Source organism: Pongo abelii, chromosome 18 (genome assembly GCF_028885655.2).
Source record: "Pongo abelii isolate AG06213 chromosome 18, NHGRI_mPonAbe1-v2.0_pri, whole genome shotgun sequence".
NCBI lineage: Eukaryota > Metazoa > Chordata > Mammalia > Primates > Hominidae > Pongo > Pongo abelii.
Window position 1 is genome coordinate 80,651,205 of NC_072003.2, and position 55,953 is coordinate 80,707,157.

General features: G+C 47.3%; 1 protein-coding gene across 1 annotated transcript; it reads left to right on the top strand.

Moving 5' to 3' along the window:
* Nucleotides 1-2,124: 2,124 nt before the first annotated feature.
* On the top strand, nucleotides 2,125-54,759 carry BCO1 (beta-carotene oxygenase 1). Its single transcript, XM_003780569.4, has 11 exons — nucleotides 2,125-2,378; nucleotides 9,326-9,454; nucleotides 23,601-23,730; nucleotides 26,053-26,200; nucleotides 28,543-28,690; nucleotides 31,646-31,869; nucleotides 33,902-34,159; nucleotides 44,578-44,683; nucleotides 49,231-49,325; nucleotides 50,991-51,102; nucleotides 54,077-54,759. The coding sequence occupies exons 1-11, from the start codon at nucleotides 2,315-2,317 to the stop codon at nucleotides 54,304-54,306; spliced, it is 1,644 nt and encodes a 547-aa protein (XP_003780617.3). The 5' UTR covers nucleotides 2,125-2,314; the 3' UTR covers nucleotides 54,307-54,759.
* The last annotated feature ends 1,194 nt before the right edge of the window (nucleotides 54,760-55,953 follow it).

The window sequence follows — 55,953 nt, forward strand, 5'->3', positions numbered from 1 at the left end:
ACCTCAGGTGATCTGCCTGCCTTGGCCTCCCAAAGTGATGGGGTTACAGGCATGAGCCACCATGCCCAGCCAATAAGCTATAATTTGAATTTAGTTTCAACTCAGGCATGTAGCATCTTTCCTCTGGGTCAGGTCTTCTCAACTCCTGCTGCACACATATAGGTACTTTTTATTATTATTTTTTATTATTATTATTATTTTGAGACGGAGTCTCACTCTGTCACCCAGGCTGGAGTGCAGTGGCGCGATCTCGGCTCACTGCAAGCTCTGCCTCCTGGGTTCATGCCATTCTCCTGCCTCAGGCTCCCAAGTAGCTAGGACTACAGGCACCCACCACCACGCCCTGCTAATTTTTTGTATTTTTAGTAGAGACGGGGTTTCACAGTGTTAGCCAGGATGGTCTCGATCTCCTGACCTCGTGATCCACCCGCCTCTGCCTCCCTATTTTTTATTTTTGAGATAAGGGCTTGCTTTGTTGCCCAGGCTGGAGTCCAGTGCTGCTATCACAGTTCACTGCTGCCTCAACCTCCCAGACTCAAGTGATCCTCCCACCTCAGCCTCCCAAGTAGTTGGGACTACAGGTGCGCACCACCATGCCCAGCTAATTTTTTTTTTTTTTTTTTTTTTTTTTGGTAGAGACGGAGCCTCGATATGTTGGCTATTGGCTAGGCTGGTCTTAATTCCTGGGCTCAAGTGATCCTCCCGCCTTGGCCTCCAAAAGTGCTAGGATTACAGGTGTGAGCCACTACATCTGGCCAACATAAAAAAAACTGATGGCTGAGATCCACCTTCAGAGATTCTGCGTCAGTGGGTCTGGAGTGAGGCCCAGCACTGGTATGTTTAGTACTGCCAACCAGGTGATTCCAATGCGTGCCGGGGTGGAAGCACAGCCAGACCACACAGCTGTCAGGAATGAACGGCCCAAGGGGCTGGCATGTGGTCTCAGCCCAGACCGGACCATCATTATTCTCAGCTGGGTTGCATAAAGGCCAATGCCACTGCCTTTTCTTACTCTATCCGCAGAGCAAATGACTGGTCCTTTCTTTAAGCAAAATACATTAAGATGAGTTCATTAACTTCAATCAGTGCATATAGCAAGTTGGATATGAATTTCAGGCAATGGCAACACACGAGGATACACGAATAATAGGGAAGCTCAGATCAAATCCAGGCATCGTTTTGCCTTCTTGATACGCCAGGAAGTTGAAATGAAGTTTCTTTTTTACTATTCTGTTTACTTATTTATTTTTTGAGACAGAGTCTCGCTCTGTGGCCCAGGAGGGAGTGCAGTGGTGCCATCTCAGCTTACTGCAATGTCTGCCTCACGGGTTCAAGCGATTCTCCTGCCTCAGCTTCCTGAGCATCTGGGATTGCAGGCGTCCACCACCATGCCCGGATAATTTTTGTATTTTTAGTAGAGACAGGATTTTGCCGTGTTGGCCCACGCTGGTCTCGAACTCCTGACCTCAAGTGATCCGCCAACCATGGCCTCCCAAAGTGCTGGGACTATAGGCATGAGCCACCGCTCATGGCGGTCTTTTTTACTATTCTTTATAGTATCTGAAAAAAGCCTTTGGTTCCCGTTCATTATTTTTTAAATGGGTACAAGAAACATTTTATGTCTCCTTCTTCCAAAAAGAAGATAATGAATTAAGTGGCTCTTTATGTATGATTATTAGAGGGGAGCATCAGGGCCTTTACTAAAAACAAAACGTAAAACATTTCCCATCTCTGCTGAAGGGATTCCCTGCTGTGCAGCAGACATTCAATGATCACAGAGCTCAGCTCAAGGCTCTAATTCCCAGCATCTCTGATGGCCCTGACTGCCTCTCTTCCTGTTCTGATCATAAACATCTCCAGCTCTTGGAGTACCTCGGGCAACATAACAGGAGGCACTGAATTCTCTCTGCTTAATTAGAACCTAGCCCAAAGCAAGCTTTTTTTTTTTTTTTTTTTTTTTGGTTAAGCCAAAAGTGAAACTGGAGAGGGAAAGCTGAGGGTACAATAAGAGGATTAAAGATTAGCTATGACACATGGCTTGGAAATTAACCTTTAAGTAAACATCTTATAAATAACGCCAGCACAGCTTCCCTTGTGAATGTAAAGAGATCCAGGGCTCTCGGAGAGGGACAAGTCAGAGCCAACCAAGAAGGAAAAAGCAAAGGCAGAAACGGCATCAGGAGAGACAGAGATGTGAAGGAGGGAAGGAGTAGGAGAGCAGGAAGGAAACGCAGGAGGAGGGAGCAGCATCTCCTTTGAACACAGAGGAGGATCTGTTTGCTGTTAAAATCAGTCTCCCTCGGCACCCTGAACGATGGATATAATATTTGGCAGGAATAGGAAAGAACAACCGGAGCCTATGAGGGCCAAAGTGACAGGTGAGCATTCTGATAAACACTGGGCTCTTTCTTCTGTTTATTTTATAATTTTTTTTTGAGGCAGAGTCTCGCTGTGTCGCCCAGGCTGGAGTCCAGTGGCTTGATCTCGGCCCACTGCAACCTCTGCCTCCTGGATTCAAATGATCCTCCCACCTCGGCCTCCCGAGTAGCTGAGATTACAGGCGCCCACCACCAAGCCTGGCTAATCTGTGTATTTTTAGTAGAGACGGGGTTTCAGCATGTTGGCCAGGCTGGTCTCGAAGTCCTAGCCTCAAGTGATCTGCCCGCCTCGGCCTCCGAAAGTGCTAGGATTGCAGGGGCGAGCCACTGCACCTGGCTTCTTCCTTGTGCTTAGATGGACACTATTTTTTCCTGATTATATAAGTAATACTAATTGTAAATTACTTTTGGAAAGTCTGGAAAACAGTACAGAGAGGGGACACATTTTCTGTGAAAATCTAGGTGTTCTTTTACACATTATAACTCCGTTTGCAAAGGGAGGAGAGTCAGTCTCACTGTTCCCAGGAAAAAAGTGTTGGAATGCCCCAGTGGGTACATAGACAGTGGGATTAATCTGCAAACTGCTGCCTGTCTCAGATGCATGATGTATTTGTGCAAATGTATGCATTCTAAATTAGTTTCAAAATGTTTACAGGGGCGTGCATGAGCTCCCACACGTGCACATCCACCACGCACACTTGCAGGGGATTGCAGAGTCTGATGTGATTTTCTCTCAGGAACTCACAGGTGTGAGCGCCTGCAGAGCCTATAGGAGTAGGACCTTCTATCCTGTAGAGGCCCTGTGTCTCGCTTCATCTTTTATATCTCTTGCTTTTTCCTCCTCTTTTGAGTTGCCACTTTCCTGGTACCATCTGGACTCTAAAGGGCAGTTCCTGGTTCTGGACTCCTGGGTCCCCAGAGTGGTGCTCGCTCAGTTTTAAGAACAGCTGAGTCAGCTGAGGCCTGCAGGCATTTTCATCTGCTAGATGGACTGGAATTGTTCATAAGGAGAGGACAACTGTGAGTGATTTTCGTGAGAACATCAGATTGAAGCTTTTCAACCGAGCAATTGCCTTGGGAGTCTTTTGAAACAAAAAAAATAGCTTTTATGTCTATTTTTTCCTGGTTACAAAGGTAAGGCACAATCTATAGCTATCAATCTGTATATATATATATATATAGCTGTATGTATATTAAATTTTATATAAATTAATTAGGAATGCAAATGAGAACATGGAAGGAAATAAAATCAGCTGTATTTCAAAATCTCTTAACCACTATTAATATTTGGGTCTATTTCCTTTAACTTTTTAAAACATAGGTAGATCAATTGATAGATAACTTTACTATATTTGTAAACAGTTTTTCAAAAAGCAAATGTATACTATTACATTTTTATTTTTTTTCTCAATTTGACTGTTCTTCTGTACATTTTTTATTTTTTAAAAGGACACCCCAAGGCCAGGCGTGGTGGCTCATGCCTGTGGTCCCAGCACTTCGGGAGGCCAGTGAGGGTGGATCACTTGAAGCCAGGAGTTTGAGACCAGCCTGGCTAACATGGTGAAATCCCTCTCTACTGAAAATATACAAATTAACCAGGCGTGGTGGCATGCATCTGTAGTCCCAGCTACTCAGGAGGCTGAGGCAGTAGAATTGCTGGAGGCAGAGGTTGCAGTGAGCTGAGATTGTGCCATGCACTCTGGCCTTGGCAAGAGTGAGACCCTGTCTCAAAAATAAATAAATAAATAAAAAACAGGCACTCCAGCCTGGCCAACCTGGTATGGTGAAACACTGTCTTTACTGTTTGGTTGGTGCAAAAATAATCGCGGTTTTTGCCATTACTTTCAATGCATTCAATTTATTTATTTATTTATTATTTTTTTTTTTTGAGACGGAGTTTCACTCTTGTTGCCCAGGCTGGAGTGCAATGGCGTGATCTCGGCTCACCACAACCTCCGCCTCCTGGGTTCAAGTGATTCTCCTGCCTCAGCCTCCCGAGTAGCTGGGATTACAGGCATGCACCACCACACCCGGCTAATTTTGTATTTTTAGCAGAAACGGGGTATCTCCATGTTGGTCAGGCTGGTCGCGAACTCCCAACCTCAGTTGATCCGCCCGTGTCGGCCTCCCAGAGTGCCGGGGTTATAGGCGTGAACCACCATGCTCGGCCTGAAATTTTATTTTAAATAAAAATACAAAAATTAGCCAGGCGTGGTGGTGCATATCTATAAACCCAGCTCCTCGGGAGACTGGGCATGAGAATCGCTTAAACCCAGGAAGCAGAGGTTGTAGTGAGCCAAGATCGCACCACTGCTCTCCAGCCTGGGCAACAGAGAGACTCTTGTCTCCAAAAGAAAAAAAAAAAGGCACCTATGATACCTGCCTTTTCGTGCCCTGTAATATTTTGTACCCTTTACACCTCATGTTTAATGACTGCATGAAATCCTTGGAAATGTTAGAAAACATGAATTCTAGAACACGAGAGGCTGAATGAGCCCCAAAGATCAGCAGCGGTTCTCAAAGGGGTGTCCCGGGACCTGCAGCATAAGCATCACCTGGGTGCTGGGTAGAAATAAACATCCTTGGGCCCTACCCAGACCCACGGGGTCAGACACTTGGGGGGTGGAGCTGAGCAAGCTGCGTGTTCACAAGCCCTCAGGCGATTCCAAGGGTGAGAACCATTCCTCTACATCAAGCCTCCCTACTGACAGATGGGAAACTGAGGCAGAGGGGCAGTGACTTGCCAAGGCCAGGCAGCCTGCAGAGAACAGGCCTCCTGACTCTCTGTCCAGGCCTGGGTTGAGCCTAATCAGTTGGTGACATCCATGGGCAGACAGCTAACTAAAAACTGTGCCTGGGTTGACACGTCCATGCAGGGAGCACATGCAAAGGTTTTGGCTTTGTAACTGGTTGTGCTGACACACGTGTGTTCTGAGACCTCTTTGGCAACTTAAGCATTTCCTGCCTCAGTGTTCTTTTCTGTTTGATGAATGTAGCCTGGCACCTCCCACATAGGGTTGCTGCAACGATTAAGTGGTTTAATCCACCTGGAACACAGTGGCTGGTGTATGAATGCATATAAGTGTTCTTGTCCTATCTAGGGCTTTAATTATATTCTCAGATGCCTCTCTCCCTGCTCTGTCTCAAGCCTGCCCCCTCTCCTGTGCCCTGGGTGCCTGTGCCTGGCGCCACGATTATGTAGGTGCCCAAGGCAAGAGACTTGGCTGTCTTTTTTTTTTTTTTTTTGAGGCAGAGTTTCACCGTCGCCCAGGCTGGAGTGCAATGGCGCAATCTTCGGCTCACTGCAATCTCCTCCTCCTAGGTTCAAGCGATTCTCCTGCCTCAGCCTCCCAAGTAGCTGGGATTACAGGCACCCACCACCACACCCAGCTAATTTTTGTATTTTCAGTAGTGATGGGGTTTCACCATGTTGGCCAGGCTAGTCTCAAACTTCTGACCTCGAGTGATCCACCCACCTTGGCCTCCCCTAGAGCTGGGATAACAGGCGTGAGCCACCGCACTGGCCTCGGCTGTCATTTTTCAGTGCTCCGTTGCACATCCCCCTGTATTTAGTCAAATAGAGGCCCATCGGTTCTGTGTCTTCCATCTATCTTTGTTCATCCATTTCTCTCCATCCCTGTGGAATCCCCGGGTCCTCTCTCTGGTCTTCCTGCCTCTCTCAGGGAATTTCCCAGTCCACACTCCACATCATGGGTGGAGACAACCTTCGAAGCTCCAAGATCCTATTCCATTTATATCAGGGGTCCCCGACCCTCGAGCCATGGACCAGTACCAGTCTGTAGCCTGTTAGGAACCGGGCCGCACAGCATTACTGCCTGAGTTCTGCCTCCTTTCAGATCGGTGGCATTAGATTCTCATAGGAGTGCAAACCCTACTGTGAGTGTGAACCCTGTTGCGAACTGCACATATGACGGATCTAGGTTGTGTGCTCCTTATAAGAATTGACCCCTCAATCCCACCATCCATGGAAAAATTATCTTCCACAAAACTAGTCCCTGGTGCCAAAAAGTTTGAGGACCACTGATCTATATGGAATCCAGAACAGGCAAATCCATAGGAAAGTAGATGGGTGCTTGCCAGGGGCTGGGGGTAAGGGGAGAAGAGGGAGTGACGACTAATGCATAAGGGAGGTGTCTTTTTGGAGTGATGAAATGTTCTGGAATTAGGTGATGGTTGCACAACATTGTGAATACACTAGAACCCCCTGAACTGTACACTTTAAAATGATGAGTTTTATCTCAAATTTTTTTAAATTGCAGAAAATATCTGGTCCTGTCCTTCCCTATTATAACCATCAAAGGTGCCCCATTCTTCTGAGGATTAGATCAGGACTCTTAGTGTGATCCTGTTGACCTTTGTCCCCGGCCCCTGTTATTTCTGCAGTTTCATTGCTCAAAATTTTCTTGCTTGAAAATGACGGTCCAGTCTTACAAAACAGCTTGCCCGTCTGCTGGTCTTGATCATTCATTCATTCATTCATTCATTTATGAGATGGAGTCTTGCTCTGTCACCCAGGCTGGAGTGCAGTGGCGTGATCTCAGCTCACTGCAACCTCCCCCTTCTGGGTTTAAGCAATTCTCCTGCCTCAGCCTCCAGAGTGGTTGGGATTACAGGCACCCATCATCACACCTGGCTAATTTTTGTATTTTTGGTGGAGGCGGGGTTTCACCATGTTGGCCAGGCTTGTCTCGAGCTGCTGACTTCAAGCAATCTGACTGCCTCACCTCCCAAAGTGCTGGGATTCAGGTATGCCTCGCCATGCCCAGCCTCCTGATTTTGATCTTCTTGTTTTGGGTTCCTCCAGAGGCAAGAATTCAAGGCTAAGTGGTTTATTTGGCACGTGATCCCAAGAAACATCAGGAGGAACTCAGGGAAAAAGAGAGAAGGAAATCAATAAATGGGGCATTGTTGAGCCATTGGCTGCTGAGGCCATTGGAGCTAAATCCCCTGGGCGTGGTGTAAAACATGCCTCTCGTGATCCCAACTGAAGGCAAAGCAACGGCGGGATTTGTCCCCCAATTCTGCATCCATCACTGAGTGACAGCAGCTTCCGGGGGCATTACCTATCTGAGGTGCTTCCTGCTCTTCCTGCGTGTAGGCAAAGCCTGCCCCACCCGCAGTCAGAACCAAGCACTCAGGCAGGGAGCTGCAGGCATTTGCAGAAAGTAGCCTGTAGGAAGAGACGAACGCTGAGGGGACTTGGGTGGAGGCACCAATAGCATTTTCTGCAGCACCCTGCCTCTAGAGCAGGGCTGTCCCCTAGAAAGAGAACCTATGCCTTACGTGCACTTTTAAATTTTCTAGTAGAAACACTGAAAAAAGTCAAAAGAAGCAGGTGAAATTATTTCAATGGCATATTTTATTTAACACAACAAATCCAAGATATTATCAGTTCAACATGAAATCAATATTTAAAAATTTGCTAATGAGATGGTTCACTTTTGTTCATACTAAATCTTTGAAATCTGGTGTATATTTCATTCTTATAGCACACATCATTTCAGACCTACCACATTTCAAGTGCTGATAGCTACCATATTGGACAGTACAGCTCTAGAATGTTCTTTCCTTTTGCCTTTGTGAGGCAAATACCTACTCTCCCTCAAGACTTAGCCAGGTTGCCTCCTCCAGGAAGCTGACCACACCCTCCTGCTCTCAGCCCACCCAAGGGCTGTTCTGTTTCACACAGAACCTTTTGCTACGTCTGCAGCGTTGCCCCTATCTTTTTTTTTTTTTTTTTTTTTTTAATTTTTCGAGACAAGGTCTTGCTCTGTTGCCCAGGCTGGAGTGGAGTGGTGTGATCACTGCAGCCTGGAGCTCCCAGGCTCAAGCGATCCTCCCACCTCAACCTCCCAAGCAGCTGGGACTACAGGCATATGCCACCACAATGAGCTATGTTTTTTTTGGGTTTTTTTGAGACAGAGTTTCGCTCTCGTTGCCCAGGCTTTAGTGCAGTGGTACAATCTTGGCTCACTGCAGCCTCTGCCTCCTGGGTTCAAGTGATTCTCCTGCCTCACCCTCCCAAGTAGCTGGGATTACAGGCGCCCACTACGATGCCCAGCTAATTTTTTGTATTTTTAGTAGAGGTGGGATTTCATCATGTTGGCCAGGCTGGTCTTGAACTCCTTACCTCAGGTGATCCACCCACCTTGGCTTCCCAAAGTGCTGGGATTATACGCGTGAGCCACCGCGCCCAGCCTGTTTTGTGTTTTTTGAGACAGAGTTTCACTCTTGTTGTCTAGGCTGGAGTGCAATGGCGTGATCTCAGCTCACTGCAACCTCCACCTCCTGGGTTCAAGCGATTCTCCTGCCTCAGCCTGCCGAGTAGTTGGGATTACAGGTGCCTGCCACCAAACCTGGCTAATTTTTTGTGTTTTTAATAGAAACAGGGTTTCACCATATTTTGCCAGGCTGGTCTTGAACTCCTGACCTCAGGTGATCCACCCACCTAGGCCTCCCAAAGTGCTGGGATTACAGGCGTGAGCCACCGCACCCGACTCTGAGCTACATTTTTAATTTTTTTGTAGAGACAGGGTCTCACTTTGTTGCCCAGGCTAGTCTTGAACTCCTGGCTTCAAGTGATACTCCTGTCTCAGCCTCCCAAAGTGCTGGGATTACAGGCGTGAGCCAACATACAACCAGCATTGCCTTGACCACAGTGGATCTTGGGTGTCTGTTTATTCATCTGTCTCCTTAATGGTCAGTGGGCAATTTGAGGACAGGGACAGTGTCTCCATCTTGGCATCCTCAGTGCTAGCCGACTGCCCAACACATTATACACTTTCTGGAAATGACTGTAGAATAAACGAACAGATGCAAGGAGTGGTACTGGGACTACAAGTCTCAAATTCCTTTCCATGACCATTTCTTCCAGCATTTTGGTTTGCAGGTGGAAATGGGAAACTAAACATTCTCTCTTTTCTCAGGCAAGATTCCAGCATGGCTGCAGGGAACACTGCTCCGCAACGGACCTGGGATGCACACAGTTGGGGAGTCCAATTACAACCATTGGTTCGACGGCCTTGCCCTGCTCCACAGCTTCACCATCAGAGACGGTGAGAACACCCAGGAACATGCTGCCACTGCTGCAGCAAAGGACCCCAAATGCAGTGCCTTAAAACAGCACAAATTTATTCTTTTAGGGATTGGAGGTCAGAAGTCTAAATCAGGTCTCACTGAACTGAAATCAAGGTGTTCACAGGGCTACATTCAGTTCTGGAGGCTCTAGGGAAAAAATCCATGTTCTTCCCTTTTCTGTCTTCTAGAAGCTGCATTCCTTGGCTTGTGGCTCCATCTCTCTCTTTTATTTATTTATTTATTTTTCCCTGAGATGGAGTTTTGCTCTTGTTGCCCAAGCTGGAGTGCAATGGTTCAATCTTGACTCACTGCAACCTACATCTCCCAGGTTCCAGTGATTCTCCTGCCTCATCCTCCTGAGTAGCTGGGATTACAGGCATGTGCCACCATGGCCAGCTAATTTTTGTACTTTTGGTAGAGACGGGGTTTCACCATGTTGGCCAGGCTGGTCTCGAACTCCTGACCTCAGATGATCCGCCCACCTCGGCCTCCCAAAGTGTTGGGATTACAGGCATGAGCCACTGCACCCGGCCTCCATCTCTATCTTTAAAGCAGCAGCAGAGCATCTTGTCTTGCAATCTCTCTCTCTCCTTCCACCCTCACACCTCCTCCTCTGACTGACTTTCCTGCCTCCCTCTTATAAGGACCCTTGTGATTACATTGAATCCACTCAGATGATCCCTAGATAATTTCCCATCTCAAAATCCTTATTCACATCTACGAAGTCCATTTTGCTATGTCAGGTCACACATTCAACAGGTTCTAGGTATTTGGATGTGGAGATATTTGTCGGGGGTGCATTATTCAGCCAACCACAAGCACAGACTTTCCTAAAAAGGAGGCCGAGGTTCTTTTTCAAATAGTTAATCTTGCAAAATAATATACATCCTCAATCAGGTAGGCAAGAGCAGGTGGAAAACTACAGGAATCAGACATGCCTAAAGTTGAAACAGGAAATGGACAGAGCTGGTAGCCGGGCGCAGTGGCTCATGCCTGTAATTCCAGCACTTTGGGAGGCCGAGGCAGGCAGATCACTCAAGGTGGGGAGTTTGAGACCAACCTGGCCAACATAGCGAAACCCCATCTCTACTAAAAATACAAAAATTAGCCGGTCATAGTGGCACACACCTGAAATCCCAACTACTAGGGAGGCTGAGGCACGAGAATCGCTTGAACCCAAGAAGCAGAGGTCGCAGTCAGCTGAAATTGTGCCACTGCACTCCAGCCTGGGAGACAGAGCCAGACTTTGTCTCAAAAAAAAAAAAAAAAGAAAAAGAAAAAGAAAAAAAAAAAAAAAGGAAGAGTACAGAGCTGGAAAGAACAAAGCTGCATATATTGCCCATTAAGCAAGAGAGAGCCAGACCACTTACACAATAAGCCAAGGGGTCTCCCTGAGTGGAAAGGGAAATGGCTAAATATAGGGCATCATAAATAAGGGAAATTCTGAGTTCAGGTGTCTGGCTCATGAGGTGGAATGTAAATTCTTCGCTGTTGTCCATTGAGCCAGTTTATGTCACAAAATCATGAGCTGAGTTCTTAAAGAGGTCCAGGATGGATTTAGTGGACTCCGAGTCACACAGTGGACAGATTTGTGTCCAAATGCTCTAGGTTTTGCAAAATTTTTCTTTAATTTCTGTGTTCTAACGTGGGCAAACTGTGATCACGTTAAGTCTTTCAGCCTCAGTTTCCTCATCAATAAAATGAGCTTGTTCATCCTTCCCTGGAGTGCTGTTGGGATCACTGGAAGTACTGGATGTTCTAGCAAGGGCCTGACACCTGGTAGATGCTTAATAGATTAAAAATCACCATTGACTAGGCACAGTGGCTCATGCCTGTAATCCCAACACTTTGAGAGGTGGAGGCAGGAGAGTCGCTCGAGCCCAGGAGTTCCAGACCAATCTGCGCAACATAGTGAGACCCCATTTCTATTTTATTTTATTTTATTTTTATTTATGTTTTTGAGACAGAGTTTCGCTCTTGTTGCCCAGGCTGGTGTGCAATGGTGCAATCTCGGCTCACCACAGCCTCCACTTCCCGGGTTCAAGTAATTCTCCTGCCTCAGCCTCCCGAGTAGCTGGGATTACAGGGATGTGCCACCATACCCAGCTAATTTTGTATTTTTAGTAGAAACGGGGTTTCTCCATGTTGGTCAGGCTGTTCTCGAACTTCCAACCTCAGGTGATCTGCCCACCTCGGCCTCCCAAAGTGCTGGGGTTACAGGCATGAGCCACCACGCCCGGCTGATCCCATTTCTATTTTAATTTATTTAAAAAAGAATAATTAAACATAAAAATAAAACCCACCATCACCATCTGTGGGTTTGAATCCCAGCTCCAGCATCCTAGCTAACATGCACCTAAACTGTGTAACTTTGGCCAAGGTACTGACCCTGTCTGTCTCAGTCTCTTCTGTAAAATGGACATATCAATAGTGTGTCTGATGGAGCTGTTATTAGATCTAAACGAATGTGTAAAGAGCTCTGTATTATGTCTCTTACACAGTACCTACTCAATAAGCATTTGTTCTTAATTTCATATAACTACTGGCCAGGCGTGATGGCTCACACCTCTATTCCCAACACTTTGGGAGGCCGAGGAGGGTGGATCACCTGAGATCAGGAGTTCAAGACCAGCCTGGCCAACATGGTGAAACCCCGTCTCTGCTAAAAATGCAAAAAATTGGCTGAGCGTGGTGGTGAGCACCTGTAATCCCAGCTACTCAGGAGGCTGAGACAGGAGAATTGCTTGAACTCGGGAGGCAGAGGTTGCAGCGAGCTGAGATCACGCCATTGCACTCCAGCCCGGGCAACAAGAGTGAGGCTTCCTCTCAAAAAAAAAAAAAAAAAAAAAAAAAATTTATATAACTATTCATTTCTTTTGAGCTAGTCAGCAATTATTTTTTGAATGTGTACTCTATGCCGGTGACTTGCTCTAACATTTACACGTGAATAGAGACACCATGGGTGAAAGGCACGAGCTCTGAGTCTGCAATACCTTGCAGATTTTACTGTGACTCAGCTACAGAATGGGTGGTTCCATATTTTGCTGACAGCACTAAACCTTAATGATTCCTTTCTTTTCTAAACAGAAGTTCCCAATGATTCTTGGAAATAAATACTGTTCTGGATGAGGAACATAGAAGGTAAATACACCAGTGGTGGCCGGGCATGGTGGCTCATTCCTGGAATCCCAGCATTTTGGGAGGCTGAGGTGGGCAGATCACCTGAAGTTGGGAGTTCAAGACCAGCCTGGCCAACATGGTGAAACCCTATCTCTACTAAAAATACAAAAATTAGACGGATGTGGTGGCAGGCACCTGTAATCCCAGCTACTCGGGAGGCTGAGACAGGATAATTGCTTGAACTCGGGAGGCAGAGGCTGTGGTGAGCTGAGATCATGCCACTGCACTCTGGCCTGGGTGACACGGTGAGACTCTGTCTCAAAAAAAAAAAAAAGCACCAGTGGTTTTCCTTCCATGAGGCATTGCTTCTCCAAGCTGCCAGCTCCTCCATGGTCTCTTTCTCTTTTTTTTTTTTTTTTTTTTTGAGATGGAGTCTCACTCTGTTACCCAGGTTGGAGTGTGGTGGTGCAATCTTGGCTCACTGCTACCTTCACCTTCCAGGTTCAAGTGATTATCATGCCTCAGCCTCCTGTGTAGCTAGGATTACAGGCAGGTGCCACCACATCCGGCTAGTTTTTTTTTGTTTTTTGTTTTTTTTTGAGACGGAGTCTTGCCCTGTCACCCGGGCTGGGGTGCAGTGGCACAATCTCGGCTCATTGCAACCTCCACCTCCCGGGTTCACGCCATTCTCCTGCCTCAGCCTCCCAAGTAGCTGGGACTACAGGCGCCCGCCACCATGCCTGGCTAATTTTTTGTATTTTTAGTGGAGACGGGGTTTCACCGTGTTAGCCAGGATGGTCTCGATCTCCTGACCTCGTGATCTGACCGCTTCGGCCTCCCAAAATGCTGGGATTACAGGTGTGAGCCACCGCGCCCGGCCCCGGCTAGATTTTTTTGTATTCTTAGTAGAGACAGGGTTTCATCACGTTGGCCAGGCCAGTCTCAAACTCCTGACCTCAGGTGATTCACCAGCCTGGGCCTCCCAAAGTGCTGGGATTATAGGCGTGAGCCACCGCACTCGGCCGAGTCAGTTTTATTCATAATCTGGAATTGGCTGGGAAAATAGGAAATCCAGGAATTACACCCAATGGTTTGCTTTCCCTCCATCTTTCTCTTAGACCTAGGCCAGCGTCTGAGGGTTCATGCCCCGTTCTGGTTGGCAGGCATCATTTTGCCAATCTGCGGCATAGGGTGGAAAGGCCCAGGGTGCAGGGAGCCTGCCTGAATTGTGGTGTCTTCATCGTCTAGCATGGGTCCTGGCCCAGAGGGGCGCTTGGAAACTGTATATGGAGCTGAGATGGTACAGTGAGGCAGTCGTTGTTTTGGTAGACAGAGGTGATACTTTCCCAATCAAACTCTTCAATATTTACTACAAAGAGGGTTTGCTGGGCCCTGCCCCAAGTGTTTCGTGTCCGTCCGCAACTCAGCCCTCCCTGTCACTCCTGAGGAGGATAGCCTGGGGACTACCACAATTTTAGAGACGAGGAACTAAGTCCCAGAGAGGCCAAGTCACTTACCCAAAAGCACACAGCTAAGAGTTGGTAAAGGTCAGACATAAACGCAATACTCTCTAACTTCAGAATCCCAAGTCCTAACCATTGTGCAATTCAGCCCTGTTTCCCCTTCCCACCAGCTCCTGCCCCCCCATCTCTCCAGCCCAGTCCTCTCAGTGCTGCCAGCTTGCCAATGCTGGCGTGGCACAGCCTGGGCTCATCTCTCCTCTCCTCTAGGACTCTCCGTGGCACCCCATTGTCTAATGGTAGGAAGATACACCAGAAATGTTCAGTTCCACTCTAGCGGGTTCAGAAGAGAACACATGGGGAAGTTGGGGTCCCTGATAAGCTGAAAACACAAAGCCAATAACTCTCAAAAAGTGTTTTGTGTGCCTCCTTCCTCAATGAAGCTTTTTTTTTTTTTCTTTGAGATGGAGTCTTGCTCTGTTGCCCAGGCTGGAGTACAGTGGCATGCTCACTGCAGGCTCTGCCTCCCAGGTTCAAACGATTCTCGTGCCTCAGCCTCCCGAGTAGCTAGGATTACAGGCATGAGCCACCATGCCCGGCTAATTTTTGTATTTTTAGTAGTGATAGGGTCTCGCCATGTTGGCCAGGTTGGTTTCGAACTCCTGACCTCAGGTGATTCACTTGCCTGGGCCTTCCAAAGTGCTGGGGTGACAAGTGTGAGCCACCGCGCCTGGCCATTCAGTAAAGCTTTGAATCCTGAAAGCTGCACAGGGCTTGAGTGCATCATAGTCCTAAAAGATAGAGACAGCGTTGGTGTTTCTAACACACTTCCCAGGTGACCCCGAGCCCTCTGAGGTTTGACAATCCCTCCACAATGGGCCTCCAGCCTGGCTGCCCAGGCCTAACCAAGGTCGTGTTATTAATACTAATAATCAGAAGAACTATGGGCTAGTGAACAGCCTTTGGTAACTTTTTCGAGCACCCAGGTGACTCCAGTGTAGATGCAGGTTGGGTGCTTAAGACCAAACATCTAACTTAGAGAAAAGGCTTTGGAGCAAGAAACAAAAAGACAGAAAATAGCTGTGGCCTTCAGCAGAGGCCAGTAGAAGTTAATGCTCTAAAAAAAAAAACACAAAGAGGGGACCAGAGGTTGTGGTTCACACCTATAATCCCAGCACTTTTAGAGGCTGAGGTGGGAGGATCCCTTGAGCCCAGGAGTTCAAGACAAGCCTGGGTAACATAGTGAGACCTGGTCTCTACCAAAAAATCAAAAAGTTAGCCAGCCATGGTGGTACGCACCTATAGTCCCAGCATCTTAGGAGACTGAGGCAGGAGGATCACTTGAGCCTTGGAGGCAGAGGCTGCAGTGAGCCGACATCACACCACTGCACTCCATCCTGGGTGACAGAGTGAGACTTCATCTAAAAAAAATTTAAAAAGAAAAACATGTAAAAAATAACAAAGATGTGAACAAAAAAAGCAGAGTACAGAGGGAGAAACTGGGTGAAGGGTACAAGAACACTCTTTTCTGTACATCTAAAATTATTTCAAAGTAAAAAGTTTTTACAAAGCAGGCATAGAGATGAGTGATTCCAAGTCTCCCTCATTAATGATATTTGTTAATTTTCCGATAAAATTAACAGGCAAAGTCATTGTCCCACCAGGATTTGAACATTGGAAAGTTTCTTTTATATATACCCACACACACACACGCGCACACACACACATGTGTGTGCGCGTGTGTGTGTGTGTGTGTGTGTGTGTATATATATATATATATATATCTTCCCTTCTTCCCCAAAATATCAAACTTGACCTAGTTCTAGAAGATCTCAGGCAGGAGCACGTCTGTTTGCGTATGTCCCTTCAGAAGGAATGTGGCTAATTGGGCTCTCCCAAAAGCAGGCTGCTGGGGAATGCATGGAGGCTCCTTCTGTAATCTTAACCTCAAAGTCCAGGATCAGCCTTGAGTAATTCCAGACACCCATTTTCCTGTGGTCACCAGGCGCTCCGTGCTCTGGGGCTGGATGTTTATAGGAAATGGGCAGCCTGTTCACTACCCAGCCTGGGTGTTTATATTTCTTTCTTTCTTTTTTTTTCTTTTCTTGTGGTTTTTTTTTTTTGTTTTTTTTTTTTTTTTTTTTTTTTTTTTTTTTTTTTGAGATGGAGTCTTGCTCTGTCACCCAGGCTGGATTGCAGTGGCGTGATCTCAGCTCACTGCAACCTCTACCTCCCAGGCTCAATTCTCCTGCCTCAGCCTCCCAAGTGGCTGGGATTACAGACACCCGCCACCATGCCCAGCTAATTTTTATATTTTCAGTAGAGATGGAGTTTCACCATGTTGGTCAGGCTGGTCTTGAACTCCTGACCTCAGGTGATCCACCTGCCTCAGCCTCCCAAAGTGCTGGGATTATAGGCGTGAGCCAGAGCACCCAGCCAATATTTCAGGTGAACAGAATTCAACATTTCAGGTCAAGCACCTTAGCCAATGCCTTGTGGGTGGTGACTCCCAGCAAGAGTAACCAGTGAAAGACAGGCTGGCTCAAGGGGGAGATCAGGATGGCCTTAAGTGGGCCTCTGTCTCCATGTAGCATGTAGCTGAGGACCAGTGAGTATGTGTGGCCTTGCTCACCCACAGATGAGTCCGCCTGCCACCCGGATTTTCTTGGACAATGCAGTTTCAACAGCCTTTGTTTACCAAGTGCATGCTGTGAGTCAATGCGCAGGACCCCTTACATCACCTCATCTCGTTTAAAACTGCCCACCTCACCACTTGAGGTCAGGAGTTCAAGACCATCCTGGCCAACATGGTGAAACCCCCTCTCTACTAAAAATACAAATATTAGCCAGGCATGGTGGCAGGCACCTGTAATCCCAGCTGCTCAGGATGCTGAGGCTGGAGAATTGCTTGAACCCAGGAGGTGGGGTTGCAGTGAGCCGAGATCGCACTACTGCACTCCAGCCTGGGTGACGGAGCAAGATGTCGTCTCAAAAATAAAAAATAAAGATAATAAAACTGCCCACCTAGAAGGGGAGGACTATGTGATTCCCAGCTTCCAGTCAAGGAGACTGAGGCTCGATGAGATTAAGAGACTTGCCCAAGGTCACCCAACCTGGATGAGATGAAACCTAGAGCCGAAGCTTTGATCACTCTGTCTACTGCATCTCAATACTCTACGCAGCTTTTCTTGAGCACCTACTATGTGCACAGTGCTTTGCAAGCCTCAAATGTCACGTGACTGCAAGGAATGTGTCATGATCCTCATATCACAGTGGAGGGGACAGATTCCTGTCTCTGACCAAGGTCTAGTGCATGGTTGGTACATGATGAAGCCAGGATTCATATCCATGTGGAGATTGAGCCTCCTTAGCGCCAGGAATCCTGGCCGTTCTGCTCATTGTTGTATTTTCACTCCTGGCCCATCAGGGCGCTTAATAAATAATGGTTGAAAGCATGAACTCAGGGCCTGGTCAGCCCCAAAGCTCAGGCTCCTAACCGTTCCTCCATATTTCTTTCTGCTGCCCAGGAATAAATCTTCCCCTACAGAAATATCTCAGTGAGGCTGGGCACGGTGCCTCACGCTTGTAATCCCAGCACTTCAGGATGCCAAGGCAGGAGGATCGCTTGAGTCCAGGAGTTCAAGACCAGCCTAGGCAATATAGCAAGATCCTATCTCTACAAAAAATAAAAAATTAACCAGGCATGGTAGCACGCACCTGTAGTCCCAGTTACTTGGGAAACTGAGGTGGGAGGATCCCTCGAGCCTGGGAGATTGAGGCTGCAGTGAGCTGTAATTGCACCACTGTGCTTAGCCTGGTGACATAGCAAGACCCTGTCTCACAAAGAAAGGAGAAAGAAATATCTCAGTGACACTTATTCACACAGTAACCACCCCTGAAAAGATGTTTGCGTAAAGGGTAGATGATTGTCTCTTAGGAACACAAATAACCTCCTGAAGACTGGAGGAGGAACTAGCAGGTCTTTCATGAGCTCCCTCAATTTTATTTTATTGTATATTTTTTTCTTTGACATGGAGTCTCCCTCTGTCACCCAGGCAGGAGAGCAATGGTGCAATCTTGGCTCACTGCAACCTCTACCTCCCGGGTTCAAGCAATTCTCCTGCCTCAGCCTCCTGAGTAGCTGGGACTATAGGCAGGTGCCATCATGCCCGGCTAATTTTTTTTTTTTTTTTTGTATTTTTAGTAGAGACAGGGTTTCACCATGTTGACCAGGCTGGTCTCGAACTCCTGACCTGAGATGATCCGCCCATCTCGGCCTCCCAAAGTGCTGGGATTACAGGCATGAGCCACCACACCCAGCATTTTTTTTTTTTTTTTAAATAGATGAGGGCTTCCTACATTGCCCAGGCTGATCTCGAACACCTGGCCTCACCTTCTTATGTGCCAGGACAACAGACCTGAGCCACCACGCCTCCCCTCAATTTTCTTATAATTAATGTTACTATTATTGTCATTATGTCCATCCAAGTGCTCAGGTGGGAGTCATTGCCACTGGAATGTACATTCAAATCCTTTGGCAATGGACATGGAAACACAACCCCAAGGGCAAAACAAGTTGAAACTCTTTAAAGTCAAGATAGCGGTTACCCTGGAGGGGGAAGAGGTTAGTGACCAGGTGGATATATGAGGCTAGCGTTCGGGGGGCTACTCTGGTCCTGTTTCTCTTTTTGAGGCAGAGTCTTGCCCTGTTGCCCAGGCTGAAGTGCAGTAGTGCGATCTTGGCTCACTGTAGCCTTGACCTCCCAGGCACAAGTGATCCTCCTGCCTCAGCCTCCTGAGCAGCTGGGACTACCACACCCATCTGATTTTTGTATTATTCATAGAGATGGGGTCTCGCCGTGCTGCCCAAGTAGTCTTAAACTCCTGGGCTCAAGTGATCCTCCCCTCTGGGCCTCTCAAACTGCTGGGATTACAGGCATGAGCCATTGCACCTGGCCCCAGGTCCTGTTTCTTGATCAGGATGTAGTTTGCATGGGTAGGTCCCTTTTGTGAAACCTCAGCAGGCTGGACGTCATCAAGCTGCACATTTCTGTAGGACTGATTTTAATTGCAAGGTGCAGACAGAACACTCAAACTGATTGTTCTTGCTGTGTTAGGATCTTGGTTAAGAGGGCCAGCTTTAGATGCCCATTGCTGGCCTTTGAATCCAGATTACCACTCGCTAGCTGTGTGGCTTAAGACAAGCTGCTTAACCTCTCTGTGCCTCAATTTTATTAGCTGGGAAATAAGTGTGCAGGGCTGTGAGTACCCAAGCCCTTTATACTTCATTTGGTAAAAAAGTTGGAACCTTTAAGCACTGTTTAGATCTTGCTTTATTTTGCTATTAATTAACAAATAACATTATGTTATTATTTTTTATTTTTTATTTTTTTGAGATGGAGTCTCGCTCTGTTGCCCAGGCTGGAGTGCAGTGGCGTGATCTCAGCTCACTGCAACCTCTGCCTCCTGGGTTCGAGCGATTCTCCTGCCTCAGCCTCCCAAGTAGCTGGTAGCTGGGACTACAGGTGCCAGCCACCACGCCCAGCTAATTTTTGTATTTTCAGTAGAGATGGGGGTTTCACCATATAGGCCAGGCTTGTCTCGAACTCCTGACCTTGTGATCCGCCTGCTTCAGCCTTCCAAAGTGCTGGGATTACAGGAGTGAGCCACCATGCCCAGCCTTTATTTATTTATTTATTTATTTATTTATCTTTGATATTGAGTCTCGCTCTGTTGCCCAGGCTGGAGTTCAGTGGCACGATTTCGGCTCACTGCAAACTCCACCTCCCAAGTTAAAGCAATTCTCCTGCCTCAGCCTCCCGAGTAGCTGGGACCACAGGTGCCCACTACCCCGGCTAATTTTTTTTGTATTTTTAGTAGAGATGGAGTTTCCCCATGTTGGCCAGGCTGGTCTTGAACTCCTGACCTCAAATGATCCACCTGCCTCTACCTCCCAAATTGCTAGGATTACAGGCATGAGGCACTGCGCATGGCTGATTTTTTTTTTTTTTTCCAGCGAATGCATTTCTGGTTGGAGTATTCTACTTGCTTCCAGTGTTGTGAGTATGAAACCAGATAACACACATCAAGTGCCCAGCACAGAGTTTAGCATGCTGGTGCTCAATCAATGCTGGTTGTTAGTACTAGTTTCCTTTTCCTAAGATATCAAAAGGAACTGGGCGAGAATTTCTTGGAAACATGTTGTGTCATCTAAGCCCATCCTGCGGCAGTCAATATATGATCGGCATTTCTGAGGTCAGCTTTTTGCTTATTGGAATGCAATGTCACTATGTCCCAGGCTTGGCTTTTCCGTGTGTTGTAATTGTACCAACACTGGAAGCACATATTATACTACGAGAAAGAAATGTGTTCTGTAAAAGGAAAAAATCATAATGTCATTTGCTAATTAACAGCAAAATAAAATAAAACACTGCCTCTTTCAGGCCCCACCCCGAGGTTTCAAATTGCCCACAAAATAAAGTTCTCAGGGCTGGTGCGGTGGTTCATGCCTGCAATCCCAGCACTCTGGGAGGCCAAGGCAGGCAGTTCACCTGAGCTTAGGAGTTTGAGACCAGTCCGGCCAACAGGGTAAAACCCCATCTCTACTAAACATACAAAAATTAGTCGGGCATGGTGGCACATGCCTGTAGTCCTAGCTATTCAGGAGGCTGAGGCAGGAGAATCGCTCGAACCTGAGACGTGGAGGTTACAGCGAGCCAAGATCGTACCACTGGACTCGAGCCTGGGTGGCAGAGTGACTCCATCTCAAAAAAGAAAAAAAAAAAAGTTATCAGGCCTGCAAACCTAGTAGGACCCCTCAACCCATTTCCCAATTTGATTTCACTCCTGTCCTCCAAATCCCTCTCTAATGTTCCAGTCTAACCAGACTCAGTGCCTGCAAGAAGGGATCTGCATTTTCCCAACTCCAGGCCTTTGCTTACAGACCTCTTAGGGGGTGAACGGGACAGCTCTGCCCTCTCTCCCCAGCATATTGCAGTCAAATTCTACTCATCCTTTAAGAGCTATTTCATGCACCACCACCTCCCTGAAGCTTCTCCTGACTTACTCCCAGCTGGGAAGGACCTCCTCTCACCCCTGCCCCAGGAGGAATCCATGGATGTGGGTTTTTTGTTGTTTTTGTTGGGTTTTTTTGGTTTGTTTGTTGTTTTTTGAGACGGGGTCTCACTCTGTCATCCAGGCTGTAGTGCAGTGGCGCCATCTCAGCTCACTGCAGCCTCTGCCTCTTGGATTCAGGCAATTCTCTCTCCTCAGCCTCCTGAGTAGCTGGGATTACAAGGGTGTGCTACCACATCCAGCTAATTTTTGCATTTTTAGTAGAGATGGGGTTTCACCATGTTGGCCAGGCTGGTCTCAAACTCCTGACCTTGGGTGATCCACCCACTTTGGCCTCCCAAAGTGCTGGGATTACAGGCGTGAGCCACCGCACCCGGCCTAGATATGTTATTTTACATAGCAAAAGAAACTTTGCAGGCTAGGCAAACGCCTGTAATCCCAGCACTTTGGGAGGCCGAGGCAGGTGGGTCACCTGTGGTCAGGAGTTCAAGACCAGCCTGACCAACATGGCAAAACCCTGTCTCTACTAAAAATATTTTAAAAATTAGCTGGGCGTGGTGGCACATGCCTGTAATACCAGCTACTCGGGGAGGCTGAGGCAGGAGAATCTTTTGAACCAGAGAGGCTGAGCTTGCAGTGAGCCAAGATTCCACCATTGCACTCCAGTCTGGGTGACAGAGTGAGACTCCATCTCAAAAAAAAAAAGAGAGAGACTTTGCAGATGTGATTAGATGAAGGATCTTGAGATGGGGGAGGTGATCTGACATTAGGGATGGGCCTAATGTAATCTCAAGAGAGAAGCAGGAGGGTCAGCCTCAGAGGAGATGTGATACTGGGACAGGAGACAGGGGTCACAGTGACGCAGCCATGAGCCAGGGAAGGCAGCAGCTTCTCAAAGCTAGAAAAATCAAGGAACAGACCTCCCCTGGAGCCTCCAGAAGGAAGTAGCCTTGTGGACACCTTGGTTTTAGCTCTGTAATTCCCATTTCAGACTTTCTTCCAAACTCTGAGATAATGAGTGTATGTTGTGTGCAGCCACTAAGTGAGGGATAAGTTGTTACAGTAGCAATAGAAAACTGACACAGGTCTAGAACCATCTGGTATATTCTGAGGTTGGTCTCAATGGACTGGTCAACAGATTTATGCCATGAGTTAGACTCTCTGTGGAATTTGGATGAATTAGACATTGAACACAGGTCTGACCCTCTATTGGTACACAGGACTGGGCATTAGGTCACCTCCTGGTTGTGTTCAATATCAAACGTTACTCCAGGGAGACTGAAGTGATCAACTAGGTTTCTGGAGGCAGCGCTCCCAGGACTGAACGGGGCCCTGGGGAAACCCACCCCACATATGCAGCCTTCCAGATTAGTCCTCCAGCTCTGCTCCTTCCCTGGAGGGACACAAACAGGGTGGAAGGGATGACTGATTCCTGGTCAGCACTCTCAGATGGGTGACCCTGGGCAAGGTGATAAAATGTTTCTGAGCCTGAGTTCCTTCCTATGGAAAATGGAGCTCAGAACAGGCATATTTTGCATTAGCACATTTTGCATTGCTATAAAGGAATACCTGAGACTGGGTAATTTATAAAGAAAAGAGGTTTATTTGGCTCACGGTTCTGCAGGCTGTACAGGAAGCAAGGCACCAGCATCCGTTTGGCTTCTGGAAAGGGCCTCAAGAAGCTTTGGCTCATGGCAGAAGGCAAAGGGGGAGCAGGCACGTCACATGGTGAAAGAGAGAGAGAGAGAGGAGGGAGGCATCTTTTAAACAACCAGATCTCGCATGAACTAATAGAGTGAGAACTCGCTCAACTCAAGAACAACACTAAGCCATTCATGAGGGACCCACCCCCGTCACCGAGACACCTCCTCCTAGGCCCACCTGCAACATCACAGGCTTCAACATGAGATTTGCAAGGAAAAAACATTCAAACCGTAACACATACTTATCCAGCCATACTGTTGTGAGTCAGGAGTGAGAAAATGTGTGTCTAAAATTATATTCCAGGCCGGGCATGGTGGCTCACGCTTGTAATTTCAGCACTTTGGGAGGCCGAGGCGGGTGGATCACCTGAGGTCAGGACTTCGAGACTAGCCTGGCCAACATGGTGAAACCCCATCTCTACTAAAAACACAAAAATTTGCTGGTCATGGTGGCGCATGCCTATAATCCTAGCTACTCAGGAGGCTGAGTCAGGAGAATCACTTGAACCCAGCAGGCGGAGGTTGCAGTGAGCCGAGATCGCACCATTGTACTCCAGCCTGGGCGACAAGCGCAAAACTCAAAAAAATAATAATAATAAATAAAATTATATTTAAAATGCTAATTGTATCAGCCCTGTGTACTAAAGGAGCTTGTCCTAGTGAAATAACCACCTCCTTCTCCCAATAAAACCCCTACAAGGACTGACATTGATTTTAAAGCCCTGCAAAGGCGTCAGCCTGAGATTATGCTGGTTCTTCTCTTGCAGGTGAAGTCTATTACAGGAGCAAATACCTGAGAAGCGATACCTACAATGCCAATATTGAGGCAAACAGGATTGTGGTGTCTGAGTTTGGAACAATGGCCTATCCGGACCCCTGCAAAAACATATTTTCCAAGTAACTGCCTGTTTTAAATCTGAGCAAATTTCATGCTTTTTGCTATCCTTGATGGCTGAAATAACCAGCATTTGCTCCTCTGACAATTCTCTTTAGGGTGGATGAAAACTCCACATGACTGCCCTTTAACCAGAGGTGCTACACAGTTCTTGATCACTGATTGCCAGAGAGACTAAGAGCATTTGATAAATTATTAGAAGCCCTCCCACATGGCTGGTGGGAAAGCAATTTGGAATCATCTGTCAAAATTATAAATGCACTTTCCCTTCAGCCTAGAGATCTGCTTACTTGCATACAAAATGACACATGCACCAGCTATTTGTCATTTATGGCTGCATCATTTGTTATAACAAGTAGTGGAAAACAACCCAAATGTTCATTAAAAGAGGAGTGGTTAAATCCATAACAGTAAAACTGTACGAGAAAATGCCATGTAGAAGTAAAAAAGAATGGGGATATTCTCTTTGCATGCTGCAGAAACATTTCCAAGATAGACTAAGTGGAAAAGAAAAAAAAGGAAGGTGTAGAAAGAACATGTTATAAGCTGTACTTTGTGTGAAAAAGCAGGAAGAAATCTAGATTAAATTCTGCTTGTACATGCATAAAGAAACTAGGAAAGGATGCATAGGGGACGTGGGGCAGATGCATGTTGAGGAGAGGGAGAGATTTTTTGCTGTATATATTTCATTTCATTTTATTCATTTATTTATTTATTTAAGACGGAGTTTCACTCTTCTTGTCCAAGCTGGAGTGCAATGGCACAATCTCAGTTCACTGCAACCTCTGCCCCCCAGGTTCAAGTAATTCTCCTGCCTCAGCCTCCCAAGCAGCTGGGATTACAGGCACCCACCACCACGCCCGGCTAATTTTTATATTTTCAGCAGAGACGGGGTTTCACCATGTTGATCAGGCTGGTCTTGAACTCCTGATCTTAGGTGATCCACCCACCTCGGCCTCCCAAGGTGCTAGGATTACAGGCGTGAGCCACTGCGCCTGGCCACTGTATATATTTTAAATCATCTGGGTTAGGATCCATATGAATGTGTTACATATCTGACAATTAAATTCTTGGCCAGGGAATCAGGCCTGCCATCAGTATCTTCTTTCTGAAACTCTCTAGACATAGAAGAGTTATGAAAGAGTTGAAGGGTAGACTGGCCCAGAGATGGAAGATTGCTTCTGCTTTTTTGAGAACTGAAGTCATCTCTCCCATTCCAGTATCCAGCTCTAGGGCTAGCTCAGAGCAAGCACTGAATTCACATTTGCAAATAGGAGGTGTGGGGCAGAAGCCAGTGAGAAAGGAGGAGGAAAGAGCAAAGGAATTTAAAACCACCATAGTTACCTGGTAGGGGAGATACCGAGATCACGAATTTAAAACCACGACCTGGAGGTCCTGGAACCAAGCCTCGTTGTTGTTCCAGTATTTGCCAGTAGGAGGAGCACTCCCCAATACACCGATACAGGATTTGCCAATTTCACCACCCATAAACCCCTCTGGTTTTTCTTTCTTCTTGCTTTGAGTGTACCTTCTGATCAAATGAGCTATGTGTTCTTAACTCATAATTAGTTTGTTTTCCTTTTAAATTAAAAACTAATTTCCTAGATAAATTCCAGATAACCCGTGTGGACTCACATTCCTGGCAAAGCAGGTATCAGCCGCGTTGTTAGGCTTTGGGAGCCGTTACGGGTTCATATACGATTTCTGTAGAGTTTCTTGACATACTTTGGAACAGTATGTCTTGCTGGCTCTGATGTTAGAGACCTTTGGGTTTTGGGGAGCCCAGGAGGATCAGCTGGTGACCATGGCATTCCGGCTGACTCACTTCTTAGCTGACTCAATGTGGGGGTGTCTTTGGGGTGTTTGAGTTCTTAGGGTTCCTCAAGTGACCCATTGGGACCCAGTTGCTTTTTCTTCCTTAGTTGAAGTAAAGCATTTTTTTTTCTTTGAGACGGAGTCTCGCTCTTTCGCCCAGGCTGGAGTGTAGTGGCGCGATCTCGGCTTACTGCAAACTCCGCCTCCCAGGTTCATGCCATTCTCCTGCCTCAGCCTCCCTAGTAGCTGGGACTACAGGCGCCCACCACCACGCCCGGCTAATTTTTTGTATTTTTTAGTACAGATGGGGTTTCACCGTGTTGGCCAGGATGGTCTCGATCTCCTGACCTCGTGATCCGCCCACCTCGGCCTCCCAAAGTGCTGGGATTACAGGCACCCGGCCGAAGTAAAGCATTTTTAAGTGGTAGGAAAACTAAAGCCATCAAGGATAGACTTCTCTGGCTGGGTGGACACAGCCACCGACTCTGTTGATTTGCTTTTCTCCCCAGAGCTTTCTCCTACTTGTCTCACACCATCCCCGATTTCACCGACAACTGCCTGATCAACATCATGAAGTGCGGAGAAGACTTCTATGCGACCTCGGAGACCAATTACATCAGGAAAATCAACCCACAAACTCTGGAAACCCTGGAGAAGGTATCAACACATATGTAACCAGCATCACTTCCTGACTCAAGAAAGGGAGAGTCGGCCACCGCCGGGGGCGAGGTTGCTCAGCCTGCAAGGAGCTCACCAGGGGAGCCCCTCTTCTAACACCGTTGGATCCCGTGCCCTAGCGCTACACTTAGTGCTAGATGCTAGGCAGGGACTGTGTTGTTTTTATCTTTGTGTCTGTATCAGTTTCCTGGGGCTGATGTAACCAAGTCCTACAAAAAAGCTTGCTTTAAACAACAGAAATTGGCTGGGTGAGGTGACTTACGCCTGTAATCCCAGCACTTTGGGAGGTCAAGGTGGGCAGATCACCTGAGGTCAAGAGTTTGAGACCAGCCTGGCCAACATGGTGAAACCCCGTCTCTACCAAAAATACAAAAATTAGCCAGGCGTGGTGGTGTGTGCCTGTAATCCCAGCTACTCTGAGGTTGAGGCAGGAGAATTGCTTGAACTCGGGAGGAGGAGGTTGCAGTGAGCCCAGATTGCACCGCTGCACTCCAGCCTGGGTGACAGAGCGAGACTCTGTCTCAAACAAAAACAAAAACAAAAAAACAAAACAAACAAAAAAACAGAAATTTACTTTCTCACAGTTCTGGAGGTTAAAAGTCTGAAACCAAGGTGTCAGCAGGGCCATGCTCTCTCTGAAGACTCTAGAGGAGGATCCTCCCTGGCCCCTTCCTGGCTTCTAGTGGTTGCCGGCAACCCCTGGTATTCCTCAGCTTGTAGATGCATCCATCCAGCCTCTGCCTCAATCTTCAGACTGCCTCTCCTTATGGGTCTATGTGTCCAAATGTACTGCCTTTTTTTTGTTTTTTTTTTGAGACAGTGTCTTACTGTCACCCAGGCTGGAGTGTAGTGGTGCGATCTCAGCTCACTGCAACCTCCGCCTCCCGGGTTGAACGATTCTCCTGCCTCAGCCTCCTGAGTAGCTGGGACTACAGGCGCGTGCCACCACACTTGGCTAATTTGTTGTCTTTTTGGTAGAGATGGGGTTTCACTGTGTTAGCCAGGATGGTCTCGATCTCCTGACCTCATGATCCACCCTCATGATTACAGGTGTGAGCCACCGCACTCAACCTCATTCTGCCTTTTATAAAGACACAAGTCATTGCATTAGGGCCCACCCCACTGCAGTATGACCTCACCTTAACTTAATGACATCTGTAAAGACCTTATTTCCAAGTAAGGTCACATTCACAGGTACCCGGGGTGAAGACTTCAACCTATCTTTTTGCAAGACACAATTCAACCCATAACTGTGTTCATAATTCTTGGCACTGAGGGAGTTCACTGAGAATTTGAATGAATGACTGTTGAAACGCCTGCGACTCTCAGCAATCCTACCTTCTATTGACCTGAAGAGGGAGGCATTAGGCAAAAAGCTAGGGCACAAAAATCAGTGCCCAAGCGCATACCTTTCCTGAGAAGAATCAAATCAACATTTTGGTGGGAATCAATAGACCCACTTTCAATTTTCTCCAGCTGGCTGTTCAAAAGTCCTATGTCTCTGCAATACGTTTTAACGATCTGTTAAAGAGATGAGGCTTTTCTTAGCTGTGAAATTATGTCCAGCTCCTTTTAAGCTAGACGGCATCAGTCCAACTGATGACGCTTTCCACAGGGCTACAGAGAGGAAATGTTGGAAGAGAAAGGAGTTATCTGACTCTGGGCTGGAGGTTGTGTTTTTCTGGGGGAGGAAGGGCAGACGGTTGGTCTGCGGCCACTCCATCATTCTGCAGCTGTGGACTGCAGAGTGAGGGTCATTATTCAGCTCGTTCATCGAGCTTCACTTTGACCAAATGTTTTTGTAACTTCTCCATTCCCAGAATAATCCTCTAAGAGAGGCCTAGAGATTTATGCTTCTGTGCAATGCAAAAGGGCAGAATTTAAGCCAGAATGACAGAGCTGTGGCCAAGATTAGCTCGAAGGCTACCTCTCTGCCCAGGTCACTGCTCAGAGCTTTCTGCAGTGAGGAATCTTGTTTCCATGTTGAGGATTCCAGCAAGGTCAGGCAGCAGGATTGGAACGATAGCCACAGAAGCACACCAGCTCCCTAACTCCCCTGAAACCTATTAGCTGTCTGAGCCCCTCAAATCCCCATGTGAGGTTGTATCAGGTCACAAGAGTGAAAGTCTTCTTTAAAAGCAAATTCTGTATCGTTCTCAGATCAACAGAGTGCAAAAATATCCCTCATCTCTCTGAACTTAGAATCAGTCACGTTTTCACAGGACTTCAACGTTTCTCCTTTGAAAAACCAGGTGGTGTCATATCTTGCAGGTTGATTTTCGTAAATACTTTAAAAAACCAGGAGGTGTCATATCTTGCAGGTTGATTATCGTAAATACGTGGCGGTAAATCTGGCAACGTCACATCCCCATTATGATGAGGCTGGAAATGTTCTAAACATGGGCACATCCATTGTGGAAAAGGGGAAGACAAAGTATGTGATTTTTAAGATCCCTGCCACAGTACCAGGTAGGCCACTCTGGGGAATTGAATAAAACACAAACAACCAAAGGTGGCTCCTTCTGAAGAGTTCTGTTTTTCATTGATGACACAAGACTCAGTGTGGTTCTTTCTCCCAAAGATTATTCAGATGGACCATGAACTCAGTACTTTCCTTTAGAAGAAAAGAGGAGTTACTGGGATTCCTCTTGGAAGAAAGAAATCCCTTTGCTATTGTAATTTCCTTTTATTTAGGCTCCAGTTTATTATTAATTTATCCACCCATCTACCATCCATCCATCCATCATCTACTTGCCATCCAACCATTCTTTCATCTACCATCCATCCATTCACGCATCTACTCACCATCCATCTGTCCACGATTCATTCATCTACTCACTATCCATCCACCCATCTACCCACCATTCATCCACCATCCACCATCCATCCACCCATCTGCCCATCTACCACTTATCTAGCCAGCCATCTACCATCCATCCATTCATCCACCCACCCACCTACCCATCCACCCACACACCATCCCTCCATCCATCCATCTACCCACCATCCATCTACCCACCCAACCACCCACCATGAATCCATTCATCCATCTACCCATTCTCCCATCCATCAACACATTCACTTACCCACCATCCATCCATCCATTGAGCTACCCACCCGCCCATCATCCATCATTCATCCATCCATCCACCCACCCATCCACCATCCATCCATTCATCCATCCACCCACACACCATCTACCCATCCATCCGTCCACCCACCATCCATCCACCATCCATCCACCTACCCATCTACCCACCCACCATGAATCCATTCATCCATCTACACATTCTCCCATCCATCCACTCATCCACTTATCCACCATCCATCCATTGAGCCACCCACCTGCCCATCTGTCCATCATTCATCCATCTACCCACCATTTATACACCCACCATCCATCCATCCATCCACCCACCCAACATCCATCTACTATCTGCATCTACCACCCATCTATTCACTCACCATCCTTCCATCCACCATCTATCCATCCACCCACCATCCATCCATTTATCTACTATCCACCCATTCATGCACACACCCACCCACCTATCAATTCATCCTTCTATCTGTTCAGTTTTTCAGTCTCCTGACAAACCTTTCTATGGCAAGGTTATGCCACCTACTTTCTTTCCCAGCCCCTGCAGCCAGGGTTCCAGGGCTGTTTAGGGAGCTCAGCCCTGCTGGGATCCACTCCAGATCCCTGCCCTGTTCTCCAGGCCTTCTGGACCTTCTCCTTGTGGGACTGGGATCTTGGAGCAAAGCCCAGGCTGACTGTGATTTCATGATCCTGAGGGGGAGGAGGTGGAGGTTCTTAGCCCATGTTTTTCCAGGACCCTCCTGAGAACCACACCCAGGAGACTTAGGCCTGTGAGGACAGCTGACAGGACTCAGAAGACAGTGCAAAACTACAACAGTGCTTCCTCTGACCTTCTAGTTTAGAAAAAACTAGTTTCTGCCTATGATCCTTGCTGCTCCCCCATTCCCTACTGTCTTGTAGAGCCCCCTGAGCAAATTACCAGGCTCTGCCTGGAGATGTGAGCCTCCGAGGTCAGAAGGTACACGGAGTGTACTTGCTAAATAGAGCTCTCATTAATTAAGCCAGTAAAGGGATATAGGGGTCAAGCTCAGAATCCTAGAATGCCATACCTGGGGATTGTCTAGGCATTTGAGTTTGCCACCTTGTATTACAGAGGAGGACTGTGAGGCTCAGGGGATCAGATGACACACCCCAGTCACACAGCTCCCAGGAGCCACTGACATCCTGCAAGCAGAGATCCTCTGAGCACCTGCTCCATGCTGGCGGTGGCACTGGGACTCATGCCCCATCCTGCTCCTCCCAGGCCACAGTGCTTTTTGTTTCAGTTTGTATTGTGTTCCATTTGTTTTATAAAGACAATAACTATCCCACAGCCCCACAGCATCCCTCCCACCAGCCAGCTGTTTACAGGGTGCACAGGTGGCCACAAGAGAGGTGGGGAAGTTTGCAGATAACTCATTATAAGCCAGCCGCAGGCCTGGGTGGGGAGGCCTTTTGACCAGCAAGTGACTCATGCTTGCAGAGGAATAAGAAAACTGAACATGTATTGAGCACCTTCCATGCTTGGGTGCAGGGCGAAGCACAGGGATGACTGCTTTATTTTATTCTGTTCTCTACCTTCACTCTATGAGAGTCATAATCCCTGATAAAAGAGGAGGAAGGCAAAGGGGGCTGTGTTTTCTTGGCTTAACCCTATGACTCTGACCATAATGATAGCCCATTCCACTAAGCCTCAGTTTCCTATCTATAAAATGGCTATCCTACAGCCCAGCTTGACTATCTGCATTTATATAAAACCCCTAATCATGGCCGGGCGCAATGGCTCACACCTGTAATCCCAGCACTTTGGGAGGCCGAGGTGGGCAGATCACCTGAGGTCAGGAGTTCGAGACCAGCCTGGCCAACATGGCAAAACCCCATCTCTACTGAAAATGCAAAAATTAGCCAAGCGTGGTGGCGTGAGCCTGTAATACCAGCTACTCGGGAGGCTGAGGCAGGAGAATTCCTTGAATCTGGGAGGCAGAGATTGAAGTGAGCTGAGATCGTGCCCCTGCATTCCAGTCTTGGCAACAGAGGGAGACTGTATCTCAAACAAACCAGTGGAGGCAGGATTTAGCCCCCAGGCTATAGGTGAAGACCCCTGACCTGGAGGGCTCCCTCTTGGTTCAGTGGTTTTCTGATTGTATATGGGGTGGGTGCTGAGTGGAAGGTCTCAGCCTGGCCCCCTGCAGCAGCTGCAGCAACCTCATTATCTGTCTACACGTTGCTGTTTAATGTAAAGGTTCTTTTCAGCAATCAAGTCAGTTTGTAGGTGCTGGTGGTGTGGTCTTGGGGGGCCAGCCAGATCCTGCACAATTCCTGAGGCTTGCTTTTTGTCTTGCTAGAGGGCAAGAAGCAGGGGAAGAGCCCCTGGAAGCACACAGAGGTGTTCTGCTCCATCCCGTCCCGCTCCCTGCTCTCCCCAAGCTACTACCACAGCTTTGGAGTCACCGAGAACTATGTCATCTTCCTTGAGCAGCCTTTCAGGTTGGATATTCTCAAGATGGCAACCGCATACATCCGGAGAATGAGCTGGGCCTCCTGCCTAGCTTTCCACAGGGAGGAGAAGGTGAGGTCTGGCTGGACTCTAGCCCCGTGGGTGCTGGCTGCCCGTGGAGGGAGGCTGGTGTGCAGGAGGGTGAAGGTTAAGGGAAGGAAGTGGCATGGAAGAGGGAGGAGGCTACCAGAGGCATCTACCCACCTTCCAGCAAGTTCTGAAGCTGGATCGTCCTTCAGAATGGCCCCCAGGCCTTTGTACCCCCACGGTGATGAGTTATTGGATGAGGCTGTCCAGGCAAGGGGGTGCCACCTTGGGCAAACATGGAAGCCCTGGCAGTCCCCATATGCCCAGCAGCAAAAGGAGTGAGTCCTCAGTCCTGATGGAGAGCTGTGCTCCTCCCCGCCTCTGCCCTGTTGACAAGACCCCTTCACCATGTCTGCTACCAGTGTGTAGCGTTGGGGTGGTAGCTGCCAGAGGTTTAGACATTGTAATGATAGTATGTTCCACCAGACAATTCAATAGAAACCTCTCCTTCCGTTCAGATACACCTGAGTGCTCAAAGTATGTATGCATGTATTGCATGCTTGTATATGCACATATGCATGTATATGTGTACATGTATATGTATATGTATATGCATATGTGTATGAATACATGTACATATACATGGGTGTACGTATGTATTACTAGTATTTATTTATTTGTTGGGTTTTTATTGTGGGGGGGTTGTTGTTTTTGAGACAGAGTCTTGCTCTGTCACCCAGGCTGGAGTGCAGTGGTACAATCACAGCTCACTGCAGCCTCAACCTCCCAGGCTCAAGTGATCCTCCCAAGTAGCTGGAATCAGAGGCACATGTCTCTATGCCTGGCTAATTTTTTGTTGTTTTGTAAAGATTGGGGTCTTGCTATGTTGCCCAGACTAGCCTCAAACTCTGGACTCAAGTGATCTTCCTCCCTTCCCCTCCCAAAGTACTGGGATTACATGTGTGAGCCATTGCACATTTTTTTTTTTTTTTTTTTTTTGCTGTTGTCACTTCACTTTTGTAAAATATCCAGTAGTTCTCAGTGTTACCTATTCAAAGAATATACAAGTATAGAAAGCCGTGTATAAAATCCTCCCCAACTCACTTCCCCCCTCCTGCCTCCTGTCCACCCCCATGTCTGAAGGGAGGCACCACTACCCACTGACACTGTGTTACTCCACCATCTCTGCCTTCACATGCACTTTTAGTTTTTCTTTTTCTTTTTCTTTTTTTTTTGAGATAGAGTCTCACTCTGTCACCCAGGCTGGAGCGCAGTGGTGCGATATCAGTTCACTGCAATCTCCGCCTATGTATCAAGCTATTCTCCTCTCTCAGCCTCCTGAGTAGTTGGGATTATAGGCAGGCACCACAATGCCTGGTGAATTTATTTATTTATTTATTTTTTGAGACGGAGTTCTGCTCTTGTCGCCTAGGCTGGAATGCAATGGCACATTCTTGGCTCACTGCACCCTCCACCTCCTGGGTTCAAGCGATTCTCCTGCCTCCACCTCCTGAGTAGTTGGGATTACAGGTGCATGCCACCATGCCTGGCTAATTTTTTGTATTTTTAGTAGAGATGGGGTTTTGCCATGTTGGCCAGGCTAGTCTCGAACTCCTGACCTCAAGTGATCCACCCGCCCGGCCTCCCAAAGTGCTGGGATTACAGCATGAGCCACTGCGCCCTGCCAAGGCTCCAGTCTTAGATGTAGCCTGCACCTGGCAGATTCTCCCCAACTTGGTCATTGCCAGGGAGCTGGGATGTCAGCACAATGGAACAAGGGGACCGTGCACACTGGAGTGTCTCTCCAATCACTGTCCTCCTAGTGACTGCAAAGACTCTGGCAGCAAAGCATCCCTCCTCTCCATCTGAAAGATATACTCATGGAAATACAATAAACAGCTCTCATTTTGGGGGGCACTTTTGCCTGTCTGGTGTTGTGGAGCACACACAGAATGCAGAATGGGGACACGGTCCTGAGCCTAGCTCCTGGCGGGGCTGGGTTTTGTTCAGCCCCCAGATGCCACAGTGCCAGGCTGAGAGAGGGTGAGCTGAGCCCTTGATGTGTGTCCTTTTTCAGACTTATATCCACATCATCGACCAAAGGACCAGGCAGCCTGTGCAGACCAAGTTTTACACAGACGCCATGGTGGTCTTCCATCACGTCAACGCCTACGAAGAGGACGGCTGCATCGTGTTTGATGTCATTGCCTACGAGGACAACAGCCTCTACCAGCTCTTCTACCTGGCCAACCTGAACCAGGACTTCAAGGAGAACTCCAGGCTCACCTCGGTCCCCACCCTCAAGAGGTTTGCCGTGCCCCTCCACGTGGACAAGGTAACGGCTTCCAAGGAGGTCCCTTTTCTTTCTAGAGAGATATGGACCCAGGTGGGAAGTTACTTTGGCCCTTATTTGATTGACATGGAAATCCAAAATGAACTGTTCTTGAAAAACAAAAAAGTTTTCATTGTTTTTCCCAAAGTAGTACCGGTTCATAATAAAAACTTTAGAAAATATAGATAAGTAAAAAGGAAAAAAAAATCCCTATAAACCTACCACCGAAGATGATCATTGTGGATATATATGTTTGTCTCCCAGTCTCTCTCTCTCTCTCTGTCTGTGTGTGTGTGTGTATGAATCTTCATTTTAATCATATTGTACATAATTTTTTTTTTTTTTTGAGACATAGTCTCGCTCTGTCACCGAGGCTGGAGTGCAGTGTTGCGATCTCTGCTTGCTGCAAGCTCCACCTCCTGGGCTCACGCCATTCTCCTGCCTCAGCCTCTGGAGTAGCTGGGACTACAGGCACTCGCCACCACGCCCGGAGAATTTTTTGTATTTTTAGTAGAGACGGGGTTTCACCTTGTTAGCCAGGATGGTCTGGATCTCCCGACCTCGTGATCCACCCTCCTCGGCCTTCCAAAGTGCTGGGATTACAGGTGTGAACCACCGCGCCCAGCCGTCGTACATAATTTTTAACAGCTTTATTGAGATGTAATTGACACAGCATACAATTTGCCCTTTTTTTAATTTATTTATTTATTTATTTATTTATTTATTTTTGAGACAGAGTCTCGCTCTGTCACCCAGGCTGGAGTGCAGTGCCATGATCTAAGCTAACTGCAACCTCCACCTTTGGGGTTCAAGCGATTCTCCTGCCTCAGCCTCCAAAGTAGCTGGGATTACAGGCGCTTGCCATTACGCCCAGCTAATTTTTGTATTTTTAGAAAAGACGGCGTTTCACCATGTTGCTCAGGCTGTTCTTGAACTCCTGACCTCAGGTGATCCACCCACCTTGGCCTCCCAAAGAGCTGAGATTACAGGTGTGAGCCACCGTGCCCGGCCTAATTTGCCCATTTAAAGTGTTCGACAGCCTTTGGTATGTTTTCACAGTTGTGCATCCACCACCACGATAAATTTTAGAACATTTTCATCACCTCCAAAACACACCCCACACCCTTTAGCCATCACCTTCTAGTCCTCCCCTCCCTGCCCCAGGCAACCTGTCATCTGCTCTCTGTCTCTGCAGACTTGCCCTTTCTAGACATCACGTATAAATGGAGGCTTACAATACGTGGTCTTTTGTGTCCGGCTCCTTTCACATAGCACAATGTTGTCGAGGCTCATCTGTGTTGTAGTCCGTATAAGTGCTTCATTTCTTTTTGTTATTGTTGTTGGTTTTTGCTTGTTTGTTTGTTTTGAGACAGTCTCGCTCTGCCGCCCAGGCTGGAGTGCAGTGGTGTAATCTCTGCCTCTGAGGTTCAAGCAATTCTTGTGCCTCAGCCTCCCAAGTAGCTGGGATTACCCGAGTAGCTGGGATTACAGGTGCCCATCACCATGCCTAAGTTTTTGTATTTTTAGTAGAGGTGAAGTTTCGCCATGTTGCCCAGGCCGGTCTCGAACTCCTGAACTCAGGCAATCTGCCTGCCTCTGTCTCTCAAAGTGCTGGGATTACAGGTGTGAGCCACCGTGCCCAGCCAGTACTTCATTTCTTTTTATGGATGAATAGGTACATACTATCTTACAGACTGCTTTTCTTTTCTTTTCCTTCTTTTTTTTCTGAGACAGAGTCTCGCTCTGTCGCCCAGGCTGGAGTGCAGTGGTGCATGCAGTCTCAGTTCACTGCAAGCTCTGCCTCCCGGGTTCAAGCAATTCTCCTGCCTCAGCCTCCCAAGTAGCTGGGACTACAGGCACCCGCCACCACACCTGGATAATTCTTTTTGTATTTTTTAGTAGAGACAGGGTTTCACCGTGTTAGCCAGGATGGTCTCAACCTCCTGACCTCGTGATCCGCCTGCCTCGGCCTCCCAAAGTGCTGGGATTACAGGCGTAAGCCACCGCACCCGGCCCAGACTGCTTTTCTACCTATTTATGTACCTAAACATCTCTCCATGACATTAAATATTCTTTGAAACATCATTTTAAACACTTGCCTAATTGTTCATGGCAGGGATTCATCACCATTTGCTTACACAATTCTCTGATGTTGAAAAGCTCCGTTCTTGCACTAAGAATGACCATCAGGCCAGACATTATCCCCAATTAGGGTGATGTGGCCCAGGCCCTGGGCTTGACTTACAGAGACTTACAAAGGCTTCTGGCTCCAGAACTCACTGACTTCATGACTTAATTAATTTAAATGAAACCAAATTCAATTCAATTAAATGTTGATGGCTTACATTGACTAAATGCACCTTATGTGCCAGGTACTTTGCTAAGCATTTTGTTTTTCTTACCTCACTTAATGATCAAAACAACCTGTGGGAAACGTCCCTGTAGAAGCCTCATTTTACAGATGAACAAACTGAGGCTCAGAGAAGTTAAGAAATATGGGCAAGGTCACAGCCCAGAGTGGCAGAGCCAAGACCGGAACCTGCCCCAGTCTGTCTCTAAACCCCCATTTTTTTTTATGGGGGGATGAAGTCTTGCTCTGTCACCCAGGCTGGAGTGCAGTGGTTTAATCTCAGCTCACTGCAATCTCCGCCTCCTGGGTTCAAGCGATTCTCCTGTCTCAGTTTCCCAAGAAGCTGGGATTACAGGCATGTGCCAGCACACCCAGCTAATTTTTTGTTTGTTTGTTTGTATTTTTAGTAGAGATGGGGTTTCACCATGTTGGCCAGGCTGGTCTTGAACTCCTGACCTCAAGTTATCCACCCACCTCGGCCTTCCAAAGTGCTGAGATTACAGGCATGAGCCACCGTGGCCGGCCCTAAACCCCTGTTTGTAACTACGAAGGAGTAGGAACTCTGCTATTCTCCCCAGTAGCCCTAACTCCTAGGAAAGAGCCTCAGATGGTCCACACTTGGCACTCTGCAGGCCTGGCAGACGGTCCTACAGTATCCAGGGAGCCTTCTCCCACGCTTACCACCCAGTTTCTCAGTGCAGGAATTCAGCCACCCTCCCAGCCAGCGGGCAGGGGAGCTGGCGTTTGAACCGAGGTTTGTCTGACTCCAGAGCTGGGGTCCTCTCCCATCTCTCCAGCATTTTCCCACCCATGGCCATTTGTGTATCTCTGCCATGGTTTTTGTCATATTTTATATCACCTCTACTTAACATTTAAAAATCCATTTTTTTTTTTCATTTCAATCAATTCACTCTCTACTTAACTGATTTGAAAGGAAACACATCACTACCCAGTAGAAAGCTGGCAATGCTTGCTGCACAGAGAAGACAAGCATGAGAATAAAATAGTGGAAATAAAGCAGAGGTCTTGAGCTCCAGCCAGAGGGCTGTGGCTTGCCAAGACCTGATGTCTCTGTGAAAAAACAAAGTTTTAAAAGTATTAGGCATTAAAGACATCGTGGCACCTCACTGAGACTCTCCTTGACCTAGTCAGAACGACCGGAAGAGAAAAAGGCATTGATTTTCTCCCCCATGTGACTCAGGGCTATTGGATGAACAGCCATGTCCCGTGAAATCGGCACATGAGCCCTGGGCCCCTGCACCCCTTGCTCCAGAAGCACCGCAGTGCAGCCCCTCAGACTGTCTCCTGGTTCCAGGAAGTACTGAGGAGTAACAAGGCACAAAGGTAGTAAGTCTCAAGGCTGACCTCAGCCTAGGGATGGTACACAGAGAGGAAATGCTCCCTCCCATTGCCACACCTTACAAGATTTTATAACCTTTTGTCATGCTCGAGAATGCTTTGCTGCCTTGGAACCAAGCTAAGAATGTTAGCTGGTGTATCTTTTTTTTTTTTCTTTTCAGACAGAGTCTCGCTCTGTCACCCAGGCTGGAGTGCAGTGGCGCGATCTCGGCTCACTGCAAGCTCCGCCTCCCAGGTTCACACCATTCTGCTGCCTCAGCCTCCCTTGTAGCTGGGACTACAGGCGCCCGCCACTACACCTGGCTAATTTTTTTGTATTTTTGGTAGTGACAGGGTTTCACCGTGTTAGCCAGGATGGTCTCGATCTCCTGACCTCGTGATCCACCCGCCTCGGCCTCCCAAAACGCTGGGATTACAGGCGTGAGCCACCGCGCCCAGCCCCCTAGCTTGTGTATCTTTAAAAGCCATCGTGTGTTCAGGTACAGTGGCTCACGCCTGTAATCCCAACACTTTGGGAGGCGCAGGCAGGTGATCACCTGCGGTCAGGAGGTCAACACCAGCCTCGCCAACAAGGTGAAACCCTGTCTCTGCTAAAAATGTAAAAATTAGTCTGGCATGGTGGCCCCTGCCTATAATCTTAGCTACTCGGGAGGCTGAGGCAGGAGAATTGCTTGAACCCAGGAGGTGGAGGCTGCAGTGAGCTGAGATCCCACCACTACACTTCAGCCTGATCCCGCCACTGCACTCCAGCATGGGCAACAGAGTGAGACTCCATCTCAAAAAAAAAAAAAAAAGAAAGCTGTCATGTGAACCATCTGCTGCTTTGAAACTAGCAAAGGAAAGCAAGCCCTGGGATGGGTAGCTCCAGCCACGCTTTTTAATTGCTACTTATTGTCCCTTACATATGTCTTCTTACTGCACTTTCAATGGCTCTGCCTGCATACTGAAATCAGAAAGTCAGGCAGGTGGACAGAGACTTACATGCCCTGATCCGGCAGCTCCGGCTCCATCCCATCCAGAGGTTTACTGGAGAAGCGACCTCAGGAAGATGCTGCTCTTACTCAGATGCCCTCTGGGCCTGAGGCCTTTGCAAGACATTGCTGTCCCCTCTGTCTGAAACCCTGTCCTCCTGGGCTGACACTCCTGCTCCCCGTGGCTGGCTGCACATTGGTATCCCCTGGAGAGCCCTGAGACCCCCATGTCTGGGCCTTGGCTTCGGCCCAGACCAGGGAAGCCCAGGCCCGGGTGTGGTCTCAGAAACCCCCAGTGATTCTGCCGTGCAGCTGTGGAAGAGAACCTCCAAGGTCAGGGATCAGCAGCATGACCCGGCAGCTAAGTCCGTATCCTCTAATGGCGCCTTGTAGCTCTTTTTCAACATTTATCTCAAGTGTAAGTAACTTGTTCATTTCCCTCTTCCTGTTCAAGCCTAAGTTCTGGCAGGACAGGGACTCTGTCTCATCAGCAGTTCATCTGCTGCACTCAGAGCGTGCTCTTAAATATTTGAAATGAATGAGTGAATGATGAATACATGAAAAATGGGAAGCAAGGTCTCTAAAAGGGCGCAGCATCTTCCTTTAGCCTTTGGAATCCGTCCCAAGTGAAAAGTGCTTCCCACATAGAACAGGCAATAGCAAATTCTATTTAAAAGGCCAGGAGGTCCTGAATGTCCCAGATTCTCTTGCTATGGGACCAGTTGCAGTCAAAGGAAGGCGGGGCCGGCAGGGCCTCTGGGCACCGTGGGCCTGTTTACGCAGGGTGGTGTGGGGGTGCCTGAGGCAGGGCTCAGCAGTGGCAGGCAGTGGCTGGGAGGGGTGTGGGCAGGGGCGGGTCATCTGGACCTTGGCCCTGCCCTGGTCGTGCAGGGCGCTGTGTGAGGCCCGAGGTTCGCGTGCACCCACGCCTAAGGGGCATTTTACAGGAGGAAGCACTGTGGACCTGGAAGGGATGGCTTTGACGACTGGATCAGTGGGTTTGGTTTCTGGCTCCAAATGCACAAATGCAGACACTCAAATAAGAGAAGCACCATTCATGGAGGATCCGCTAGGTGCCAGGCTCTGTGTTCAATGCCTTTTCTGCTCTTAGACCCTGGCAAGAGGGGCCCCTGCTCCGGGTTTAGCACTTTGGAGGACTGTGGTCCAGACTTTCTTTCTCTAGCAGGACCCCTACTCCACAGGGTGAATTCACAGAGCCACGGCATTCTGCCTACCCAGAGGGGTGCCTCCACCCCCACCCCAACCATGTGCTAGACACCTGGGATCCCAGAAGCTCCTGAAGGGCCCAGCCTTGCTTCCAATACTTGTCTTCCTAAGGGCAGACTGCCACTCTGCTGTTCCTGCCACAGGCCCACGAGGTGGCCAGGGCTGGCTGTTGCCTTGGTTGTGCTGGCTAGGGCATCCACGCAGTGAGGGATGGAGCCTGGGATGAGGCAGGAAGGAGCCAGGGGCCAGAGACTGCCTTATTCCAGCTCAGAACTCTAAGGAGTCCTGGGTTCTCAATTCACAGTCATCCTTTCAGACCAGCACAGGGCATTGCTGGAACATTCTGTCTGTCCAACACAGTAGCTACTAACCACGAGTTGTTATTGTACGCTTGAAATGTGGCTGGCGCAGCTAAGGAATTGAATTTTTAATTTTACTTAAGCTTATTTTAAAATTAAACTTAAGGCCAGGCATGGTGGCTCACCCGTGTAAACCCAGCACTTTGGGAGGCCAAGCCAGGCAGATCACTTGAGGTCAGGAGTTCAAGACCAGCTTGGCCAACATGATGAAACCCCGTCTCTACTAAAAATACAAAAATTAGCCAGGCATGGTGGCTCATGCCTGTAATCTCAGCTACTCAGGAAGCTGAGGCAGGGGAATTGCTTGAACCCGGGAGGCGGAGGTTGCAGTGAGCTGAGATCGTGCCACCATACTCCGCCTGGATGACAGAAAGAGACTCAGTCTCAAAAAAAAAAAAAAAAAAAAGTAAAATTAAATTAAATTTAAATCGCAACTTATGGCTCGCGATTGCTGTTTGGGACAGCCAGTTCCACGCCATCATGAAGGGCTGTGTGTCAAGGCAGGGAGATGGTGTTGGACTTAATTTGCTTGGTGTATTTAAACAGAAGGTTGGTGGGCCTCCACTTGTACCCTCCTCCTGGCTCCTGCGAATTTTAGGGGCTATTAAGTGCTTTGCTAATCTCCATCACAACGTTCTAAGTTATTTATGATCCCGCACGTCTACAGATGAGAAAGTAACTTGCCCAACTTTGTAGAATTATCCCTGGGATTTGAGCTGGAACTGAAATGTATGCCTGTCTGGCGGCACTATGTGTCTGGCCCTAGACCAGCCTATTTTTCTCAACCATTATTTAATTTAATCCTAACATAATGCTCAGATGCAGGTGGAAACCACCTCACTTATACCCAGCACCACACTAAAAGTTATGAATCACCACCCCGATTTTACACAGTCGAGGAAATTAGCTCTGAGGAAAAGAGGTCTGCTCGAATCTGCACGGAACACCACAGTGTTGAATTTCATATGGCAGGCAGCATTCTAGGGGATGACGGTGATGACTACTTCTCATGAGAGTTCCCTTAAGTGTAGGGATTTCAGTGCAAGCTTGCAAGATGGTGCTGAATTCTGGCTGGAAAGCGATGTCTTCCTAAAACTGAGCATGCTGGCCACTGAAAGCAGCCGAGTCATGTTTGTTATTGCTGTGTGTGGAAAAATTCATGGTTTATTCCTCAACCAGTCCGACCAGTTTGGGGCTGGAGTTATAAGATGTCTGTGCAGACCAACTCCCTAAGAATCAAGGCTGGAATGTGCCCAGAGGCCTGTTGCTGTCACATGCTTAGCAAGGTACCAGGAAGGGCCTCCCACCAGCTTGCAGAGTCATGGAGGTGGAGGCATTGAAAGTTTCTGTTTATTTTTTATTTTTTTTTTGAGACGGAGTCTTACTCTGTCGCCCAGGCTGGAGTGCAGTGACGCGATCTCAGCTCACTGCAACCTCCGCCTCCCAGGTTTAAGCAATTCTCCTGCCTCAGTCTCCCGAGCAGCTGGGACTACAGGCATGTGCCACCACGCCAGGCTAATTTTTACATTTTTAGTAGAGATGGGGTTTCACCATGTTAGCCAGGCTGGTCTCGAACTCCTGACCTCAGGTGATCCACCCACCTCGGCCTCCCAAAGTGCTGGGATTACAGGCATGAGCCCCTGCGCTCAGCTAAATGTTTCTAAAATGCCACCGATGTGCCAGGTGCTGGGCTCCTTTGTCTCTGCATTTCCTCTCATTTGATTGTTACAGCCACCCTGCAAAACATGTCTTGCCCCTTGACAGCCCAAAGAAAAGCTTATTGAGTTGTGCATTCACTCATTAATTCAGCAATTACTTCCTGGGCACTAGGTGCCAGGCACTGAGCAAAATCTGGTCCCTGGCTTCATGGGGCAGACAAGCTAAAAGAAGGAAAAGAGCTTCATAAAGGAGATAATTACAGCTCAGGGCCAGTGCCTTGGAGACACTGCAGATTCCAGTGGAGTTGTTAGGGAAGGGGTGTTTCTTCTGAGACCTCAGGGTTTGGAGAAGAACCAGCCTCGGGGCCTTTGCACTGCCTTTGCCCTCTACCAGCAATGCTCTTGCTTCTGGGCCAAAGAATCAATGCAAAGGCCCCAGGCACAGGGTCTGCTTCTCTCCATGTGACTTTGGATCAGTCCCTTTCCTTCTCTAGGCCTCAGTTACTTCTTCTACAAATCGAGACTGAATTAAATTTCTGAGGACCCTTGCGGTTCAGCTGCTAAGTTGCAGTAAACTTTTCATGCTCGCCAACAAAAATGCTGCTATCCCTAAAATAGGTTGGTTTTAATTATAAAAGCCATTTTGAGCCAGGTGTACTGGCTCATGCCTGTAATCCCAGCACTTGGGGAGGTCAAGACAGGAGGATCACTTGAGCCCAGGAGTTCGAGACCAAGCTGGGCAACATAGTGAGACCCTGTCTCTACAAAAAATACAAAAATTAACCAAGGATGGTGACGCATGCCTGTAGTCCCCCAGCTACTCAGGAGGCTGAAGTGGAAGGATCACTTGAGCCTGGGAGTTTAAGGCTACAGTGAGCTGTCATCACACTACTGTACTCCAGCCTGGGCGACAGAGCAAGACCCTGTCCCAAAATAAAATAGAAGCCATCTTAGAAAATGTAGAAAGTAGAGAAAAGTTTAAATGAGAAGTCAGCCATAACAATAATCGTCCGTCGTCTTGTTCCTCAATATCTTCCAGAGCCTAACCCGTACTCATCTCCAGTAGTGGTGGCAGCAATATAATAATAATAAGTGATAGTAGTGGTAATATGGTAATAATAGTAATAATAATATAACAACAACATCATCAACAGAAGCAGCTGACATTTATCTAGCACTTACTGTTAAGCAGGCATTCTTGTGAATCATTTGTGCAGATGATGTCATTTAATCTGCACAATAACTCAAAGATGCATACGCTATTAATATACACATAAGGAAACTGAACTATAGAGAGGCTAAGTGACTTGCTCAAGGCCCCATGGTTAGTACATGAGGGAAACAGGGAGTAGTAGATGCTCAATAAATATTTAATCATGCTAAATCCCTCTCCTTGCTTATACTGATGACAGTAAGATACTGAACACAGCAAAATCTGACTGTAAATTGAGACCAAGAAATGTCCTTGAAGGCTGTTTGTCCACCGAATAATTTTTATTGCATGTTTGTTTTCATTTCTGCAGTGATAACTTTTTCTAGGAGAAAATACTGAAAATACAGAGAGGCATACAAAAAAGAAATTAAAGTCCCCCATAATCGCGTCATCTGTTGTATTTTTAATATTTGGTATATTGCAGGCCAGGCGTGGTGGCTCACGCCTGTAATTCCAGCACTTTGGGAGGCCGAGGCGGGTGGATCACTTGAGGTCAGGAGTTCAAGACCACCCTGGCCAACATGATGAAACCCCGTCTCCACTAAAAATATAAAAATTAGCCAGGCATGGTGGAATGCACCTGTAATCCCAGCTACTCGGGAGGCTGAGGCAGGAGAATCGATTGAACCTGGGAGGCATAGGTTGCGGTAAGGCAAGATCACACCACTGCACTCCAGACTCCAGTCTGGGCAACAGAGTGAGACTCCATCTCAAAAAAAAAAAAAAAAAAAAATTATACACACAAAAAATACCACACACACACACACACACACACACACACTTAGTGTATTTCTCTGTCTCTTCTCAGTGTAACTTTTTAATGTGGTTGAGCTCAGACTGCACACACAATTTGTCCTGATGATGCTTTTACTTAGTGTTATGTGATAAGCATTTCCCATGTTGTTGTAAACTCTTTAGAAGCATCCTTTTAACGACTGATGCAGCTTTTTATAGGTGAATCATCTAGTACTTTAAAAGTGAGAACTTACTCTTAGAAGCACATTAATTTTCCCTGTGAGGGGTAAGGCAGGCTCAGAGTAAGAGAAAAGAGTCCTATCACCTACCAGGTATGTGACCTTGGAGGAGTCACCTTAAATGGCTAATCCTCATTTTTTGAACTGAGACTAAGAATAACAACAGGAAACGAGCTGCTTCCTATGATTAATGTGAGGCTAAACCAAGATGACATGTATTCAAGCATTTTTAAAAATATATATACTAAAGCAAATGTTTGCTCTGGATTACACGTTTTTATTTTATGTTTTGAAAACTGAATTTTTTCAGAATGCAGAAGTGGGCTCAAATTTAATCAAAGTGGCATCTACAACAGCCACGGCCCTGAAGGAAGAAGATGGCCAAGTCTACTGCCAGCCGGAATTTCTTCATGAAGGTAAAATGCATCCTCTTGTCCTGAGTTTAGGAAAGGGGCAGATTTTCATGGGGACCCCAGAGGCCTCTTTACATAATAATTCCCTCCCGTGCATGGACAGGGGCCAAAAAGGAAAGGCTCTTGGGATGCCCCGATGAAAAGCATCTGGGGACATTTATCTTTCCTCTATCTTCAAATGCTTCCTAGGAAGGCAATGGGTGAGGCCAGGCACGGTGGCTCACACCTGTAGTCTCAGCACTTTGGGAAGCTGAGACAGGCAGATCACTTGAGGCCATGAGTTCAAGACCAGCCTGAGCAACGTGGCGAAACCCTATCTCTACTAAAAATACAAAAATTAGCTGGGTGTGGTGGCGCATACCTGTGGTCCCAGCTACTCAGGAGCCTGAGGCGTGAGAATCACTTGAGCCCAGGAGGTGGAGATTGCAGTGAGCTGAGATTGTGCTATTGTACTCCAGCCTGGGCAACAGAGCAAGACACTGTCTCAAAAAAATAAAAATAGGAAGGCAGTGGGTGGTTGTTGGGCCGGATGACTTCTGCAAATTCTGTCCCTAAGTGAACACGTTCCTATTGAACAGGCACAATACATTTCCATTTCTACCGCTCAACATCCACAATATCCTGCAAAAATAGGTGTTATCAGCCCCATAATATAGAGAAGAAAACTAGGCCTGAGAGACCTTGAGGTACACACAGAACGCAGACCCTCTAGAATAGGAGTCGCACCCATGGAGCAGGGCTCCTCAATCTGGGCACCATCGCCATCTGGGGCTGGGTCATTCTTTGCAGTGGGTACTGTCCAGGGAATTGTAAGATGTTTAGCAACATCCCTGGCCTCTACCCACTAGAAGCCAGGAAGACCCCCATTCTGAATTGGAGCCGCCAAACATGTCTCCCAACATTGCCAGCATCCCATGGGAGCACCATTGCCATGATGGAAAACTTCTGCCCCAGAATATAAGCCCGTGAGGCAAGGATTGTGTTGCTGTGCTCACAGCGCATCAGCAGCACATGACACAAAGGCTAGCATAGAGAGGTCTGTGTTCCATACGCCAAAGTGCAGAATGAATGGACTTGTCAAAGGAGACTCAGCTAGAGAGTGGCACGGTGTGCATTTCAACTGAGCGCATTGGCTGGGCACGGTGGCTCACGCCTGTAATCCCAGCACTTTGGGAGGCCAAGGTGGGTGGATCACTTGAGGCCAGGAGTTTGAGACCAGACTGGCCAACATGGTGAAAACACATCTCTACCAAAAATACAGAAATTAGCCGGCGTGGTGGTGCACGCCTGAAATCCATAATCCCAGCTAATCAGGAGGCTGAGGCAGGAGAATTGCTTGAACCCTGAAGGCAGAGCAGTGAGCTGAGATTGCGCCACTGCACTCCAGCCTGGGCAACAGAGACTTCGCCTCAAAGAAAAAAAAACAAAAAACAAAAACAAAAAACAAAAAAACTGAGAGCCTTGTTCCATCAGCTGCCCCATGCCAGGAGGTTTGGGCATCTGTAAGAGCACATAGATTGGGGACTCTTTTAGGATGACCTTTGGAGTTGACCTAAGAATCCACTTCCGTAAAAGGCATCCCATGCATCCCATAACTGGTTCTGTGAGGCAACTCATTCCCTTGGAGTCTTTAGAAATGAATCAATAGATGATGCCAGGTCTGAAGGCATCAACCCCCATCCCTGCTCACCCACCACATCACTTTTTTTTTTTTTCCTGAGAAGACCATGCTTGTTTATTGTTGCAATATTGTCCACACTAAAAAGTGTAACAATAAAGAAACCACCCATAATCCCTGCACCTGTGACAGCGCTTTGGGATACCCATCCAATCCTCCCATCATGCATGGATTGTGCGACATAGGCCGGGTCCCTTCCAGTGAGTTCTCAGACTGCTCTCATTTCATCCCGGCAGTGTCATTCTGTTATTGTTGACATTAGATTTGTTCATGCACATCAAGGGCTTAGTGTGGGGTCTGGCCCATAGGGAGAGTCCAGCCAATGGCAGCGATATTAGAACAGTCCTAAGAAGCAGGCTCAGACAATGTCAAAACTTGCCAAAAGGCAGGAAGCAGAGCCAGGTTCTGACCCCAGCCTTCTCTTATCCTAAATCCCATTGCCTCTGCATTTGTACTTTTGCAAAATGCATTCCGTATCATCTAGAATGTTCCGAAGCTGCCTCTTGCACTTAATGAATGTAACCTGAGTATTTTCCCACATCCTGAAGATTCTTCAAGAACATGGCTGTTAAGGACCAGGCATGGTGGTTCATGCCTATAATCCCAGCACTTTGGGAGGCCAAGCCTTAATTTCATGTAACTACTGGCCAGGCACAATGGCAATTACAGGCATTATTCATGCCTGTAATCCCAGCACTTTGGGAAGCTGAGGCGGGTGGAGCATGTGAGGTCAAGAGTTTGAGACCAGCCTGGACAACATGGCAAAACCCCATCTCTATTTTTTAAAAAATACAAAAATTAGCTGGGGATAGTGGCGCATACCTGTAGTCCCAGCTACTTGGGAGGCTTAGGCAGGAGAATCACTGGTCTGAGAGGGGCCCAGGAACATCTTGGAAGTCTCAGGCCTACTTTGAGGTCGAGGGCAGGCACCTTTTTCTTATTTAAGTATGGGAGTGTTCCCTCCGCCTCACCTTCATCTGGGCCTGTCCCTTGGAAGTTTCATGCTTTCTCATTTGTGGGATTGGACATCTCCTTCCCATCTCAATACTTCATTCCCCTTCCTGCCCCACTGAGCCTAATCAGCATTTATCCATGGATGTGTCTCTGCTTCCTCTTTTCTTGGACATTATATCTTCACCAGCAGTTGGCGGCAACCACCTAGAATATTTCCTAAGACTTGAACATGCATTTCAGTATTCAGACTTAGAAATTCAATTTGATGCAATAGGCATATATACATATATACACATTTACGGCCAAGTGCGGTGGCTCACACCTGTAATCCCAGCACTTGGGAGGCTGAGGCGGGCGGATCATGAGGTCAGGAGATCGAGACCATCCTGGCTAACACGGTGAAACCCCGTCTCTACTAAAAATACAAAAAAAAAAAAAAAGCCAGATGTGGTGGCATGCACCTGTAGTCTTAGCTACTCGGGAGGCTGAGGTAGGAGAATTGCTTGAACCCGGGAGGCAGTGGTTGCAGTACGCTGAGATTGCGCCACGGCACTCCAGCCCAGGCGACAGAGCGAGACTCCATCTCAAAACAACAACAACCACAAACAAACTATATATATATATATATATATATATATATATATATATATATATATATATGCACACATACACACACACATTTACAGAGAAAAAAATAAGATTTTTGATTATGTAAAAATAATAAGCATGATGAATATTTCACATAATGAGAAACTTAGATTCTATCATAGAAAATGTAAACTGTAAGGCGGTTACAACCCCAGCAACGCTTCCAAATTTTTTCTCTTTATTTGTAACCTAGCAGAGATACAGTAATTCTATAACCAGCATTTTACACTTAACCTTATGGTTATTAAAATCCCATGTTATAAAAATGCCCATGTTATTAAAATCATTTGTAAACATTGGTTTTCCATAATATTATTATAGAATTCACCAGATTTAATTAACTGTTCTCCATTGACACCCTTTTCCACAGCTTCCCATTCTATTTTATTTTTTAGTTTTTAATTTTAGAGATGGGGTTCTTGCCATGTTGAGCAGGTTGGTCTCAAACTCCTGGCCTCAAGTGATCCTCCCATCTCAGCTTCCCAAAGTGCTCGGATTACAGGCATGAGCCACCATGCCTAGCACAGCTTCCTATTTCTTTTTTTTCTTTTTCTTTTCTTTTCTTTTTTTTTTTTTTTTTTTTTTTGAGACAGAGTCTCCCTCTGTGGCCCAGGCTGGAGTGCAGTGGCACGATCTCGGTTCACTGCAACCTCTGCCTCCTAGGTTCAAGTGATTCTCCTGCCTCAGCCTCCCAAGTAGCTGGAATTACAGGCGTGCGCCACCACGCCTGCCTAATTTTTTTTGTATTTTTAGTAGAGGGAGGGTTTTGCCATGTTGGCCAGGCTGGTCTCAAACTCCTGAACTCAAGTGATCTGCCCGCCTTGGCCTCCCAAAGTGCTGGGATTGCAGGCATGAGCCACTGCACCCAGCCAGCTTCCCATTTCTCATCACATATGTGCACATGCGTGCACACATATTTACACATCAGCACTTTTTTGAAAAAAGCTTTAAGAAATTGCAGTAGCCTCTGATTTTAATCATGCAATTCTCTTTGATTTCTATGTTGGATAATTAAAGATGTTTATACACTTAAAACCTAGGTCTGCGATACCTTGCTCCTGGACTCTCTAATAGAGCTGGGGTAATTAAATTACCAGAGGCTCCCTCCCCTGCCTTTGACCACCTGTGATCCAATCCAGGCTCTAAATCAAGCTCAAGGATCTTGGTTTGGAAACGGATTCTGAGGAAAGGCTACCCAGTCTGACAGGAAGGGTGGATGCTCCCAGCCCCCAATGATGGGGGCTTCATCCACCTCCTCATTTCCTTGTAGGCTTAGAGCTTCCACGGGTCAATTATGCTCACAATGGAAAGCAATACCGATATGTCTTTGCTGCAGGAGTTCAATGGAGTCCAATCCCAACTAAGGTACTGGTCTCTGTGTATTCACAGGCTTTTCCTACAGTGATTGTGTCTATATGCAAAGCTGAATTCTAAGGTTCTGAGATGTTGATTACAAAAGAGGAGGTCAGAGGGAATAAGCATAGGATAAAATAAATTTGAAGTAAGGATGGACAGCTGGGAGAGGGAGTGGCACCTAATGGGCTAAGGTTCAGGTAAGAGGTTATGGCTGGAGTTTATTCACTGATTTCTTTATTCAATACATATTTAATGAGCACCAACTATGGGTTACAATGTGGTAGGCACCGAGGATAAGGAAGTCAGCAGGGTGGATTCCCAATCCCTGACCTAAGGAACTCACCCTCTCCAGCAGAGAGGGTGTAGCTGAAACTTAGAGGATTTATTTGCTTCTTTTTTTGTTTTGTTTTGTTTTTTCCTTTTTATTTAAAAAATATATACAGAAAGAGGCAGAGTCTCTTTGTGTTGTCCATGTCTGTCTTGAACTCCTAGGTTCAGGGGATCCTCCTGTCTCAGCCACCAAAAGTGCTGGATTACAGCCGTGAGCCACCATGCCTGGCCCATTTTGCTTCTTAAGCTACCATTTGTCAAATACTTACTGTGTGCTGGGCACTGTGCTAAGTGCTGTGCAGGTGTCACTTCTTTTTAACGTCTTCATTTTTCATAATAAAATGGAAAATCTTTTTTTTTAAATGCAAACAGAGCAGAAGTGTACACGGCCAAAAATTAAGCCTCCACCCCTCCATACCCCAAGCCACTCCACTAATCCCAAACCCCAGAGGGAAATAGGCCTATTGGGAGATTAAGAGAGATTCAGGGAATTGCACCCTTAAAGCAACAAAGGGGTTGTATTATACTTTAAATGTTTGCATTGAATATATTCATTTATTTAACTCATATAAAATTGCAGTGCAATTTCAAATACAAGATATATTCAATATTTTTAGGTGGGGTGTGGTGGCTCACGCCTGTAATCCTAGCACTTTGGGAGGCTGAGGATTGCTTGAGACCAGGAGTTCAAGACCAGTTTGGTCAACAATAGCAAGACCCTGTCTCTATATTAAAAAATAATAATAAATTTTAAAAGATTTTAATTTTTAAAAGAATTCCTTGTGCAGTATCAGCTACGTGGTGGCCAGAGGACCCATGTTTAAAACTGGGGGAGGAGGCCGGGCGCAGTGGCTCACACCTGTAATATCCCAGCATTCTGGGAGGCTGAGGTGGGTGGATCACCTGAGGTCAGGAGTTCAAGACCAACCTGGCTATGGTGAAATCCCGTCTCTACTAAAAATACAAAAAATTAGCCGGGCGTGGTGGCATGCGCCTGTAATTCCAGCTACTCGGGAGGCTGAGGCAGGAGAATCGCTTGAACCTGGGAGGCGGAGGTTGCAGTGAGCTGATCACGCCATTGCACTCCAGCCTGGGCAACAAGAGTGAAACTCCGTCTCAAAAAACAAACAAACAAACAAAAACCAAAAAACTGGGGGAGGAGAGTTAGCTCCTGTGCTTTCTTGGCTGTGCTCACCAGAGGTAGCTGTCATTGGGAGATTATGTCAAAGGTCTACATCCGATGGGCTTCATCTCCTCTGTGTGGATCTTCATGCGCTCCTATTTGCAGAGAATAGTATTCTCTCAAACAAGTCATTTATGTGTTTTTCCTCGTTGGATGTACAGATAATAAAATATGACATTCTCACAAAGTCATCCTTAAAATGGAGAGAGGACGACTGCTGGCCAGCGGAACCCCTGTTTGTGCCCACGCCAGGTGCCAAGGATGAGGATGACGGTAAGACTCTAAGAAGCCATGCCTAGTGGCTGCACGATGCTGCAGATCCCCCTCTAACAGAGACACCATCTGGGGGCAGCTGACCCCCCTAGGTCATAAACGGGGTGAATTGGTGCTTTGAAGTCTACATCTGTCTGGCTCAAAGCTAAAGGGTGAGGAGTCCCCAAGACCACCTTTACTTCTGATACCAATTGCAAAGTTTGAGGGTCCCCAAGATAGCCTTCAGCTTCAATAATTCATTAAATCACCAACCTCACTGCAAGCACTTATGCTCACAGTTCTGGTTTGTGGCAGTGAAAAGATACAGACTAAAATTAGCAAAGGGAAGAGGTGCACAAGACAGAGCCCAGCAGGGACCAGGCAGGAGCTTCCAGCTGCGCTCTCCCAGTAGAGTCACAGATAGCACTGACTTCTCCTGACAATGATGTGTGACAATGCTCACCGAGTATTATTGCCTGCCAGGAAGCTCCCCTGAGACTCGGTATGGAGAGTTTTTATTGGGGCTCAGTCATGTAAACATCGTTGACCGCCTGTGTGTCTGACATTTATTTTGTCTTCAGTCCTCCTGGAGATCAAGCTCATACCAGGTGGCCCAAGGCCCCACCATAAATCCCACTGTAAAGGTAGACTGCCTGGTGTGGCCCAAGGCCCCACCATAAATCCCATTGTAAAGGTAGACTGCCTGGTGTGGCCCAAGGCCCCCAGGTATACAAAGATACTTGTATCAAGCAGGACATTCCACGGGTATAGAGGTGACCTCCCAGAAGCTGAGGACAAAAGCCAGCCCCCTCTTTAGACAAATTTAAGTTTTTTACTGCACAAAATCCATCTCCTTTCCACTCAGTGACACTAAACTCTCTCAGAATGCAGAATCTTGGTTTTAAAATTGATTGCAGTGGCTGGATCCAAAACAAGTGTTTTTAAGAAATGGAGTCTTGCTCTGTTGCCCAGGCTGGAGTGTAGTGGCATGATTATAGCTCACTGCAGCCTCAAACTCCTGGGCTTAAGTGATCCTCCTGCCTCAGCCCACCAAGTAGCTGGAGCTACAGGGGCACACCACCATGCCTAGCTCATTCTTTTTGTTTTTTGTAGAGAAAGGGTCTCACTATGTTTCCCAGGCTGGTCTCAAACTCCTGGGCTCAAGTGATCCTCCCATCTTGGCCTCCCAAAGTGCTGGGATTACAGGTGTGAGCCACTGCACCTGGCCTGGATCCTGGATCCAAATTTTTAACAATGTATAAGCATGTAAATGTTTCACGGAGCCCCTGGAAATGTGTATTTGTGGCCCACCTCTATTTTCTAGGTTTCCACTTGACTGAACGATCCTTTCCCTCTTTCATTCTCAGAAATGCTTCAGAAATGCCCTGCCCACAGCCCTGAGGAGGCTAAGGAGGGTAACTAGAACCATAGGTGGGGATGCCACCTGGCCACGCCAGCAATGGGGCTGCCACACCTGCAAGGAGGGTAGGCTGCCCCACTTGAGCCTGCCAGCTTCTTCCCTCAGGTCACAAGGGAGTGGTTTTCCACCTGAGCCTTGTCTTCCTACTGATCATGGCATGGCACGCCAGGCCAGCAACCCTGTGTCACTGTCATCTCCGAGGCAGGGGACCACAGGCCTTGCCTCCTGTTCAGGTCGTTCTCCCACTCAGTGGGGTGGACGCTTCCTTTACATTCTCTGTGAGGAGGGAGTATCGTTGTCTTCATTTTACCAATGGGATGCTCAGAGAGTGACCTTGTTGCCCAAGGTCACACACCCCTTACATTCAGAGGTAAGATTTAAATCCAGGCCATTCTGACTTCAACGATGCTCAACTGCTCTTCCACCTGGGACCCTCTGGAGACATTGAGAGTGTTTGCAGGAAGTTGATATGCATTATTTCGTTTAACTCTCTATCCCTTCAGAGTGAGTATTGAGAGTATTTCCATTTTACAGAGGGGAAGGATGAGTTTACTAGCACTGCTACATGTGCAAGAGATGAACTGGGCCCATTGAAATGCCATTCTTCAAGCCAGGTGCGGTGGTTCATGCCTGTAATCCCAGTACTTGGGAGGTCAAGGTGGCCAGATCGCTTGAGCCCAGGAGTCCAAGACCAGCATGGGCAATATAGGGAGACCCCATCTGACAAAAAATACAAAAATTAGCCAGACATGGTGTCATGTGCCTGTAGTCCCAGCTACTTGGAGGGCTGAGGTGGGAGGATAGCTTGAGCCCAAGAGATCGAGATTGCAGTGAGTTGTGATCACGCCACTGCACTCTAGCCTGCACAACAGAGTAAGACCCTGTCTCAAAAAAGCAAAACAAACAAAAAACCGAATGCCATTCTTCGATGGCTGCAATAATTTACAGAGTGCTTTCAAAATCCATCATGCAGGAGATACTCTCGGCAACCCTGTGGAGTGTAGGTGAGATTATCCCATCTCTACAGATGAAGAGACTGAGGCTCCGAGAGGTCAAGGGACTGGCCCAGCCAAGGCTAGAACCAGGTTTTCTGGTTTGTTTGTTTGTTTTGAGACCATGTTTCACTCCGTCACCCAGGCTGGAATGCAATGGCGCGATCTCGGCTCACGGCAACCTCCACTCCCAGGTTCAAGTAATTCTCCTGCTTCAGTCTACTGAGTAGCTGAGATTACAAGCACCCACTACCACACCCAGCTAATTTTTGTATTTTTAGTAGAGACGGGGTTTCACCATGTTGGCCAGGCTGGTCTCAAACTCCTGATTTGAAGTGATCCGCCCACCTCTGCTTCCAAAGTGGCGGGATTACAGGCGTGAGCCACCGCACCCGGCCTAGAACCAGGTTTTCTGATGCCTAGTTCCCAGGCCTTTTCCTTCTGTTACAGTGTCTCAAACTCACTTCCCTCCTGTTTTGGTTAGATACACATGTTTAAAGAGGGCAGACAGACATGCTGAGAAATTCATCCCTCCGACTGAAGGCTGCACTTTCACAAAGTGTTTTTTTCTGTTTCCCCAAAGGAGTAATCTTATCAGCCATTGTCTCTACTGATCCCCAAAAGCTGCCTTTTCTGCTCATTCTGGATGCCAAAAGCTTTACAGAATTGGCCCGTGCCTCTGTTGATGTCGATATGCACATGGATCTCCATGGATTATTCATTACAGACATGGACTGGGACACAAAAAAGCAGGCCGCTTCTGAGGAACAGAGGGACCCGGCTTCCAACTGCCACGGGGCTCCTCCGACCTGATAGTGTTGAGGTTTGGGTAGGGGAGGGGAGCTCGGCTGTCAGAACTCCATGGATACGTTTCTTTGGATGGAGGGGAGGGCCTTCATTACCTTTTGCACTTATTCTTTCTGTGGGTGCTTTGACAAGGGCATGGCAAGAGAGCTTGTCAGTATCATTTCTTTCATTTTCTTTTGGCTGTAAAAATTTTGTTTGAAAGTCAAATATTTGAACATCAAATATGTATTGATTAGATCCAGTCCTTCTAAGAAAGCTCCTTTCCTTGAACATAAAGACCTTGACCATGAATCAGAAATTGTATTCAATGACATTATCATCATTTTTAGAATAAGCCACTAACCTATTAGAGAAGAGGCAGATAATTATTTATCATTGTGCCTTCCTCTGTCTCTTTCTCTTTCCTTTGCTCCCTCCCATCTTTCTAGTGGACTAAATTGTGTATCTGGGAGTTCTCACTTTCTAGCCAGGCCTGATGAGTTACGTTACGTGACCAGGAAGGCATGCCACTTTGTGGTCATTCCGTGCAAGTCATGGCATAATATAAAATAATAAAAACTTTAAAGTCTGCTCAGACTTTATTTTTACATGGCTTCTCCCTCTGAAGGTCTTCTAAGGCAATAAAATAGTTGCAGAGCTTGATGGTTCACAGCCAGCACAATGCCTCATTGTACAATCGACGGGACTAACAGATTGCTGTGGGACTCTTCTTTGCAAGAGGGGATTAATAGGTACTAGACATTGACCTGACTAGCCACAGCCGAGGGGCTCAAACCCAGGATTGAGTCCCAGGGCCTGGGCTGGCTTGAGGAGTTCTTCCCTGCTGCTGAGAACTAGAGCGGTGGGCCGTGCCCATGTGCGTAGATAAAAGGAGTTTCTCCAAGCTTGTACGTGCTGCCAAGATAAACCAGGCATTTCAGGCAGTGTGGAAGGAGGTAGAAGTCCCCTGAGCCAGGTAGTGATGGGGATGGAGAAAGTTGGGAACAAGACAAATGGGATGCTACACCACTACCAGGAGCCCCATAGGCATCTGAGTCTACAGTCAAGTGGGTGCCTGATGCATGGTTTAAAGAAACAAAGGCAGGCTGGATAATTCCCAGGTCATGGGATCGGGGGAGCTGGGCTTCACAGCCTTATTCTGCACTTACTTCCTCTCCTGAATCTGGATTTCATTCAGTCACCAATGGGGATTCCATGACGTGTCTGGAGGATGGGAAGGACTCTCTAGTGGCACCGCATAGAATCCCCCAGAGGGGCATAGCTCCCTCCAGGATGGTCTTAGCTTTTGTCCTGCACCCACCATGAAGCCATACTTAGCCTCTACCAAAATGTAGGCTCCATGAGGCCAGGGAGTTAGGTTTTTTCTTTTCTTTCTTTTTGACAGGGTGTCCCTCTGTCACCCGGCTACAATGCAGTGGTGCAATCTTGACTCACTGTAGCCTCAACCTCCCAGGCTTAAGCAACCCTCCCAACTCAGCCTCCTGAGTAGTAGAAACTACAGCCATGCGCCACCACACCCAGCTAAGTTTTGTATTTTTTGTAGAGACAGGGTTTCGTCATGTTGCCCAGGCTGGTCTCAAACTCCGGGGCTCAAGTGATCCTCCCGCCTTGGCCTTTCAAAGTGCTAGGATTACAGGCACGACCCACCTTGCC

Bases quoted from the DNA above. Each gene is read 5' to 3' on its own strand.
- BCO1 (XM_003780569.4), top strand. From the start codon at position 2,315: ATGGATATAATATTTGGCAGGAATAGGAAAGAACAACCGGAGCCTATG. The intron at 49,326-50,990 runs GTACTGGTCTCT...TTGGATGTACAG, and splicing joins GGAGTCCAATCCCAACTAAG to ATAATAAAATATGACATTCT. The intron at 51,103-54,076 runs GTAAGACTCTAA...GTTTCCCCAAAG, and splicing joins TGCCAAGGATGAGGATGACG to GAGTAATCTTATCAGCCATT.